The 72,089-nt window shown below is 44.3% G+C and overlaps 1 protein-coding gene across 1 annotated transcript; it reads right to left on the bottom strand.

Annotated features, from left to right (window-relative positions):
* Positions 1–48,845: 48,845 nt before the first annotated feature.
* Positions 48,846–54,971, bottom strand: LOC136313610 (speedy protein E4-like). The gene is made up of 7 exons (XM_066244128.1): positions 54,863–54,971; positions 54,131–54,346; positions 53,435–53,493; positions 52,920–53,005; positions 51,135–51,306; positions 50,892–50,966; positions 48,846–48,959 (listed from the first exon to the last, which is right to left on the bottom strand). Exons 1-7 carry the CDS (start codon positions 54,969–54,971, stop codon positions 48,846–48,848), a joined length of 831 nt encoding a protein of 276 aa, XP_066100225.1.
* Between the last annotated feature and the right edge of the window lie 17,118 nt (positions 54,972–72,089).

Genomic DNA, 72,089 nt, shown 5'->3' with positions numbered 1-72,089 from the left:
TAGAATTGGCTCTCGCTCCCTTCCCGTGCGCAGCTCCCTCAGGGTGCTGGGTTGGCCCGAGATTCCGCTTTTTGACCCACACAAAGGCCACTGACTCTGCCCCTCTGTGGGATAACACGGGCAGGCACTGCCGAGGCACTCGGAGGAATCTCTCACTCACTATCTGCATGCGCAGACCAGTATATCAGACCAGCGACCTCACCCTCTGAGTACCCCCTTCTGCATGAAAAAGTTCCAGTGTTGGAATTAGTTCTTGCTCCTTCCCTGTATGCGGCTCCCCCAGGGCTCTGGGGTGGCCTGGAGATTCCACTTTCGGCCCACACAAAGGCCTCTGACTCTGCCTCTCTGTGGTACAACATGGGCGCACACTCCCAGGGATTTGGAAGGAATCTCTTGCCCACTATCTGCACGTGCCGACCAGGAAATCGGTAAAATGGCTACCCCGCTTGTCTTTCTTTGTCTGGGTTTGGCGCGAGTGTTAGCTATATTGCCCAGGTTGTCACAGGAACAGTTTTTCCTCAGCTTGGATCTCCGTGCAACAGCCTGGTTCGGCCATTTGTGCCGCGGCCTGGATCTATTCACCCCTTTTGCCCGCCTTAGTTTCTATATTCTCAGTTTCCAGTGAAATCTGCCCTGTTTAGGTTAGTGAGGAAGGTGGAGCATTTCTTACTCCCTATTTCCTTTGGGGTTTGGTTATATATTTAGCCAATTTTTCGCTCGATCATACCTTTGGGTGTATTGCGAAACATCTGGAGGCTCCAAGGATAGGTTTTTCTGTTTCTGGTTGAAGATCTTGTTGAGTTTTGGGGGAGATTTATCGGTATCACTTCCTACCCTGCCATTACTCTGACGTCATCTCAGGAAATGTTTTTAGAAAGGTATGTGAGGGTTCTCACAGTATCTCTCTGAAGCTTCAGTACTGTCAAGAAAGCAATATGTGAAAGAGATTGGTAGTTGCCTACTTATATCTATTCTTTCCTTTTGTTTATTTATTTATTTATTTAGTATTTTTCTGAAGTGAGAAGAAGGGCGGCAGAGAGACAGATTCACGCAACCACCCAACCAGGATCCACCCGGCATGCCCACTAGGGGGTGATGCTCTGCCCATCTGGGGCATTGCTCGTTACAATTAGAACCATTCTAGCACCTGAGGTGGAACCCATGGAGCCATCCTCAGTTCTCGGGCCAATTCTGCTCCAATTGAGACTTGGCTGCAGGAGGGAAAGAGAGAGAGGGGAATAGAGAGACAGAGAGAAAGGAGAGGGGGAGGGGTGGAGAAGCAGATGAGCACTTCTCCTGTGTGCCCTGACTAGGAATCGAACCCAGGAAATCCACACACAAGCACAATGTTCTACCACTGAGCCAACTCACCAGGGCCTCCATTCTCTCCTTTTTAAGAATAGGACTCCTATGTTTTTTAATGTAACAGTTTGCCCAGTTTAAAACAAAAACACTTCATTTGCTAGTTTTCCTTAAGGTTGAAGTAGTCAGGGAGGTGTGTGGTAGAAGTCACTCCTAGCATATTTTTGTCAAGGCGACTCACGCGGCTGGCAGGAGACCTTTACTTTCTCCCAGTCTCACCTTCCCACCTGGAACATGGCTGGAATGAATAGAGCCATAGTGACAAGCTGTGATTAGAGAAGTCCTTACAGATGGAAGAATGAGTTCAAAAAATGGAGCAGAAACATAGCAAGAGTCTAGACCACTGAGAACATCATGAAGCCACCACACCAGCCTTGGAGCACCTACTTCTTGGACTTCTTCAATATGAGAGAAAAATAACTTCCTTTAAAAAATGTAGATTTAGATAACAAATTCATGTAGCTCCTTGTAGATATTAAGTGCTTCTTAACACTCAGTTGTGATTCTTGAATTTTCACTGTATCTGCTCAGGTTTTTAAATTGCATGTAACAGGAACATTGGCTAATTTCAGCATAAAATGACTCATGTTTTTTATGAAGGTTGTGGGTTTGCTCCTGAGAGTCAAGTGTGGGCTGAAGAACTAGGCCTGGAGCAGGTGGGCCCTAGACTGCTCCAGGAGGTCTTGGAAGGAGGCTCTGCTTATTGGTCTTATCAGTGACCTCTAATTTCTTGCCCATCCTTGTGTCACTTGACCAAGATTCAACACTCCAGGGAGGCAAGTACTGTATTTACACTGCACCACCGCCTGGTCAGGCTGGCAAGTATTGTATTTGATCGACTGAGCCAGGGTCACATGACTGCTCTATGCTAAGGTCACATGACCACCTGTACCATGTTGGTAAGTGGAAGGACAGAGCAGAAGGAGCCTTCTGGAAGTCCTCCAGATGCCACCAAGGAAGATCAGATACCTCGATTTATTGTCCCAATGGATTGCATCTAGTTGAGGGCAGAGTGAGTCCCTACAAGAAAATCAGAGTGCTGTCAGGAAGGGGCACTACATTGAGAGCCCACCCTAATAAAAACAATATTCCAAGTAGTGAAGGATTTAGACTTTTCTGATGTGAGGAGGTGAACTGCTCAAGATAAAAGGCAAAGAGTGTTCTGCCATGAAGTTTTCAGGGATAAACAGTTGCTGACAGGTCCTCCCACCTCGGGAACAAAGGCTTAGGACAATGACAGTGCCTCTGAGAAGGGCAAATGCTTTATGTAAAAGAGCCCTTTTAATCTTCTCCACTTAAGTTGATGAAGTAATATTCCATGGTAAAAATACTAACATCTATTTCCTTGGTTGCCTCTCTTTACCTTAACTGGGCTACAGTTTCTATTTCACTTTTTTTTTTTTTTTGACAGAGAGGGAATCAGAGAGAAGGACAGATAGGGACAGATAGACAGAAAGGGATATCAGAAGCAATAATTATTTGTTGCAGCACCATAGTTCTTCATTGATTGCTTTCTCATATGTGCCTTGACCAGGGGTTATAGCAGAGCGAGTGACCCCTTGTTCAAGCCAGTGACCTTAGGCTCAAGCCAGCGACCTTGGGTTTTAAGCCAGCTAACCTTACTCAACCTGGTGAGCCCACGCTCAAGCCAGCAACCTCAAAGTTTCGAACCTGGATCCTCCACATCCCAGTCTGATGCTCTATCCACTGTACCACCACCTGGTCAGGGTAATTCACATTTATTGACCCATCTGCAGCAATTACAGGTCTTCATGGATCTCCCTGAATGGGGGCAGATAATCTTGTGCCCTGTGGTGAGAAATCAGAACACCTGAAATGTCAAGTGCTGTTTCCAAGGCCATGAAGTGTGATGGAAGTATGGTGACATAAAAGCAAATTACAGAGCCTGCAGTTAAGGTAGACACAGGCCTTCGGTTAAGTAATGCCTGCTGAGAGAGCTGGCCTCAGCATGAAGACATTTGCAAATAGAGAAACAAATGTGATGCTCTAACCTCAGAGATTCTAACCATGGATGGAGTATTAGTGAAACACGTCCAAGATACAGAAACTTGTAGATGTGGACCCTCAAGGTACCAACCAGACTTTGGTTTCTTTTCGCAACCATATATAATACACATTACTGAGGAAGGATATCAGGAGGAAAGCAAAAGCTGAAGTGTCTACCCAACTTAAAACTCTCCAGTGAATTTCCAGTTGGTAGAATAAAATCCAACCTCCTCTTTACAGCAATTAAGATCTTTTATAATCTGACCCTGCCTGCTTATATGTTCTTTTTCCTCCTCTGACCCTACCTGCTGCTTCAGCTACTTTGGTCTTCTTTTAGTACTGAAGTGTTGTATCAGAACAGTGAGAAACAGATGTTTTGCCACACAATTAAGTAGCTAAATTAAGGAGTCTTTATTTTAAAGCTAGCGACCTCATGGAGACATAGCATAAGTCATTCAAATCATGTGGCCCTGAACACAGTTTGAAGTTAGCTTTTAAAGACAGAATTGCACACTGATTGGGGTGTGGGGAGGAGGGGAAGCCTAGCAGTAAAACAAGCTGTTTTACAATGTTTATCTATAAGATTAATTCAGGGAGGAACATTCAGGGAACACCTACAATCTCTCTGAACTAGCCCAAGACCACAGCCTGCAAAACCAGCCTTAAGGCCAGGGTTAGAGAGTCTTTTATAAAAAGTAAGTTCTGCTGAAAGTCTCTTTGTTTTAGAAAAAGTGAATTCTGCTGGAAGTCTTTGTTTTCGAGACAGTGAATTCTGCTGCTTCATTTCAGAAGCTGTTTACAGCTCCTCTGCCATTGCTACCTGGGAATGCTCTGTCCCAGAATTGTTCTTGGTTGACTCTTCCTCGCCATTCAGTTATCAGCTCAGATGTCTGCTCTGAGTGGGGACAGAGCCCCACAGCCTGGCTTCCATTCTTGGCTCTATTTTTGCTGGTTGTGTAATATTCAGCAAACATTTAACTGCTCTGTGTCTCATTTTACTGAGCTGTAATTGAGGCTCATGATATCCTTATAGAATAAGGTCATGTTGCCGTTTAAACAAGTTAATGTAAGTGAAGTCCTTAGGACAGTGTCTGGGGAAAAGTCAGCGGTACATGTGCTAGTGTTGTTGTTATGGGAGCCCCAACTCTGAGTCACCCTGTCACAAAACCTTAGAATCACTGGGCTGCCACACCGTCTTTAAAGATGTGTCTGTTGTTTGAATTTTGGGTACTGTATTTGAAACTTGCACTATCTCTGGATATAAAACCATAATTATATGGAGAAAAAATTATCCCCAAATCCTCCTCATGAGTTTTCTTTAATTTTTTGGAATTAATCTGATTCTCCTTTGTATTCATACCCCTCGCAACCAGTTGTCTTTCTGAGTGGAGGGATAATCCTCAGGCAGAGGGCATTTGGAACAAGCTCACCGAGGTGTTTTTCTCAAAGTGTCCACAAGGTGGCAGGCCAGGCACTTGGATTTCCTCAGCCAAGGGCGTGACTAGTCTGCTGAGGCAGGGCTGGAGTTCCCTGGCAATCTGCGAAGGGGACTTGAGAGACCCCGTGCCCTTCTATGGTTTGGGGGTGCCTGGATGCTGTGGGGTTCCCGTGGGTTCCCAGGCTAGAAGTGAAGTTTCCTGAGAGCGGGTGCGCATTTGTTCTCAGGTCAAAAGAAGACACATTCACCTCCTGCCCACAGTGAGTGGAATGGACACAGACACTTCCGTTGGGCTCAAGAGCCTCTCTCCAAGGAGGTGGTGCTTTAGTATATGCACGTGAGTTGAAGAATTCTGTTTCTTTCAGATGAAGGGGTAATGTGTTGGTGATTTCTTTTCTTCAAATAATTAAAAGGCCTGAGGCAGAATAGGAGATGTTCTGTGTTGTTGAAAACTCCTGTGATGGGGGGAGAGTGACTGATTCCTGTTAGCAGGCACCAGCTGTTGGAGATTTAATGGGTGTCTTAAAAATATTGATTTGCTGACCCTCTTCAGCAAATTACTTAATATTTTTTCAGGTATTATTTAATATTTTAACACTCTTTTTTATAACATAAGTTAGTTCTGTGTACCTCTTTTATTCTTAATTACGTTTTAAATGCACGAAATAATAAATTACATTTCAGTATATCATTTTTTATACTTAAAACAGTCATTAGGGCAGGCAACCGGTTGTTGAACTATTGAGTCCCACTACTGATGCTAACAGAAGTTTTCAGGGGACTAGCTCAGGAATGTTGGAGGAAGGAGGAGAGAGGAGCTAGTGTATCAGGCGGAGGTAGGGTTTGAATCCAGGGGGCAGGGAGTCCCGACCAAACACAATTGTAGTTTGAAATGTGCAGTGTTTGCCACTGTTTGTTTTCCCCCTAAAAATTGAACTTTTTTTTAAAACTATCATTTAAAAATTGAGAGACTTCACTTGGAATTCCAGGTTTTCAGCTCCTGGAAAAATATAGAGTTGGCTACATTAAGCCAATATGTCTACATGAAGCAAGGGTCTGACACTAAGTAGTGGGTGTCTTTTTTAAACAGAGCGTGCACCGCAGTCCTCACCACTCCCTATTGTGTGCCCAACTCAACATAGTTCGCTTGCCTCCTCTCTGTCCCTGACCCTATGTGCACTGGGGTGTGCGCCCTCTGCTGCAGAGTCTCTAGAACAGCGGCACACAGGGGCCCTTAATGTGAGCTATTTCCTTCCCTTGTGGAGGGCTGAGAGGGCCTCCCAGGCTGCTCCCTCCACAGGGCAGGCATGGAGGAAGGGCACGAGAAAAGGAGAAGGAGAATGAAGGGGAAAGAGCACTGCTTAGATGGAGCCCCAGATATAAAGTCAGATTTCAGTCCCTGGGTTTCTATTGTTGGGAGGACAGTGAGCCAGGAGTTCTTTAATAGCAAAATTTTCATGAAGTAAAATCATATCCCCACCATGAGCATAGCTGAGAACATAAAACCTCCTATTGAGACATTCTGGTTGAAATAAAGCATTATCCTATAAGACAGGCCTGTCCGTGGAGGCCCGTGGGAAGCCAGGGGAGAGGGCTTTGCAGGTCCTGCTGGAAATGAGGAGGTAGCAACTTCCGTCCATCTGAGGATGATTAATCTCAGTCATGGAACTGTTAGGAAGCCCTGGCTTCCCTGTTTTGGTAGGAGGCAAAGGTGGATAATTCCTGTCACAAAAGAAGGAACGAGAAAGAGTGGTGTGGGGTTGGCAAAGAAGAAGAGGGTGTGGGGGTGGCCACAGGGTAAGAACCAAACTTCCAAACTCAGAGTGGTCATGCTTGGGTTCCTCTCAGGGGCTGGAGCGTGGAGCCATTTGTCAGTGGGTGACAGTGGGTTGATGTGGTTGCATCATGTCACCCGGGTTCCCAGGTTCCCATCTGCTTCAGGACCCAAGAGACAGCTGCTGGCAGAGGGAGTTTGGGACTAAGGGATTGAAAGGGCCAGTGAGTCTTCCATGCTCAGATGGTGGGGGGGGGGCAGGGCTGCCCCTGCCCCTCCTTCTGTGCTAACTGCCTTTTCTCACTATTGTATTTAAAAAGGTAATTTCTGCTTTGCAAATTATGAAACTGAGAAGTATAGAGAATAGTATGACTCAGTGGTTTCTGCATGTTAGAATTACTTGGGTAGCTTCTAAAAATCCCTGTGCTGAGGTGTGCTCCCAAACCTTTCAAACTCGGCCTCTGCAGTGCAGATGCAGACATCAGTGCTTTGGAAGCGAAGTGTAGAAAAAAAAAAGCTCTTAGCCTAAGTAACTTTTAGCAGAACTTACTTTCTCTAAAACAAGGAGACTTTTAGAAGAACTTATTTTTTCTAAGACTCCCTACCCCTGGCCTTGAGGCTGGGTTCCCAGGTTGTAGCCTCGGGATAGTTCCGCAAGGTTGCAGACTTTCCCAGAATGTTTCTCCCTGAATTAACCTTATGGATAAATATTGTAAAAGAGCTTTTTCACTGCTAGGCTTCCCCTCCTTTCTATTCCCCAATCAGTGTATAAGTTTGTCTTTAAAAGTTGACTTCAAACTGTGCTCGGGGCTGCAGGATTTGAATGAGTTACACTAAGTTTCCGTGAGGTCACCGGCTTTAAAATAAGACTCCTTAATAAGACTACTTAATTGTGTGACAAAATGTCCATTTCTTGCTGTTCCAATACAACAGAAGCTCCCTGGCTGGTTCACACGTACTGAGGATTCTGAGAAATGGCCTATCGTCTGCCTTCTACAGTTATCAGCAGGTGGCCAATCTTACTGATCCTGCAGTTCTTGTGTCCTAATTAGATCCCTAATTTTCCATCGCCCCCACCCCAATTATTTTAAAGTGAATACCAGACTTATGTTGTTGGAATGGAACAGCACTTTTTTTTTAAAGATTATTTTTCTGTTTATCACTCTTATGGAAAATTTGAAAAACAATAGGATAAAAGTATGAAGAAACAAAAATCACTCGTATTTTACTACATAGAGATAATTACCATTATCTACCAGAGATACTTGACCATTTTAGTGTAGTTCCCTCTAGTCTTTTTTTTCCCCATGCCTAAATATAGACTGTATTTTCTAGATTCATTAAAGTTGTTGCTAATTTCTTGAAGTGTACTTAAGACTTGATGCTTTTAAGAGCAATTTTAATATGTTTTCTTCTCTATTATGTTGTAGCAAAACCAGCGAGAATATACAGACGTTCTCCTCACCAAAGTTCAAATTTAAAGGAGTCTTTATTCAAAGCTGGAGACCACACAGACCTAAGTCATTCAAATCATGCGGCCCCGAACACAGTTTGAAGTCAGCTTTTAAAGACAGAACTACAGGCCCTGGCCAGTTGACTCAGTCGTAGAGTGTCGACTGGTGTGCAGGAGTCCCAGGTTCAATTCCCGGCCAGGGCACACAGGAAAAGCGCCCATCTGCTTCTCCACCCCCCCTCCTTCCTCTCTGTCTCTCCCTTCCCCTCCTGCAGCCAAGGCTCCATTGGAGCAAAGTTGGCCCTGGAGATTGAGGATGGCTCCATGGCCTCTGCCTCAGGCACTAGAATGGCTCTGGTTGCAACAGAGCGATGCCCCAGATGGGCAGAGCATCGCCCCCTGGTAGGCGTGCCGGTTGGATCCTGGTCGGGTGCATGCGGGAGTCTGTCTGACTGCCTCCCCATTTCCAACTTCAGAAAAATACACACACACACACACACACACACACACACACACACACACACAAATAAAGACAGAACTACATACTGATTGGGGTATGGGGAGGAGGGGAAGCCTAGCAATAAAACAAAGCAGTGAAACAAGCTCATTCACGATGCTTATCTATAGGATTAATTCAGGGAGAAACATTCTGGGAACACCTGCGACCTTGCAGAACCAGCCCAATGCCACAGTCTGGGAAACTAACCACAAGGCCAGGGGTAGGGAGTCTTTTAGAAAACGTAAGTTCTGCTAAAAGTCTGTTTTAGAGAAAGTAAGTTCTGCTTAAAGTTACTTATGTGAAGAGCCTTTCTTTTCTATATTTCAGTTTCTCTTTGTAATTCTAGAAAGGATGTGGGTAAGATATTCTCCTATTACATGTGAGAAATCAAGGTCCACAAAGCCAACTAATTTTTCTCAAGATTACACCAGTGGCCCAGGACTCTCATTTGTAATTCAGGGGTTGTTTTTTTGATCCCAGTCGTCACTGTATATAGAAGCATGATCCATCAACGGGACAGCCCAGGATTATTTATGGCTATGGGACTGACTATTTCCTTCCCCATCTCCAGAAAGTTTAAGCCAGAGAGGAAAGACCCACTCACCTCCTGGTGCAAGAAGGGTGGGGATAGGGGATGAAGTGCCAGCAGTTATGGCGCAAGCCAACAGCATCTACACAATGTCCTTTTGTTAGGCACTTGTTTATTTTACCATATACTATGACCTTTGACCTCCAAATCCTTACCTACCCATGCCCCCTTCTAAGGGAAGCTGCCCAGCCATCCCCTCTGCTGCCTCAGCTACTGGGCTGTGCCAGGGGTACCCTGTGTCTCAGCCCCATCCAATTGGTAGCCTAGGGGGGAGTGGCCTGACATAGGCATCACCAGGCCACCATGGATTATGGTGATGATCTGGTGTAAAAAAAAAATGATGAACAAGAGAAATCACATATTATTTCTCAGGAATATGAACCACTAAACATGAGGGGTGGGTTTACCAGAGATCTGCTGAAGCAGAAGGGACAGAGCCATGGCCAAAGCCACATGGCAAATGAGATTATGAGGGAGAAGAAAATATGCACATGTCGGCAGAGAGAAAAGAACTCTGTGGGTCACGGAGACAATCAGCAGTGCCATAGAGGGGAGAGGAGAGAGAGAGAGAGGCCTGAGCCCAGAGCTGCTTGTCCTGGGGTTTCCAGGTGCACATCCAGCCACTGTGCATCTGACCATAAATTTCTTCACCCCTACACTCCCTGGAGGTAACTTGCTTGGGTCTCTCATCCTTGCAACTAAACAAGGCAACCTGTTTTTATAGTAACTACAGCCTGATATGCGGGTAGACCTTCTGGAAGACCCTGCTTACCCTCCCATTTTTCCGATGAGAGACCTGGACTGCAGGGGCAGTGACCTTGCCCACAGTCAGCAGCTCTCCCGACTCCAGCCCAGGTTCCTTGCTGTCTCCAGGCCACAGGGTCCTGGATTTCTTTTTGCACCAGCTTTGGCTTCCCACCCTGTCATTGTGCATGAGGGCTGGGCTATTGCTCTCTACACTTTTTAGTCCCCTGTCCCCCACACCCTGCCCCGGCTTTTAAGAAACAATTGGCCCAAAATGTGGTTGTATTATTTCACCAAGTAGAGTTGATAATCATTGTCCTTTCCATCTCATTTTGGAAAAGTGACAATTTTACCCAATATGAACACAGTCCTCCATGGGAGATGAGATGCCAGATATCAGTTCTCTTTTTTCAGTTTGTATTTTCTAATTTCTTTTCTTTATTATTTTTACTGTTTTTATGCATGTGTTTTGTAATCTAGCAAACTTTTATGTTTCTGTGATCTTTTCCTCCCTTGGAGACACCATATGCACAGTGGAAAATAAGGTGACCAATCGTCCTCCTTTAGGGAGGACAGTCCTTCTTTTGTAAGTTCCATCCTCCCTCGAAAAGTGTCCCCTTACATGTCCTCCTTTTTGATATTGGAAGACTAATCTGTAAATGTCCGTATTCGATTGATGCAGAGTCGATCCATTGCGTGTGATGTGATGTATTTGTATCTAAATGAGTACTTTTTTCTTAGAATTATTATTAAAATTAATAGGCATGTAAGCAAAACTACAATATAAAATGTTACAAATGTTTTTATTATGCATTTATCATATCGTAGTGTATTATTGTTGCAATGAATAAAATGTTTCTTTTATTTATGATATTGTTTTCTTCTATATATTTTTGTCCTCCTTTTCATTTTAAAAAAGTTGGTCACCTTAGTGGTAAAAGGCTTTTGTGTCACTGCTGCGGTTTTCCTGGTTTGCGGGTTTTTCTCCCAGTATTTCAGTTAAGTGTACATGATATAACTGTTCTTTCCCTTCGCATGGTTGTGGGGGGGGCGTCTGGGTTCTAAAAGGAAAGGTCCCAGAGCAAAGAAAGGACCAGAATTCTAGGAGCAATCACACAGGGACACCTTTCCTTGATTCCTAACAGGAGTAAAAATATATGGAGAACCAGAGTCTGTGGTCTGGGCGGGGAGTCCTCTCTGCTCAGCTCCTCTCAAAGGCTGGATGAGATGGAGGGTATTCGGATGTTTCCTAACCTGTTGGCCTGTAGAGCTGTGGGGCATCGAACCTGGTAAGTGCCCATCTAACCCTGGAGGGCCCTGCAGGTGCACTTCCGTGTCCTCCTGCGCATGTGCGATTTTTGTGCGCGCACTGCCACCTCGTGTTCCGTTCGGTGTCGGTTCCCAGGTCAGCGCTGTGCTGCCCTTGCTTCCCACAGTTTGGTTTCCGTTGAACGAGGAGGTCCGGGTGTGCTGGCTTGGATGCTTGTCTGTCTGGTTGCCACCCAGAGAGTGCGGGGCTGGGCGGGCAATGGCGCGCATGGACAGGCGGAGTTTCTAGCAACGACTCCCGACTGCGACCCTGTGGTCCGCGGGCCAGGCCCGTGGAGAGGGCGGCGCGGGTGCGCGGTCCTGCCCCAGCCCCTCTGCATGGCGGAGGCCCGTAAGCACGAGGCGCGGCACAGCGAACCCGGTGGGTCAAGGTGTTCAGGCAGAGACAGTCCTCAGGAACGAATTTCCGGAGGAGCATCCGTGTCCCGCGTCCCAGAGCCTCGGGAGTGGCGGTGCAGATCCTCGAGTCCGAAGGGGTAGGTCTGCGTGTACGGTGCATGGTCAGTTCTGGATAACCCCACCGGCAGTGAGTAGGGACGGGAGACACCCTGGACTGGCCCAGTTGGAGGACAGGAGAGTCCGTGCGAGGGAGCTTTTTTTTATTATTATTTATTTTATTTTTTTTTCTGAAGCTGGAAACGGGGAGGCAGTCAGACAGACTCCCGCATGCGCCCGACCGGGATCCACCCGGCACGCCCACCAGGGGGCGATGCTCTGCCCATCCTGGGCGTCGCTCTGTCGAGATCAGAGCCACTCTAGCGCCTGGGGCAGAGGCCAAGGAGCCATCCCCAGCGCCCGGCCATCCTTTGCTCCAATGGAGCCTCCGCTGTGGGAGGGGAAGAGAGAAACAGAGAGGAAGGAGAAGGGGAGGGGTGGAGAAGCAGATGGGTGCCTCTCCTGTGTTCCCTGGCCGGAAATCGAACCTGGGACTTCCGCACGCCAGGCCGAGGCTCTACCACTGAGCCAACCGGCCAGGGCCCGAGGAAGTTTTTTTATTATTATTTAGACAATTAATTTTAACGGGGTGACATTGATTAATTAGGGTACATAGATTCAGAGAAAACGTCTCCAGGTCATTTTGACATTTGATTATGTTGTATACCCATCACCCAAAGTCAAATTGTCTTCTGTCACCTTCTATTTGTTTTCTTTGTGCCCCTCCCCTCCCCCCTTCCTCTCCTCCCGTCCGCTCCCCCTGGTAACCACCACATTCTTGTCCATGTCCGTGGGTCTCATTTTTGTGTCCCACCTATGTAGGGAATCATACAGTTTTAGTTTTTTCTGACTTACTTATTTCACTCAATGTTGGAGAGGTTGTGGAGAAAAAGGCACACTCATTCACTGCTGGTGGGAAAGTAAAGTAGTACAACCAGTATGGAAGAAGGTGTGGTGGCTCCTCAAAAAATTAAAAATAGAACTACCATATGACCCAGCAATCCCTCTAGTATATACCCCCAAAACTCAAAAACATTGGTATGTAAAGATACATGCAGTCCCATGTTCATTGCAGCATTGTTCACAGTGGCCAAGACATGGAAATAATCAAAATATGTAAACGTATACTGGGATTTCTCCCCACCTTTTATTTAGTGGAGGCCAACTATTGTGACAAGGTACCAAGAAACTAAAACTGTCAGCATGAGTCACACCATTTTGTATGCCTTCTTTAATTACTTGTATGCATTCTGTAATCACTATTTTGAAATTTTTAGTGTTTTTGTAAGTGCAAGCTTAGAAACAGCTAAACCGCAAGTTGTACTGTTGGCAAGATATTTTAACAAGTCAGGGATCTTCACAGCAGGGACTTCCTGATAAGCTAACTGCTAGTTCTGCTTCTGTAAGACAGCTGCTTGCACATGCTAAACTTCCTTATCTAGACCCTGTGGTTTTCACCTTTTTAAACCCTAGACCCCAGGGCTTCAGAGCTGCATGATTTGGAGTTGTAACTCCCTTGCAGCCAGCCAGTTTAATGAAACTCCTCTTGAAATTCTTCTGTAATTTTGGTGTCTTCCTGGAACTCTCTGGTCACTTTATGACACTATTAGAAAAGGGAGTATATATTTATCTTCACCAATGAGAATAACAGATCTAATTACCTCTGGTTGTTTTTGGAGTTTCAATGGTTCAAGTGGGTGTTTCTGAGTGTTCACAGCATTTCATTTTATTGAGCTTTAATTGGTGGTTCTTGTGCAAGCAGTTCCAGTCTCAGCAAGCGAGGTTACTCGTGACTTCAATGACTTGTTTCTTCTCCACCAGGTCCAACGTGAACAACTCCTACACTTTTCCAAGAGCAGCATAAAATTCAGGAATCCCAGGTGAACTTTCCTACTCTGCTTTGTGATGGCTTTGAGGAGATTTAGAAAAATGCATGCTTTAAAATGGGAACATAGAAATAGATGTTTTAAAATTATGTAAAAATATAATTATTAATGTGTCAGATCAGCACCAAGTATCTTTGTAAAGTTCACATATATGGATGGTATGACACTTTTGGGTTTTTGAAGTTGAGCTGCCAATATGACCAGTATCCTAGGCAGCTAAAGAAAAAGGAAAATATGGCCCTGGTGGGTGGCTCAGTGGTAGAGCATTGGCTGGCATTTGGACATCCCAGGTTCGATTTCTGGTCAGGGAACACAGGAGAAGTGACCATCTGCTTCTCTCCCTCTCCCCCTTTTCTCCCTCTTCCCCTCCTGCAGCCAGTGGTTCTCTTTTGGTTCAAGCATCACCCTGGGTGCTGAGAATAGCTCGGTTCGTTTGAGCATCCTGCAGATGGTGGTTGCCAGGTGGATCCCAGTGGGGGTGCATGCAGGAAGCTGTCTCACTATCTTCCCTCCTCTCATGTTAAAAAAAAAAAAGAAAAAGAAGAAGAAAAATATTATCTATTACATGCTATACACAAGAAGAAGAGCAGTTTTTATTTGTGGGTTGTAAGGGTTTCCTAGGACTTGGAAATTGTTCTGTAATAAAGTTGATATAAGATGCCTAGCTTTCATAATGAAAACCAGTAAATCATTGTGATGCACAGCTTGTTCTCGGTTTTGTTAACAGTGGTCCTGCTTACAAAAGCACCAAGGAGAACTTGGTGCTTATAATTTTTCCAGGCACTGAAATATTGTGATCCAAATATACATATGTCCATTGTAAAGCCAGTAGACAGGGCTGCCATGACAGCGGCCACCTGGCCCATGCAGGGTCGCATTGGATTCGGACATTCGATAAAGAAACAACAGAGCCACAAACTGGTGGGCCATAGTCTTTAATCCTAGCTTGCTCCTGGTGGGCAAGTAAAAACATACACTAGGCTCCAAAACCCACTCACATTCAGTGCTCACAAAGCTACTGACTTATCCAAGTTTCCTAGAATCAAAGGTTTCTAGCTCACCAGACTTATTCACCTCTGTTCCCCATCTCCTTCCTTCTCCAGCACAAACTGCACAAACTGGCCTTTCACTCAACACTCCGCCATCTTGGCTGCTTCTCCTGCCTCCTCCATGTGGCCTTACTCTGCTCTCTTCTCTGCTCTGCTCCTCTAATGATAATCTCAGGAACCAGTAGCGCAGGCTCCTGTTCTTCCCCCATTTTATAGTGTAGAAATCCAAACCTTTAATCCAATATACAAAATAGGGAAGTCTCTAATACAAAGTCACTTCTCTGAGGCATGATTGGATTGTACCGCCCCACATCAAAAAGGGTGGGAAAGGCTTAATCCCAAAACCAAGCCCCAGGCTACAACGATTCTACCTGCCCACAGAGACACACATTAGTATCACCTGGGCAACGGCCTCCTTGTGCGCAGCGCCATCTTTAACAAAGTGAGCATAATTTATCTGCCCAACATCCATCTTTACTATTTAAGGTTAAAAGTGAAGTCATTGGGCAATGACCTGCTCTTCTCAAATATTTCTGTTAGTGTGTTTATTTGGTTGTCCAGCAAACAATACAAAAAAGTATCTTCTAGTAAAGGTGTCCTCACTTCCCATTCCCACATCAATTCTCAGTGTCTTGCATTTGTCCTTACCACTTTCCTGCATCTGTTGGCAGAGGCAATTTAAGGTTGGTTGAGGACCCAGGCACAGAAGAAAATATTAGGTCCCTTACGTTAGAAAAAAATGTAAAGTTGGGGTTTTGCTGGGCCCTTCAGAAGTCAGGGACCCAGGCGCATGCCTGGTGTACCTGCCATTAAATCTGCCTCTGACTGTTGGTAAAGATTAGCAGCGAGCTAATTATAGTCAAATTCAATGAACATTTTGCATTCTTTTGCTTTTTGTGACCATTTATCTGCCTTTGATATTTGTTACTTATATTTCTCCTTTCACTTGGCTTCTAAGATGCTTACCCATAAATATATCTGTATTTATCCTTGAACAATAAGAAGTCTTTCGAAGACTTCAAATTGGCTCTACTATGTAAGGAGATCACAACTGGAAGAAGCCTATAAGCCATACAGAGAATAATGAGTAGGCAGAGAAGCATAAGTCATATGCTTCAACAAGATAAGTCCTCAGAAAAAGTCATGGATGAATCAGAAGTAATTGTATTACCAGATGCAGAGTATAAAATAATGATGGTGGGATGCCTAAGGATCTTAAAGCTACAATGGATGGACTTAATGAACACCTCAATAAAGAAATTGTAAGCATCAAAAAGGACATGGAAATCATAAAGAAGAACCAGATAGAAATGACAAACACAATATCAGAAATGAGGACTACACTAGAAGGAATTAATAGCAGGCTAGCTGAAGCAGAGGATTGAATCAGTGACTTAGAGGACAAGATAAGTGAAAACACGGAAGCAGAAAAATAAAAAGAAAAGAGGATCAAAAAGTCCGAGGAGGCCCTGGCCGGTTGGCTCAGTGGTAGAGCATCGGACTGGCGTGCAGAAGTCCCAGGTTCGATTTCCGGCCAGGGCACACAGGAAAAGCGCCCATCTGCTTCTCCACCCCTCCCCCTTTCCTTCCTCTCTGTCTCTCTCTTCCCCTCCCGCAGCCGAGGCTCCATTGGAGCAAAGATGGCCCGGGCACTGGGGATGGCTCCTTGGCCTCTGCCCCAGGCGCTAGAGTGGCTCTGGTCACGACAGAGCGACACCCTGGAGGGGCAGAGCATCGCCCCTGGTGGGCGTGCCGGATGGATCCCGGTCGGGCGCATGTGGGAGTCTGTCTGACTGTCTCTCCCCGTTTCTAGCTTCAGAAAAGTACAAAAAAAAAGTCCGAGGAAATCCGAAGAGAGCTCTGTGACAACATGAAGAGAAACAATATCCGCATAATAAGGGTTCCTGAAGGAGAAGAGAAAGAATAAGGACTAGATAAGCTCTTTGAAGAAATTATAAATGAAAATTTCCCTAAATTGATGCAGGAAAGAGTCACACAAGTTCAAGAACCAGAGAGAACCCCATTTAAAAAGAACCCAGAGCCCTGGCCGGTTGGCTCAGCGGTAGAGTGTCGGCCTAGCGTGCGGAGGACCCGGGTTCGATTCCCGGCCAGGGCACATAGGAGAAGCGCCCATTTGCTTCTCCACCCCTCCGCCGCGCTTTCCTCTCTGTCTCTCTCTTCCCCTCCCGCAGCCAAGGCTCCATTGGAGCCAAGATGGCCCGGGCGCTGGGTATGGCTCTGTGGCCTCTGCCTCAGGCGCTAGAGTGGCTCTGGTCGCAATATGGCGACGCCCAGGATGGGCAGAGCATCGCCCCCTGGGGGGCAGAGCACCGCCCCTGGTGGGCATGCCGGGTGGATCCCGGTCGGGCGCATGTGGGAGTCTGTCTGACTGTCTCTCCCTGTTTCCAGCTTCAGAAAAATGAAAAAAAAAAAAAATAAATAAATAAATAAAAAGAACCCAGAGAGACCCACACCAGCACATATCATAATTAATATACCAAAGCTAAGAGATAAAGAAAGAATATTAAAAGCTGTAAGAGAAAAACAGTCAATCACATACAAAGGAACACCCATAAGGATGACATCCGACTCCTCAACAGAAACACTTGAGGCCAGAAGGGATTGGGAAGAAATATTGAAAGTAATGCAGATCGAGAACCTACAACCAAGACTTCTTTATCCAGCAAGACTATTGTTTAAAATTGAAGGAGAAATAAGCTTCCCAGACCAAAAAAAAAAAAAAAAAGTCAAGGAATTCCTCATAACCAACCCAATGCTGCAGGAAATGTTAAGTGACCTGCAGTAGACAGAACAAACTGGGAAAAATATATATTTATATAGTAAAAGAGGGATATAGATTTAAAGAAAAAATGGCACTAAACAACTACATATCAATATTAACCTTAAATGTAAATGGATTAAATGCTCCAATCAAAAGACATAGGGTAGCTGAATGGCTAATGAAACAGAACCCATACATACTCTGTCTACAGGAGACCACCTCAAAACAAAAGATACACGTAGACTGAAAGTAAAAGGATGAAAAATAATATTTCATGCAAATGGAAATGAAAAAAAAGCTAAGGTAGCAATACTTATATCTGACATAAAGGACTTTAAAACAAAGACTACAGTAAGAGATAAAGAAGGTCACCACATAATGATAAAGGGAGCAATCCAACAGGAAGAGATAACCATTATAAATATCTATGCACCTAATATAGGAGCACATAACTATATAAAGCAGATTTTAATGGACATAAAGGGAGAGATCAACAGCAATGCTGTAATAGTAGGGATTTCAATAACCCACTAACATCAATGTATAGATCCTCAAGAAGAAAGTTAACAAAGAAACAGCAGAATTAAGGGACATACTAGATCAACTGGATTTAATAGATATCTTCAGAACCTTTCACCCTAAAGCAGCAGAATATACATTCTTCTCAAGTGTGCATGGTACATTCTCTAGAATAGACTACATATTAGGGCATAAAATGAGTCTTAACAAATTTAAGAAGATTCGAACTATATCAAGCATCTTCTCTGACCACAATGGCATGAAACGAGAAATCAACTACAATAGGAAAACTGAAAAACACTCAAACACTTGGAAACTAAACAACATCTTATTAAACAACAAATGAGTCAACAATGAGATCAAGGAAAAAATAAAACATTTCCTTGAAACAAATGATAATGAGCATACAACTCAAAGTCTGGGGGGCACAGCAAAAGCAGTCCTGAATGAGAAGTTCATAGTATTACAGGCATACCTTAAGAAACTGGAAAAAGCTCAAATGAACAACTTAATCCTGCAACTAAAAGAACTAGAAAGAGAACAGCAAGTAAAGCCTAGAGGAAGTAGAAGGAAGGAAGTAATAAAGATCAGAGCAGAAATAAATGACATAGAGACTAAAAAAACAATACAGAGGATCAATGAAATTAAGAGGTTGTTCTTTGAAAAAGTAAACAAGATCTATGAACCCTTAGCCAGACTCCCCAAGAAAAAAAGTGAAAGGACCTAAATAAATAATATTAGAAATGAGAATGGAGAAGTAACAATGAACACAGGATTGTGTTTCTTACAAAGGATTGTAAGAAAATACTATGAAGAACTGTATGCCAAAAAATTAGACAACTTAGGTGAAATGGACAAATTCCTTGAAAAATATAATCTTTCAAACATCAATCTTGAAGAATCAGAAAACCTAAATAGAGCGATTATAACAAATGAGATCAAAACAGTTATCAAAAAACTCCCAACAAACAATAACCCTGGTTCAGATGGCTTCACAGGCAAACTCTAACCAAACATTCAAAGAAGAACCAACTTCTATTCTTCTCAAGCTATTTCTAAAAATTCAAGAGGAGGGAAAACTCCCAAGCTCCTTTTGAGGCGAGCATAATTTTGATTCCAAAGCCAGGCAAAGACAACACAAAGAAAGAAAACTATAGGCCAATATCCCTGATGAATTTAGATGCTAAAATTCTCAACAAAATATTAGCAAACTGGATCCAGCAATACATGAAAAAAATCATACATCATGATCAAGTGGGATTTACTTTGGGGAGGCAAGGCTGGTACACTATTCGCAAATTAATCAATGTAATTCATCACATAAACAAAAGGAAGGACAAAAACCACATGATAATAGCAATAGATGCAGAAAAAGCATTTGATAAAATTCAGCACCCATTTATGATCAAAACTCTCAGCAAAGTGGAAATACAGGTAACATACCTCAACATGATAAAGGCCATTTATGACAGGGCAAAAGTTACAAGCAATCCCCTTAAGATCAGGAACAAGCTAAGGGTGCCTCCTTTCACATTCTTATTCAATATAGTTCTAGAAGTCCTAGCCACAGCAATCAGACAAGAAGAAGAAATAAAAGGCATCCAAATTGGAAAAGAAGTAAAACTATCATTATTTGCTGATGATACGATACTGTACATAGAAAACCCTAAAGTGACAGTCAAAAACTACTGGACCTGATAAAAGAATTCAGCAATGTGTCAGGATATAAAATTAATACTCAGAAATCAGAGGCATTTTTATACACCAACAATAAAATGTCTGTAAAAGGAATTAAGAAAACAATCCCTGTCACTATTGCAACAACAACAACAAAATACCTAGGAGTAAATTTAACCAAGGAGGTTAAAGACGTCTAGTTGGAAAATTATAAAACATTGATAAAAGAAATTAAGGAAGATACAAACAAGTGGAAGCATATACTGTGTTTATGGCTAGGAAAAATAAACATCATTAAAATATCTGTATTACCAAAAGCAATTAATAAATTCAATGCAATTCCTATTAAAATACCAAGAACATACTTCAAAGATATAGAACAAATATTCCAAAAATTCATATGGAACCAAAAGAGAACACGAATAGCCTAAGCAATCTTGAAAAAGAAGAATAAAGGGGGAGGTATAACACTTCGAGACGTCAAGTTATACTACAAAGCCATTGTACTGAAAACAGCTTGGTACTGGCATAAGAACAGGCATATAGATCAATGGAACAGACAGAGAACCCAGAAATAAACCCGCACCTTTATGAGCAATTGATATTTGACAAGTGTGGTAATAGCATACAATGGAGTAAAGACAGTCTCTTTAACAAATGGTGTTGGAAAAATTGGGCAGCTATCTTCAAAAAAATGAAACTAGACCACCAACCTACACCATTTACAAAAATAAACTCAAAATGAATAAAAGACTTAAAATGTAAGTCATGAAACCATAAGTATCCTAGAGGAAAAATAGGCAGTAAGCTCTCTGACATAAGTCGCAGCAATATATTTGCTGATGTATCTCCACATGCAAGGGAAATAAAGGACAGGATAAAGAAGTGGGACTACATCAAACTAAAAAGCTTTTGCGCAGCTAAAGACAATATGAACAAAATAAAAAGGCAAGCCACACAATGGGAGAACATATTTGACAATATGTCTGATAAAGGGTTAATAACCAAAATTTATAAAGAACTTGTAAAATTCCTGTACCAGGAAAGTACACTATCCAATCAAAAAATAGACAAAAGAAATGAATAGACACTTCTCCAAAGAGGACATACAGATGGCCAGTAGGCATATGAAAAGATGCTCAACATCACTAATCATTAGAGAAATGCAGATTAAAACCACAATGAGATATCACCTCACACCAGTCAGAATGGCACTCATCAACAAAACAGAATAAGTGCTGGTGAAGATGTGGAGAAAAGGGAACCCTCCTGCACTACTGGTGGGAATGCAGACTGGTGCAGCCACTGTGGAAAACAGTATGGAGATACTTCAAAATATTAAAAATGGAATTGCCTTTTGACCCAGCCATTCCACTTTTGGGAATATATCCCCAGAACACCACATCAATGAGTCAAAAAGAGTAATGCACACCCATGTATATGGCAGCATTGTTTACAATAGCCAAGATCTGAAAACAGCCCAAGTGCCCGTCAGTGGACGAGTGGATTAAAAAGTGGTGGTACATATACACAATGGAATACTATAGGGCCACGAAAAAGAAGGAAATATTATTTTTTGCGACAACATGGATGGACCTGGAAACTATTATGTTAAGTGAAATAAGCCAGGCAGAGAAAGAAAAATATCATATGACCTCACTCATCTGAGTAATCTGACAAACAGTATGAACTGAGGAGTGGAATAGAGACAGAGGCGGGATCAAAGGATCCAGAAGCAAACTGGACAGAGGGAAAGGGGATGATAGGATAATAGGATGGGATGAGAGCAGAAAAGCAAATGCTGGAGGGAAGGGAGGATGACGTTATGGGGAGGGGGATAGGAGGGGATGTATTGGGGAACATGTGGGAGGGGAGGATGTATTTGGAGGACACTAGAATCTATGTAAACACAGTAAATTAATAAAAAAAATTACAATGAGTTTTATGATAGGTATAAAAAATCCTTATAGTCAAGTCTTTGCCATTAACTACATGCTTGATCATGGAAAAAAGAAAGAAAAAAAAAAGAAAGAAAAAAAATGTCTTTCAAAAAGTAGATGGTGTTTCCTCAAATACCATTCTTTCTTATATAATATCTGGTTTTCAAAGTTTCACAGTTTTTTGATTTGTTCTTTTCAGTGAGAATACAAAGACACCATATATTTTTCGGTGTTTAAAATCTTTTAATAGTAACTTCCCCTTTATGTCTCTTGTGCTACTGCTTTGCAATTTGTGTTTTGAAGAAATCAGGTTGTTTATGCTTCGTTTCCCACAGTCTGAATTATGTTGATTACACTGCAATCTGTTTTAATTCTTTTTTTTTTTTAATTTCTCGTATGCCTTGTAAAGTTGGTAAGTTAGATGGGAAATTTACTCAGTTTTAGGGTCAGTTATTTTGGCAAGAGTGGTGTCCATGACATGTGTCTTCTTCCTTCTGGAAGCCCGTACTGTTCCTGGGTTTGCTTTGTGATGTTAGCATCTGTTGATTCATGTTCATCGCCTTGATGCACTGATTCATTAGGGGAGAAGAGATGGTGCTATGCATCTTTACCATTTCTTCCTCGCTTACTAGCTGGAATCTTTTTCCGGAGGAAAGCATCTCCCCTCTACTTGGTTCTGTGGTTTTTACAAGAAAAGCAATTTCTAAAATACTGATCAGACTCCAGAGTGACATGATTTTGTTTGTTTCTTTATTGTTATGATTTCAAGGGTTTAAATTAATTTTAAGTATTAGGGTGTATTTAAGTTGTTACTCTTTTTGATGTTTAAGTGAGTCTATCTATGAATCTCTTCACATTATTTTCTGAGTTGTTGTTTTTTAAAACATTCCCTATCTATTTGATAGCATTCTCTTTTATTTAACATTTTAATTTAAAAAAAATTCAAATTTACAGAATAGTTACAAGGATTGTAAAAAGTGCCATCATATTCCTTTTGTTCACACACTCCAGTTTTTGACATTTTTCACATTTCTTTTATTATTTTCTCCTGTGCATATAGAATTTTTTATTGAGCTGTTTGAGAATGGGTGTCATATGTTATGCCCCTTTATACTGTAATATTTCAGATTTAACCTCCTGAGATCAATAATATTTTCTTACATACCCATTGCACAGTTACTGAATTTAGGAAATTTAATGATAACATAACTAACACTTTTTTGTAATATACAGTTCATCTGCCAGTTTTTTCCAGTTTCCCCAGTATTTCCTTTATAGCAATTTTTAACTTCTGGTAGAGGGTCCAGCTCAGTGTTATGAAGTGCATTTAGCTTCCATGCTTTTTTTTGTTTAATATGGGATCCTTTCTCCATGCTACTATAATAATTGAAGAATATGGGCCATTTATTTATTATTTTTATTTACAGAGACAGAGAGAGAGTCATAGAGAAGGACAGATAGGGACAGACAGGAACAGAGAGAGAGATGAGAAGCATCAATCATTAATTTTTTGTTGCGACACCGTAGTTGTTCATTGATTGCTTTCTCATGTGGGGCTACCATAGACCGAGTAATCCCTTGCTCAAGCTAGCAAGCTTGGGTCCAAGCTGGTGAGCTTTGCTCAAACCAGATGAGCCCACGCTCAGGCTGGCGACCTCGGGGTCTCAAACCTGGGTCCTCTGCATCCCAGTCCGATGCTCTGTCCACTGCACCACCGTCTGGTCAGGCGCAGGCCATGTACTTTATAGAATTTTTTGAACTTAGGTTTCACTGATATTTCTTCATGATTATATTTAAATTTGGAAGTTTGGGGCAGAATATTGCATGGATATGACTCTTTTTAATTTTGTGTCCCAGGATAGGGTCTCACTTGGACAGGTTCCATGCGCCCTTGAGAAGATTGCCTATTCTGCTCCTGGTGGGTGTAGTGTTCTTTAAATATCCACCGATCAAGGTGGTAGTGTTGCTCAGATGGACTATATGTTCAATCCTGAGAGAGGGATATTGAAATTTCTCCGAATTGTGGTTTGTCTGTTTCTCCTTGCAACTGTGTTTTTACTTCACGTATTTTATTAGGTACATAAACATTTAGGTCCTCTTGATTAATTAACTGCTTTGTCATTGTGAAATGGCCTTCTTTATCTTAGTATTTCTCTGATATTTATATAGCCAATCCATCTTTTTTTTTGGCTAGTGTTGGCATGCTGTATCTTATTCCATAGTTTTTGCTTTTAACCTATTTGAGTCTGTATATTTAAAGTGTATTTTTTTTTTTTTTTCATTTTTCTGAAGCTGGAAACAGGGAGAGACAGTCAGACAGACTCCCGCATGCGCCCGACCGGGATCCACCCGGCACGCCCACCAGGGGTGGTGCTCTGCCCCCCAGGGGGTGATGCTCTGCCCATCCTGGGCGTCGCCATATTGCGACCAGAGCCACTCTAGCGCCTGAGGCAGAGGCCACAGAGCCATGTCCAGCGCCCGGGCCATCTTTGCTCCAATGGAGCCTTGGCTGCGGGAGGGGAAGAGAGAGACAGAGAGGAAAGCGCGGCGGAGGGGTGGAGAAGCAAATGGGCGCTTCTCCTATGTGCCCTGGCCGGGAATCGAACCCGGGTCCTCCGCACGCTAGGCCGACGCTCTACCGCTGAGCCAACCGGCCAGGGCTTAAAGTGTATTTTTTTTAGGCAGCTTATAGCTGGGTTTTGCACTTTTTTCTAAAATTAACACTTTCTAACAACACATTAAAAAAATAATACATCACAGTCAAGTGGGATTCATTCCAGGAGCACAAGGATGGTTCAACATACATAAATCGATCAATGTAATACACCACTTCAACAAGACAAAGGACAATAATTATATGATCCTATCTATAGATGCAAAAAAGGCATTCAATAAGATAACAACACCCATTTATGTTCGAAACACTCAGTAAAATGGGTATAAAAGTGGTAGGATTCAGCCGGTTCCCACTGGTTCGGTAGAACCAATACCTAACTTTGTGTTGAGTTTGGCCAGCCAGTTGTTAAAATGGAACTTACAATTCCTGATAGTATTTAAAGAGCTAAAATATTGTCCGAACAATTTCTTTGAGTTCAACAGAAGCAGAAAGGGGTTTTTCAAAGATGAACATAATATGCTCAGAGAAGAGAAGTTGCCTGTTTCTAAGATATCAAACACAATAACTAGTAGTCTAATTGACCTGCCTCTAAACAAGGAATGGGATCCTACTCCTACAGTGAAAAGATGGTTAAGGATAAATCACACAGCTGTTGATGCTCGGATTAAAGCGAAGAAAATTGCAAGTAAGGATGCCAATCAAGGAGCAATATGGAAATATCTTAAATAACAGTTTTATTGTTTTTTGTCAGTTTTTATTTAATATTTTTTCATTAATATTTTTAAAAATAATTTTTTATTCATTTTTTTGAGAGGAGAGAGAGAGTGAAAGTGAGAGAGAGAGAGCGAGAGAGAGAAAGGGGGGAGGAGCAGGCAGCATCAACTCCCATATGTGCCTTGACCAGACAAGTGCAGGGTTTAGAACTGGTGACCTCAGTGTGCCAGGTTGACGCTTTATCCACTGCGCCACCACAAGTCAGGCCATATTTTTTATTAATATTTTAAAACTCTTCCTTATAATCTAGTTTTGTCTACCTCTTTTATTCTTATTTAAGTATTAAATGCATGAAATAATAAACTACCTTTCGGTATACCATTGTTTTTATACTTAAAACACTCATTAGGGCAGAGAACCAATTGTTAAATTTTTTGTATCCCATCACTGTATAGCAGTAAAGTACCTCAACATAATAAAGTCCATATATGACAAACCATCCGCCAAGTTCATACTAAATGGGAAAAAGCTGAAGGCTGTTCTTCTAACATCAATATGCATTTTAAATATCGTTAGAAGTTTTTTCAGCATCTTTGAAGATGCAAGAATTTTCTTCTTAGCTTTAAACTAATGGCATATTATTTTAGTGGACTGTCAAATACTGAAGAAGTCTGAATTCTTGGATTAAGCCCCATTTAGTGGTTTTAATAATCTTTTCAGTCTGTATTGGATTCCGTTTGATAATGTTTTATTTTGGATGTTTGTGTTGATATTGGCATGTAATTTTATTGATTGATTGAGCAATCTTCTAATCCTTCCCACTCCGTGCCTTCTGGGCTAATTTAACCCAGAAGGTTACTGCCTGCTACCTGATGATTTATAAGGTCACTTGGCTTGCCCTTGGAATAACCTGAATGTCCTGCTTGACTTTCTGTCAATCAGCTCCACTTCCGCCTTTTCAGGGAATCCCAGCTGTGGGGCCTGCAGTTGTAGCTCTGTCTGTGGGTATAGACCCTGTGTTGATATAGCCTTTGTAAATAATAGGAGAATGGAACATATTTACTGAGCACTTCACTTCTGAAATGCAAGTTAGAAGCTTGCAGTTCTTAAAACTTCTGCTCATCACAGCACTGAAAACCCGTTTCTGCTGGTCTGTCACTGAGGTTTCCCTATTCCCAGTTCTCTTTGTTGGCTCTCTCGGGTTTCCCTGGAGGACATCATTCACTGTTGTAAAGAAACTATTTTATTATTCAGTAAGTTGCCTTGCATTTCTTTAAATACTTTTCGAGTGTTCTTAGGCTTACATGATAGTTTGACTTGGTATACGTGATACAGTTGGTTCTAGGGTCAAATTCGTTTTGCTCTTAAAAGTTGTAGGCAGTTCTCCATGAGAAACAATGTCACTTATAAAGGATGTAATGAAATTTTTCCCCTCTGTAACACTTTTGGATATTTATCTTGCCCTTTTGAATATTTTTATCAGGAAATTTCTGGATCTCTGTTTTTTCCCCAGTATTATTCTTTGCTTATTAGATGTCCCTCCCTTTTAAAAAATGTTTACTTTATTGATTTTAGAGAGACGAAGGCAGAGAGCGAGATAGAGACAGGAACACCTATCTGATCCTGTATGTGCCCTGACCGGAGATCAAACCGGCAGCCTCTAGACTTCAGGACGATGCTGGAGTCACAGGGGCTATCTGGCCAGCTGGCCCCTTTGATGTGAAGGCTTACAGGAGCCCTCAGCTCAGGTATTATTTTCGGTTCTGCCTTTGCTATTTCCTGTTGTTCTTCTTCCACATTCTGTGTTTCTGAAAATGTTGAAGCTGTTGGATCTGGCTTTCTTATTAAAGTTTCTTTTATCATTTCAATTTCTTATTTACTGAGAGCCTTCCTCAATTATGTATTCTGTATCCCATTTGTTATTCATGCTTCTTAGTTCAGGACTTCTTTTAAATTCAACAATCTAGTCTTTAATTTCTAAGTATTACTGGTGGCATTTTCTTAGCAGAATGTTCTCATTTTATGAAACAATATCCTGCTTAATTTATTAAAAACTATAAGTCAATAATGTTATGTAAGTTATTTCCTTTATGAATTTGATTCTGTTGTTGTTGGGTTGTCATCTGCTTCTTATCTTTTATTTATGCTGTTTTCCTTTTTTTGACAGTGATAAAAGGGGGGACAGATAAGGACAGACAGACAGGATGGGAGAGAGATGAGAAGCATCGGTTCTTTGTTGCAGCACTTTAGTTGTTCATTGGTTGCTTTCTCATATGTGCCTTGACCGGGGTAGGGGGGCTGGCTACAGTAGAGCAAATGACCCTTGCTCAAGCCAGCAACCTTTGGGCTCAAGCCAGCGACCCTGCACTCAAGCTGGTAAGCCTGTGCTCAAGACAGCAACCTGGTGGTTTCAAACCTGAGTCCTCTGTGTCCCAGTCAGACGTTCTATTCATTGTTCCTCTGCCTGCTCAGGCTATTTACGCTGTTTTCTTCAGCTGCTTTATGATATTTCTTGTTTTTTAGTGAGAGAGAGGAAGAGAGAGAGAGAGAGAGATGAGAAGCATCAATTTGTAGTTGCGTCACTTTGGTTTGTTCGTTGGTTGCTTCTCATATGTGCCTTGACCAGGGACTCAAGCCAAGCCAGTAACCCCTTCCTCAAGTCAGAAAGCTTGAGCTCAAGCCACCGACCATGGGTCATGTCAATGATTCCATGCTCCAGTTGACAACCTGGCCAGCAACCTCAGCGTTTCAAACCTGGGACCTCAGTGTCTCAGCTTGATGCTCTATCCAGTGCACCACCACTGGTAAGGCTGGTTCCTGACTTTTTTCATTTCAAATTTTGAGAGAATAATTGCTAATGCTAAAGTGAATGTATTCAACTAATGAGCCCTATTTGCTCATCTTTTCTTCATAGAGGTGACAGCTATGGAAGTGAATAAGTAGGTATGTGTAATTAGCTAGGTATCAGTTCTTTTTTCCCCCAACATTTTTATTGTGGTTAAATGTACATAACATAGAATTTTCTATCTTAAACCATATATTAAATATACGGTTCAGTGGTATTAAGTACATTCATATTGTTGTGCAACCATTACCACCATTCATCTCCAGCAAGCTTCCCAACTTGTAAAACTGAAACTCTGTTCCTATTAAACACTAACTGCCCATTTCTTCTCAGTCCCCAGGAGTCTCCCCTCTGCCCTCTGTCTCTATGAATTTGACCAAGTACCTAGTATAAATGGAATCATACAGTATTTGTTACTTTGTGACTGGCTTATTTTCTTAGCATAATGTCCTTAAAGTACATCTATTCAATATATTGTAGCATGTGTCAGAACTTCCTTGTTTTTTCAAGCTGAATAATATTCCATTGTGTGTATGTATCACATTTTGCTTTTTCATCATCTGTCAGTGGATACTTGGGTTACTTCCACATTTTAGCTATTGGAATAGAGTGTACAAACATCTCTTCAAATCCTTGTTTTCATCTGGTGGGGTGGGGGATATAGACCTAGAATTGGAATTGCTGGATCATATAATAATTCTATTTTTGATTCATTGAGGAACCACCATACTGTGTTCATACCAGCTACATCATTTTACATTTCAACCAATAGTGCATAAGAGCTCCAATTTTTCTAACACTTGTTATTTGGCCAAGGTGGAGTTTCTCAGGTTGCTTTCTGTTGAGAATAGTTTTCTGAGAGTTGCCTTTAGGAAAAACAGCCATGTCCAACATGGATAGATTAGACCAGTGGTTTTCAACCTCTTTACACTTGGGGACTCGTGGGCATAGGAGGATTATTTCGGGGACTGCCAAGGCAGAAATCACCTGCACATAAGTGAATTCTACTAAGATCATTGGGCTTATAATCTTCATACAACAGAAGGATGGTTAACTCTTTCACAGACATGGGTATAATTTCTGGTGGACTGGTTTTGCAGACTGGCAGTTGAAAAACACTGGAGTAGGTTAGATGTCCTAGTTTGCCTGAGATGCTCTTAGATTATACCTGCATTCCTGGTATCCCATCTGGCTTATTGTTTGTCCTAGACAGAAGTTTTCTGTTTGGAAAGGAATATGTCAATACCCTAATTGTGGGGGATCTAGAGTGTGTTGTATTCTGCTGTTGTGGCCACAGGGTTTTTACCAGATTCGTCATCTGGCAGCTCTGTGCACCCACAGCAGGAAGCCGTTTGAGCTGCTCAGGTAGTCCTGTGGGAGATGTTGGTCACCCCATCACTGCACTGCGACAAGAACCTCTTGATGTTCACTCGTGCTGCAGCCCAGCACCTGTCTCGTATGCAGTGACCCATCGCTCCTATTTCTTTTTCTTTCTTTTTTTTTTTTTTTTGTATTTTTTTGAAGCTGGAAACGGGGAGAGACAGTCAGACAGACTCCCGCACGCCCACCAGGGGGCGATGCTCTGCCCACCAGGGGGCGATGTTCTGCCCCTCTGGGGCGTCGCTCTGTCGTGACCAGAGCCACTCTAGTGCCTGGGGCAGAGGCCAAGGAGCCATCCCCAGTGCCTGGGCCATCTTTGCTCCAATGGAGCCTCGCTACGGGAGGGGAAGAGAGAGAGACAGAGAGGAAGGAGAGGGGGAGGGGTGGAGAAGCAGATGGGTGCTTCTCCTGTGTGCCCTGGTCAGGTATCGAACCCGGGACCCCTTGCACGCCACGCCGACGCTCTACCACTGAGCCAACCGGCCAGGTCATCGCTCTTATTTCCAACCTACTTTACTCCACATCTCAAGAATTTCCTCAAAAAAAATCCCTGTTGTTTGTAATCTCTGTGTTCCACTACTCCTATGAGAATGTACTTTATTGTTATATTTCTTTGAATTAGACCAGAGGTCCCCAAACTATGGCCCGTGGGCCGCATGTGGCCCCCTGAGCCCATTTATCCGGCCCCCGCCGCACTTCCGGAAAGGGCACGTCTTTTATTGGTGGTCAGTGAGAGGACCAACTCATTAGTCAAAAGTAGGTCCATAGTTCCCATTGGAATACTGGTCAGATTGTTCATTTAAATTTACTTGTTCTTTATTTTATATATTGTATTTGTTTCTGTTTTGTTTTTTTACTTTAAAATAAGATATGTGCAGTGTGCATAGGGATTTGTTCATAGTTTTTTTTTATAGTCCAGCCCTCCAACGGTCTGAGGGACAGTAAACTGGCCCCCTGTGTAAAAAGTTTGGGGACCCCTGAATTAGACTATTTGGGTTTCGTCTTAGGCAGGAAAGTAATTTGGTATGTTCAGTAACTTTGTTGTATTAGAATTAGAATCAGCTCTCACTGAGATGAAGCCGTCCTTAACAAGGGGCCCTCTGGGACTGTGCCCCATGCCGACCGCCTAGTCTCCATGCTGCTTCCTTTTTCATACTTCATCCCCTTCTCTCCCCTTCATCCTGTAGGATACCCGGCAGAACCCTGAAGCCTAATCTTGGGACTCTTGTTAAACCACCCTCCAACTTGTATGTATCACGCTAAGCACACCTCTGGCATTAGTGCAAGCAACAAATATTTACTGCTGCAAGAATGAGACACTTGAGATAAAACTCAAGGGAGTAGAGAACTTAGTCATGCAGATAGCTGGCTGTGGGAGTAGGTGTCAGAGGCCCAAAGAGCTGAGAGTGCCGGGACCACAGCAGGAGTGTGGGAAGGAGCAGACTGGGGTTGGGGGTGGGGGGACATCTGCACGAAGAGGCAGGGAAGGGGAGGACCCACCAACAAAGGCGACTGAAGCCAATGACAAGAGAGAAAATAGGTATGTTCATTTACGTGGTGTGTCTTTATCAGGATATAAGCCTTCTGAGAGCAGGAATGATGTCTTACTCATTTCTGTGCCTCCGATGACATAATCACACTCCCAGGTCCCAGGCAGCATTCTTCTGCCAGCTGGTGTACGTAAGTTCCTCTGTGAATTTACAGGTGATTTCCATGTAGGGACGTTCCGTGCTTACCAGAACTGAGCGCCCAGTCACTCCTCTGGCCTTTGCATTCTCAGTAACTTACCGGTTCCCCTTCCCACAGAATTCCTATGTTTGTCAGGCATTATAAATTCTGACAGGTTACTTAACCTCTCTGAGGCTGCTTCCCCGTCTTTGAGATAAGCATGATGAAATGGTTGTCTTGTTTGGCTGTTGTCAAGATTAAACTTGGTAGAGACCTGCCAGTTGTCTTCCCAGGTTCTAGTCATCCAGTCTCCTTAGTGAGCCCAGTGTAAAGCAGGGACAGCACAGCCCAGTATAACATCTGCACTCCCAGGCTCCCACACAGAGGTGCAGCCAGTCTGGACACAGCAAGGCTCTGGCTTAGAGCCTTAGAACTCCCAAAAGATTTATATCAGTGAATGTGCCATTCAAGATTTAAGCAAAGGCTACTTCAGGGGAGCTGTGTTCAGCAGAATGACCTTGAAAGATGTCCAGGTCCTCATCTCTGACATCTGAGGGGGAAGAGGGCTGTTGAACAAGTAAAGTAGAACAAAGTAGATACATTATTGAGCTCTGTGGTGGGGGGGCGGATCTCTCAAGCAGAAACAGCTATCACTTAAAGAAACCGGATTGCATTGCCTTCATAGTTTAGATGCTAGTTCTCCAATCTGTGTTTCCAAAGTCGGACACTATTTACTTCCTTGACTAAATGTCTAACGGAAGCACTTGGAGCCTGGTTTAGCACAAAATCACCGTAGATTCAGTGGCTGCAGAGAGATCCCAAACTGTTCTCTGTTCAGATGGTTACATTTCTTGGTTGCATTGGTTACTGTTGAGTATGAAAGCACCATTCACCTCTGGGATCTCTGGGCTAGCCACATGGTCAGAGAGCTAGCAGCTGTTCCATGCAACAGTTCACGGGGGCTGATCTTAGGGTTGTGGCCAGGTTCTCATGACAGATGATGAGCCGTGCTTTCACAGGATGGGAAAGGCAGGATGGGACGGGGTCTGCCTCATCCGAGGTTCTAAGGGAAGCTCATCAAATATGGGAATCGTTTGAGACAGGAAGACGCTGACCATTGTTCTGGAAGCAAAGGGAAATAGGTTTAGAGAAAAAGGAGAAGGTCTTATTTGGCTATAAAAGACTTTTTGTGTGTGACAGTCAGAGAGAGAGACAGATACAGACAGATAGGAAGGGAAAGAGATGAGGAGGAACAGTTGTTTGTTGCAACACCTTAGTTGTTCATTGATTGCTTTCTCATATGTGCCTTGACCGGGGGCTACAGCACACTGAGTACCCCTTGCTTGAGCTAGTGAGCTTTGCTCAAACTAGATAAGTCCACACTCAAGCTGGCGACCTCAGTGTATCGAACCTGGGTCCTCCGCATCCCAGTCCGACACTATATCCACAGCGCCACTGCCTGGTCAGGCAGGACTTTTTCTAGAAGGGGAATTTAGGGATTTTCCCTGGCAGGAGATTAAAGGAGATTCTCTGACTCTGGCAGGATCATTTCCAATCCTAGGAACACGTCTGATCAGTAGTTTGGGGCCCTTTGTTTGCACTTTTAAAAGTCTGAGAGTTTAGACCATGTTACTCCCAGAGGGATCCTGATTGCTGCCCCCACTCCCAAGGAGTTGTTCTTCCTTCTGCCTAGAACATTCTGCCGTGCTCACTTCATGCTCCTGTTTATTATAATTCCCAACTACCATGGAGCCCCCCAACACCTACCCCTAAGAGGTGTCCCCTGCTTCTACCCCGTGTCTCTCCCTTCCACATGCTTCCCTTAAGTGTTATAAAGCCTGTTGTCTGGTCCCCTCTTCACCCACCACCACATTGGGACAGCTCTGGTGAGAGTCCCTATCTGGGAGGAGGGGACGGGCCAAGAATTGGTGGGGGGAAGAGATGGCCCCGTCGATGAGTGATGAGGTGCTTCTCAGTTATGTGCACGGTTCAGTGAGGCCGCTTTCACCCATAGCAGCGGCTTGCTCCATTCTCCAGCATAATTTTTTGTTTTGTTTTACTTTATATTATTTTATCTTTCTTATTGAATTTATCAGAATACAGGTTTCAGGTGTGCAACCCAATAAAACAAGATCTGCACACTGCATCTGGCGCCCATCACCACATACATTTTTCAAAGGATGGTTTTCCTCCAGCGAGGTGCTGTCCTCAGTCCCTGAGCAGACAGCAATGGGCTTCTTATCAGAAAACCAGACAGTGTTTCCGTGAGGAGAGCAAGGTCCAATTGGAGTGGCCTCCTGGTCACTGAGGTCCCTAGGAGCTGGCCTGGCTCTGTGGGAAGGAAGGGAAGCTGGTTACCACCCTCTTGGGGCCTGGATCTCCACACTGTACTGGGATGAGTGGCCGCCCCACCTGGTGAGCCTCGTTAACTTTAGCACACCTGGGACCTGCTGAGAGCTCAAGTGACATTGAGGCAACCGGGGAACCCACAGCCCTCATCCTCACGGTGAAAAGGCTTGAAAGATAAGAAGCTGATTAGCATTCCTAAAGCAAATCCTATAACCAGGGCCAGAGAACATTCTAGAATCGTGGTCGGGAACCAATGGCTCGCGAGCCAGATATGGCTCTTTTGATGGCTGCATCTGGCTCACAGACAAATCTTTAATAAAAAAAAAATTACATTAAAAACATAAAACATTCTCCTGTATTACAATCCATTTATTTCCTACCACTCATGTTCATGGTTGCGGGTGGCTGAAACCAATCACAGCTGTCCTCCGGAACAACATCAAATTTTTATTGGATAATGCCTAACGTACACGGGTTGTTCTATAGCTCTCACAGAATTCCATTTTAAAATATGTGGCGTTCATGGCTCTCTCAGCCTGTAAGGTTCTCGACCCCTGTTCTAGAACGTAATGAAGCCTTGACTGGTTCCCATGGTTGTGTCAGCCAGTAGGGAGAAGAGGTCCTATGATTTACACTGTTCAATGTACTAGCTGCCAAGCACACATTTAAACACCCTGTTTAAAGTTGAGTAGATTTGAATGAGTTCTAAAATTCAGAACCTCAGTTGCAGTGGCCACATGTCAAGTGATCAATAACCACAAGTGGCCTGTGTCCCCTGTACTGAAAGGTGCAGATCTAGCACACTCCGCCCCAGAAAGTTCTGCACGGGGCAGTACTTCAGGGTAATTGCTCTGGGAATTGTATGGGTAGAGAGGTGGAAAAGGGAGGAAGAGGAGAAAGAGAAGGAAGGAGTGGGAAGGTCTTTCTTTGTGCTCCCTGAATTGAGTCTGAGGGGCCACAGATCACAGGAACATCTTTCCCCAAACAGCATAAACTGCTGGGAACGCATTCTGCCCAGAAGGTGGCAGACTTCAGGGCCTCACCTGGGGACATCTGTCAGCAGCCCAGGAGGGAGGGGACACCAGGGCCAAGCTGGCCTTGCAGCAGCTCTCAGGCTCACCTCCTGCTTCTCTGAGCCTGTGCTGGACAGAGCCGTCCAGACAGTGCCCTCGCCTGGCTCCTCACGTCAGCTTCAAGCAAACACGTGCAGGCAGGGAATCCTGAGCTCAGGTCTGATAGCCCTCAGCATGTACAGCTGGGCCCCTGCAGCAACACTGTCCCTGCATTAAGGACAAATGGCTATGTCACTCTCCTGGAGCACATCAGGAAAGAATTCTGAATGCCAGGGGCCAATTGGAAGGAAACCATTCCTGGAAGAAAACCATGGTTCCCAACAGTGAGGTCCGGGCATGTCTCCCTAACACACACTCCTGCCCCCCACCAGATTTTCTGATGCAGCCTCCCAGGGGGCCTCCAGCACCCACTCTCACCATCCATCCCATTCAACTTGATTCAGCCATACTGGGTTTTTCCAAATGCAAGTCTGATGAACTTGCGATCTTTTAAAAACCTCCCACTGTCCTGCCCCTGCTCCATCTTCTACCACTGTTCCCTCCCAAGCATGAGCTTCCTCTGTGGGTGGCACACACCAGAATGTCACCTGGAGGCCTTCACACTGTGTGCCTCTGCCCAGTCTGTCCTCACCCTTCATTGCTGCAATTACCAGACTCATCTTCAAGTCTCAGCTCAGATAGCCCGGTCCCCTGGAACCGTCTCTGACCCTGAGGACCCAGTCAGCATGCTTTGTCCTGTCTAAGGTTCCCCAAAACAAAGCCTGGGGCAAGGATGAGTACACGTGCTTTAGTGGGAGGTGATCCAGGGAGGCTTGTGAGGAAGTGGGGGAGTGACACAGGGCAGGAAAGGAGCCAGGACAGAGGACAATACCAGGACGGTGACCACTGTGGGCAGCCAGGGTTCAGTCCTGCTGGGAACTCCAGGAGACAGTAGAGAAGCAGCGGGGGAAGAGGCTGGGTGTTTATCCACACCTGCCACTGTCACTGGCTGGGGGCCGTTCCCGGGATGTTGCTCCCCAACATTTCCAGCCACATTTTGTTGGGTTTGTATGAGGCCAGGACCTGTCTACCTCTCTCACCAGAAGCAGTGAATGAGGTCGTGTGAATTGTACATGGGTCCCCAGCCACACTCTCTGCCCCAGGATTGTCGATTTGTTCTAGGAGCTCAATAAAGTAGGTCTGGAATTCAATTATGACATAACCAAAATCTGCTAACAGCTGAATCTCCTCAGAAAGCCCAACCCTGAGCCATTGGTGCCAGGGAAGGAGGACATGGGCCAGAGCCGCGGGCAAACACAGCCTTGGCCAGTCTCAGGTGGGTGAGCCTGATAGCCAGGCTTCCCAGCCCTGGTCCCTGCCCCCACACAGTGCTCTGAGGGGACTGAGGTCCCCTCCTAGGCAAGAGGCAACGCTCCCTTAGGAAGCCCAGTTTGGTACTTGGGTTGGTTTTGGTGGTCTATGTCGTGGGTGCCCAGGCCATGGTGAATTTGGGACCCTGGACTATTGGTGTTAAAACCAGCATCGTCCCCGGACAAATATGCATGAACGGCCACCTCAGGTCAGTTGGGGAGCTCTGGGCACTTGCCCTTTCATCTCTTCCAGACTCCACCCTCTATGGAAGAACGCTGTCCTGTTGGGTTTCTGGCCCAGGGCCCTGCCTCCAGCTGACTGTGCCCAGGATGCACGGCTGCTCTCTGGCTCCCGGAAGCACTCAGCAACCCCGTTCCTCCAGAGGGAGAAAGGGACCCACAGGCCCCTTTATTACAGGGATGCCCGAGTCTCAGAGCAAACACCTGGGGGCAGATTCTGTACTGTCCTCTCTCCCTCAGAGAGGGCTGCCAGGCACTGCAAGTTCATCACCATAGTGAACACGTGTTCAAGAAAGGTTACCGGCCACAGTCAGACATGGGGGCTGTACGTTACCTCGGGCCGGGCCGCTCTTGGTTGCCCGCATTTGGGAATGACTGGAACTCGTCGCAGATGGCCTGTCTCACGAAACTAGAGTGTGTGGTCCCAGGCCCAGGCCACCAAGTCCCAGCTCAGACCCTGTTCAGGTGAGGGCCCCAGGCAGCAAAAGATGATGAGACTCCACCTGTCTGCTCATGACTTTCTCCACCAGGAAGCTGCTCCTTCTTATCTGGCTTCTATCGGCCTCCAGTGGGTAATAGACGACCTTGATGTAACGAGGCTTTGCTTGATCAGTTCAGTTCCTTGGTCCAGAATAATTGTGCTGTGTGTTGTGGTCTCTCCTCAGACCTTCACTGGCTCACAGCCGGAAGTATGCAAACCCACCCAAGATGAATGGACACACAGACACACTCACCCCACCAAGGACACTCCTACATGATTATGCTGCTGCAGACACACTGATAGAAACACACTTACACTACAGAACACAGGTCTTTACAATACAGACAAATCAAACCCAAGGTGTAAGAGAGCTGAAGTCAGGAACGTGTACAAACCCAAACACACAGCTAAACACTGACAGGCGCAGCCCTGAACCTCCCACCGACCCTGTGCACCTCCGTGACCTCGTACCTCGTACACGACCCCCTGTCCGTCCCTATGACCCCATCCTGGCCTCAGGCCCTCCAGGAGCCCTTAGCAGGAAAGGTGGTGGTAGGCTGTTCAAGACAGACACTCAGAGGGGATGGAGCCGGGGTGCTAGCAGCTTGGAGTCACCTTCCTTCTGGGTGGCGTGGTGCTCAGGCTCATCGCAGCCTATAAGCCACAGTGAAGCCCCTGAGCTCCCAACAACGTGGGTGCAATTGAAGAATTTAAATATATACTCGCAACAGCCTGTATTTGGAAAGTTGTTAACCAAAATGTTTTTTAAAATTCCCAAAACCGAATAAAAACAACTAAGGAAGAAATCCTGTAGATTATAATATACCAGGAATGGAAAACAGTGCGTATAAAAATGAAACATGGTTAATAACAGTGTATCTGGCATTAAAGCATTGTATTAGTTTAGCTATGTGGAATACATAAGATATAACATTAAGAAAATAAGTTTGAAAGAAGAGAAAAATGTGGATGAAATTTCTACTGAAACTAGCTTTGGACATGTGAATGGGAAATACGCAGGAAAGCAAATACTAGAGGCGAGAGGAAAATGACATTGTGAATAATTCTCTTTTCCTGTATTTTTGTATAAAGGCAAACAATAATGAAGTTACAACACTTAGGTGTACTGCAATCAAAATGTACCTAGTCACAGAGAATAAATGTCTTTCTCAAGCTTTTAAGAGCTTGTTTGTAAAAGCAGAACTAGTCAGGTTTAACAGAATATGGCTTTAAGGACACACTCTCTAATTTGTCATTTCCGAAAAGTCCAACTTTAAAATTCTGCTTCAGTTCACTAATAAGGAAACATTGCTGAGGAGCTGTGTGTGCAGAGCTGATGAAGCTCGGGGTTCTGCAGGACCTGATGTGCAGTGTGAGAAAATAACGGAGAGGTGAACTCTGGGAAAGAGCTCGGTGAAACCAGGTTGCAGAAAGAGCGGGACCCTTGGTGACAGAGCGGAGCTGGTCAGAGGCAGGAGGAGGCAAGTCACAAAAGCCAAAGGAAGGTCCAGGCAGTGTGTGAAGGAGCCTCGAAGGTGAGCCAGCGTCCGAGACTGAGTCTTAGAAAGGGACACCAAGGACATCCTTTGGGCAGCAGCGATTCCTGAAGAGGTTCTACCTGCAGGAGAGCATCGGAGGGTGGATCTCAGCTCCCGGAAACCAAGCGTTTGAGTCAGGGGATCCCCCATGTTGGATTTCTCGTGATATATATCAACATAAATTACTAGACTCTGAGTTATCACTGAAAGTATCTTGGGCTTATTAAGTGTTTTTGCTGGAGGCAATTAGGGAGTTAATCAATCTTTCTGATTTGTTTTAATCCTCTATAAAAGTCTAGAAGTGGTGACTGTTTTGGTCTAAAATAAGCTAGTTCTCCGCTGCCAGAAAAATGTTTCACTAGTCTTCCTCATTTCTCCCCAGTCTCCTAAGTTTCTTGGTCAATTTTAAACCACGTGCTAACACATTAAACACAAATTTAACAAACATTTAAATTGGTTTCTTGAAGCTGACCCTGATTTTAGTTTGGGCCTTAGGACGTAACATTGAACTAAAAGGAAATTACAGACTACCTGTTTTGGCAGTTATGGGTAAAAATGTAAGTCTGGCTGTGCGTTGGCCGGGTTGCTGAATGGATACAGTGTCGGCTTGCTTGCAGAGGTCATGGGTCTGATCCGTAGTCATGGCACATAGGAGAAAAACTCTGCGTTCACTTTCTAATCATTTGTAAACTGAAGGCCAGGGCAGGAGGGATTGGGCTTACCTGGTCTTCAGACCCTGTGCATCCAGGGGAAGGGGCGCCAGTGACAGATTGTGTCTTCTAACATGAATACACCCCCCGCAGGCAGGCATGTATCGAGTCTAAGAGTTCTTCTGGGTCCAAAAGAAAGTATCATTCTGGACCATGAGCACCCCAGGCTGTGGTCAGGGAGGCCAGCCCAGGATGTACCCATTGGGGCAGGCAGGCAGCCCAGGTGGTTTGTGAGTGTTCAGGGCTCTGCCTCCCCACACTCAGTGGGCACTCCCAAGACTCACCTTCCCAGGAGGCCTTGCAGAGGGATGTGGCCGTCCAGTCTTGAGCTGCCTGACCCAGCAGGGCTGACGGAAGTGTTTCAGTGGGGATTCCCCCACTTCTGGCCTGCTGGGCCTTTCTTCTCTTCTCTTAGTGCAGGGAGATGGGAGTAACCCTGACCACCCTGCATTCTGCAGGGAAGGGAGGAAGGAGGGTGTGAAGATCAAGAGCCCTCAGACAGGCCCCTCCAGGGACCCATGACCTCCAGCTGCTCTTTCTCCCACATCCCCAGAAGCTCACGGCTGCCCCCAGGAAGGCTGTAGGAACGTGGTCCTCACTGGCTAAATATGAAGGCCAGCCAAACTGCGGAGGTCCACAACTGCCCTCTGAGTCTCCAGGACCTCAGAGACCAGGGTGACTTGCCCCAGAGGCGTCCCTGCCTTCCCCAGTTTCCAAGCTCCAAAACCTTACAGCAGGATTTCGCCTCTCCTCCCACTGCCACGTCCCCCATGCAGAGTCTTTGCTTTGCCTGAGGCCCTGGTCACTGTCTACTGGGGGGCTGGTTAGGGGAGTGGGGCATGTCCCAGGCACAGGGTAAGTCTCCTCTTCTGAATGAGGGGACTGTGCTTGGCTACATGGAGGGCAAGGGGTCTGCAGGGAAAGATACCCTGAGTCTACCAGCCCAGCTCTCCGTTTCTAATGAAGCTTAGAAGGCCTGTGGGGGCCTAAGAGTGGGCATACAGGAGCTTGTTACAATTTCTTTAGTCTGTGGACTAAACCCCCGGAGGGGCATCCCCTGGGTGACATGGGCCTGAAGCCCAGATGGCTGAGAACTTGCTACAGAGGTGGGGCTTCCTGGGTCCCGGGAGGGCTCACGAGGATTACCTGGAGCTGCTGTCTGCCATGTTCTCATCCCTGTTCCTGGTAGGTGCCCAACATGCTGATCTTCGAGAGAGCTTTGTGAGCAGTCGCAGGGGCTCCTTGTCCTGGGCACAGTTTGCAGGCTGTCTTAGGACAGGGATTTTGGTGGGAAAAGGGGTGGAGGGGCGGGTGCTCCATCGCCCCAGGGGTCTGGAGGCCATAGAAGGGCCTGAAGGGGGCTGTGGGCTAGAGGAGGAGTGATGGGCCAGGGTGGAGGAGAGGAGAGGAAGCAGGACTGGGGGGAAAGGGATTCATGGGCAGCCTAGTGGTTCTGTGGAGGCTGCGGGGCTTGTAGCATTTCATGGGAGTAGGGGGCCTGCTGGGGAGAAGTGGGAACTTGGTTTGGTGAGGTGGGGGAGCTTGAGGAGGACGAGGCCGAGGTCCCAGATTGGGGTCCTGCAGAAGGATGTGGGGGAGAGCAGATGAGGAGGAAGGGGCATGGGGATTGGGAGAGGGAGGAGGATTTTTGGTGATAGTAGGAAATCTGAAACCAGCTGAGGAGGAAGGGGCATGGGGAGTGGGAGGGGGACGGGGTTTTCCGGAGGCAGAAGGAAAGCGGAAAGTCTTCTTCCTCCTTGTGAACATTCACACAGAGTGAGACAAGATCCACCCGTGGGGTCTGGCATCTGCCTCTCCCCTTGTGACCTCATAAACAGAGTATTCTAGAGAGAGTCTGGGAAACCTGTCTGAAGCACATCTGTGTGCACTATGGGGCTAGAAAACCACGGTCTCTCTGTATTCAGTGCACTTTCCTTTCATATGGATTTGTGTTAGTTTCAGGTGTAGGGCGCAGTGGTTAGACAGCCGTACACTTTACAGAGTGTCCACAGATATTTCCAGTAGCCACCTGGCAGCGTGCATGGTTATTACAATATTGTTGACTGTATTTTCTGTAATTTACTTTACATCCCTGGGACTATTCTGTAACTCTGATTCTGATTCTCAATCCCTTCACTTTTTAATTCAGTCACTCTAAACCAGGGGTCCCCATATGTTTTACACAGGGGGCCAGTTCACTGTCCCTCAGACCGTTGGAGGGCCAGACAATAAAAAAAACTATGAACAAATCCCTGTGCACACTGCACATATCTTATTTGAACTAAAAAAAACAAAACGGGAACAAATAAAATATTTAAAATAAAGAACAATAAATTTAAATCAACAAACTGACCAGTATTCCAATGGGAACTATGGGCCTGCTTTTGGCTAATGAGGCGGTCAATGTGCTCCTCTCACTGACCACCAATGAAAGAGATGCCCTTCCAAAATTGCGGCGGTGGCCGGATAAATGGCCTCAGGGGGCCGCATGTGGCCCACGGGCCGTAGTTTGGGGACCCCTTATTTAATCCATTTATATGTAGTTGTTTATTGCCATTTTATTCTTTAAATCTACAATTCTCTTTTTCTAGATTTCTTTTCCTTTGCTCTTTTTATAGAAGGCCCCTTAACATTTCTTGCAGTACTGGTTTGGTTGTAATGAATTTCTTGAGTGTTTTTTTTTTGTCTGAGAAGCTTTTTATTTCTCTTTCAATTTCTTAATGATAGCCTTGCTGAATAAAGAAGTCTGGTTGTAGGTTCTTGCTTTGCATCATTTTAAATATTTCTTTTCAATCCCTTCTGGCGTCCAGTGTTTCTGTTGAGAAGTCAGATGTCATCCTTATGTGGGCTCCTCAGTAGGTAATTTGCTGCTTTTCTTTTGCAGCTTTTAGTATTCTTTTTTTGTCTCTTAATTTTGGACTTTTAATTATTATATGTCTTGGTGTAGGCAAGACATGGTGGGTTTCCCTTTAATAGAACTCTGTGCTTGTTGAACTTGTGTGAGATTTTCCTTCATCAATTTAGGGAAGTTTTCAGCTATGATTTCCTCACACAGATTCTCTATCCCTTGTTCAGTCTCTTCTCCTTCAGTAACCACTATTATGTGGATGTTGTTTCTATTCATATTGTCCCAGAGCTCTCTTTGAGTTTCCTCAGACTTTTTGAGCCTCTTTTCTTTTTGCTGCTCTGCTTTTGTGCTTTCATTTATCTTGTCCTCTAAATCGCTGATTCAATTCTCTGTTTCATCCAGCCTGCTGTTAATTCCTCTAGTGCATTCTTTATTTCTGATATTGTATTTGTAACTTTTGACTGGTTCTTTTTTATGATTTTAATATCCTTTTTGATGCTTGCTATCTCTTGATTTAGGTGTTCATTATGTCCATTCATTTTTGCTCTAAGATTCTTGAGTATCCTAAAAATCATTGTTTTAAATTCTGCATCTGGAATTTTGGTTCCTTCCATCTCATTCAGTTATTTTTCTGGGGATTTCTCTTCTTGATTAATTGGGGTCTTATTTCTTAGGCAGCCCATTTTGTTTGTATATTAGGTAGTGCTGTCTGGCTTTGAAACTTTTGTGAGGTCTTTATGAAGAAGATGGGCTCGGTGGTTCTGTCCTCCTGGCCACTTGTTTTTCTTGTTCTAGAATGCTTCTTTAGGGACTTATGTTTCCTCTTGTTGTATGTGAGTATTAGATGCAGTTGGTCCTTTCGTGGGTAACATTATCCCTTCAAGCTGGCTAGCTGTAAGGGTCAACCTTGATCAGGTGTATTTTACTCTGTGCAATGTCTGTCCTGTGGGCTTATTTATTGTCCACAGTGTCTGTTGCCTGCTAGACTCCCCCTTGGGTGTGCTGCTTGTGTACGTAGTTGAGCCTAGGGTTGCTGCTGCCCGTTACCCACTACCAGTAGTGTTGGCTCTAGTTTATCTTGGGTTGGTGTCAGCTGTTTTTTACCCCACTGTGGGCCCCCAGTCTGCAACTACTGCACTTTTCACTGTTTGTATTTTCTTTGCCTGGGTACTGTGGGAGTAGCCAATCTTTGTATAAGGATCAGGTTCTTCCTGATTAGAGATGACAAAAGCTCCTTAAAAGCCCCAAGCTTTGTAAGATTTGTCTCTACTTTTCAGCTATTCCTCGTCTTCTTGCAACTGCCTGGTCTTTCCACAGAGCCTTCTGTATTAAGACTGTAGTGTGGGTTTAGACTGGCCTCACCCAACCAACCCTTATACAGGTTGCACGTTTGCTGGGTTAGGGCAGCTGAGGTTGTGAATACAATGTTTGTGGTACCCCCTACTTCAGGGGTCTCTTTGTCAGGAGCTTAGGATGGGGAATGTGGCCCCTGCTCCAGAGCTTGATCCCTTGGCCACTGCTGAATACTTAAAATTTATTTTTCCCCAACAAGGTGAGCAGCAGGTTCAGACCAAGTGTGGCTGACAATCCTCTCTGCAGAAGTTCTTTCAGCTGGTGAGACCCCAATCTCAGGGAGGAAAACTGAGAGAGTCCTCTCCTGGGGCTGACTGTGCCCCTCCCAAAAGTGGCTAAGCCCCTCAACCATATCCAACAATAGACTCACAGGGACTCACATGTTAAATGTCCATATTCCAAGCCTCTTTCCCTTCGCCCTGTGGAATCTAGCCTAGCCAGACAGAATTCCCAGTGCCCCCTCAGGCTGACTGTGAAGCTCCACCCTACCCAGTGCACAAGAGCTGCTGTGTCAGTGCTGATTACAGAAAATGGAACTTGCCTCAGCTGGGCCTGGTGTGAGGAGCTTTTCCTTAGGATACCACTCCATCAAGGGTGTTAGGTCATGAACCAATGCTTTCTGCAGCTGGCCACTGGTTGTGCTAGCCCTGGGCCTCCCTAGCAGAAATCTAGCACAGACCAGTGGGAGACACTGCCCGTGATTGGCCTTCAGCAACCTTCTTGGAACTACAACAATCCAGAGTTTGTGGCTCCCTCTGCTAGGCCCCAGTTTACATGGAAATATGAAGCTGCACTCCTAGGCTGGCGTTTATCCACACTGGGCCTGGGGCAAGGTCTGTTCAAATGGTCAGGTTTCCCTGCATCCTGTCTCCTGCAGCCTCTTTCTGCTGGCTGCTTTTTGGGCTCCGCAGCTAAAAAAACCTCTGGTAGAGTCTGGAGCCTGGGGAAATCCAGGGATTAAAAAGGGTGACGGGTGTGGCTCTTCCCCTCAGCCCCAGATGTCAATCTGTCCAGAATTTTGTTACAGACCTTGTATGGTGTGGCCTCCAGGTGTCCAGTGGGTGTGGATTCTGAGACCCAGAGGTGTGGTCTGCCCACTTTCTGGACAGTTTCAACTGAGTCTCCCGTGAAGTGGAAGCACCAGTTATAGTCAGGAGAGTGTGGGGGAAGCTCTGGTCTCAACACCAGAAAACTGAGTCACTGACATACCCACTGCTTCTAACCTCTCCGAACAGCCGTTGTCTTGACTGGGATAGGAGAGACTCCCGAGGGTGGAGCATCTGCTTTACCCCAGGCTGATGCCACTCAAAGGGGACTGCTTCACTGAAGAAAGATGGCAACTGATGTACTGGAGAATGACTAAGCACAGGGGTTCCAGTGGCAGTCCCCCACAGTGTCTCTCCCTGCTCTCCAAGTTTACACTCTCTTCACGCAACTCCCGTACTCTCAGTTCTCCCTGCCAGAACCCTGGGTAAGTGGCTGTGAATGAGGTTTTCTGCGCGGGTCCTTTAAGACGGACTCTGTCTGAAAGTTCTGTCTCTTTTTTGCAAACAGCAACCAAGCTCTTTTCACAACTAAATGCTTTCTGGGTGCCTGGCTCTGGGGCTCTAGTCGGGGCTCCCACCCTGGGGCTGAGCACCCACACCTCTCAGGGCAAACCTCCCTGCAGTGAGAGTTTCTCCAGACCCTTAGCCGCCGCTCGCTCCTGGGAGCCAGGAGGCTTTTTCCACATCTCTGTCCTTCCTACCAGTCTTAGTGTGGTTTCTTCACTGATCCTTGGTTATAGACTCCTTTTAGTTTAGTCCAAAGTTGGTTTTTCAAGATGATTGTTCTTAAATTAAGTTGTAATCCAATTTGGTCCTGGGAGGTGGCAATTGGAACGTCTGCCTACTCCGTCGCCATTTTTGTTTTTCCCATTTATTGTCTTTTAAAAAATATTTTATTTATTCATTTTAAAGAGAAGAGTGTGGGGGCGGGGGAGAGCAGGAAGCATCATCTCCCATATGTGCCTTGACCCAGCAAACCCAGGGTTTCATTCTGGCAACCCCACAGTTCCAGATTAACGCTTTATCCACTGTGCCACCACAGGTCACGCTATATTGTCTTTTTGATAATAGCCATCATAGTAGGTGTGAAGTGATATATCATTGTGGTTTTTTTAGAGGAGTGGAAGGGAGAGAGACTCCCACATGCCCCCTAACTGGGATCCACCCAGCAGCCCCCATCTGGGGCCAGTGCTCAAATACTGAGTCCAAGCTCACTATTCTCAGGGGCCCAAGCCCAATCGAGCCACTGGCTACCAGAGGGGGAGAGAAGCAGATGGTCGCTTTTCTTGTGTGTCCTGACCGATAATTGAACCTGGAACATTCATATGCCCTATGGACACTATCCACTGAGCCTACCAGCCAGGACAAAAATGTAGAATATTTAAAAAAAAGAATTTTGTGCTGACTAGATGTTGAAATGATCATTTTTGAAAGAGTATGTTACATAAAGCGTTATGAAAATGAATTTCATCAGTTTCTTTTTACTTTTTCATTGTGGATTCTAGATCATTTAAAACTGTATATGGTGGCCTGCCCTGTCCTTCCCAAGACATAAATCATCCCTTGTTTCCAAGTTGTATATGTTCATACAAGTCACCTACCTGTCTGATCACTGCCTGTGTGCCATTTAGTAAGGTTCCTGGTCATCAGATCCACTGCCACAGTGTCTCAGTGCTTATGTTCAAGTCACCCTTGTTTTACTAAAAACTGGCCTCAAAGCCATGCATGTATAGTTTATTATAGTACATATATTGCTATTATTATTTTACTTGTTGTTGGTTATTGTTGTTCCTCTCTTACTGTGCCTAGCTTACAAATTAAACATTGTCATAGGTGTGTATGGTAGGAAAAAGCACAGTGTACTTAGGGTTTGGTACTACCTGGGTTTCAGGCTTTCACTGGGGGTCTTGGAACACATTCCCCATGAATAAGGCAGGACTAGTGTATATTATTGTCCGCCTAAAATATTCTAAAAGCACAGCAATTGTTTATTCTATTTAAGAATTTCTGGCTCTTTCCCTGCTCCCTCTGGTGTTGACAGAGGTGGTTTAAGTGCGTCCAAGATTGGGCTCCACCTATTACTCACAGCTGGGGCGGAGGAAGGCATTGCTTCTGGAGGTTTAATGGATGTTGCCACTGCTTTACAAGAGGTGCTGAAGACTGGCTCATCCACAGTGGCCTAGCACGCAGAATTCACAGTTACCTTAGACGAGCTCCAAGCCCATCTTTGTGTGGCTTTGAATTCATGAAAGTAGGTTCTGTATCTTATTTTGCTTTATTTTTTGAATCTCTAAAACTCAGTGACTTAGATATAGTAAACCCATAACATACAGTGGCAGAATAAATAAAGAAGTGCTAAAAACCGACCCTGGCTGGTTGGCTCAGTGGTAGAGTGTTGGCCCAACATGTGGAAGTCCTGGGTTCAATTCCCAGCCAAGGCACACAGGAAAAGTGCCTATCTGCTTCTCCATCCCTCCCCCTCCCCTTTCTCTCTCTCTCTCTCTCTCTCTCTCTCTCTCTCTCTCTTCGCCTCTTGTAGCCACGGCTCCCTTGGAGCAAAGTTGGTCCCAGTGCTGAGGATGGCTCCATGGCCTCCACCTCCGGCACTAGCATGGCTCCGGTTGCAGCAGAGCAACGCCCCAGATGGACCAAGCATCACCCTCTGGTGGGCATTCTGGGTGGGTCCTGGTAGGGTACATGTAGGAGTCTGTCTGACTGCCTTCCCCCTTCTAACTTTGGAAAAAAACAAAACAAAACAAAATCTTCAACTAGACCCTGAGCAGGAAGACTGTGGAAGAACGTAAGGACAAGAATGGGAACCCCTAGCAGTCCAGTTAGAAGGAAGTCATGCGTGTTCTTAAATCTCATGCACAGGGGACTTGCTAAACCACACTAACAAGAGAATCTCAGTAGGCATCACAGAAGTAAAGTATTGAATGGCTCCACATTCAAAGTGTATCAAATGTTGACAGCAGTGAGTCTGGGCAATAATAATTTCTATCAGATGACTATTTTAAAGATTTAGATCTATACGTTACTTCTTAATGGAATTCATGGGGAAATCCTCTCACAAAGGAGCAATGCATATTTACTGTCGATAAGTTTATACTTTTCTGAGTTATATTCAGAATGGTATAAAATATTGGTTCTGTCAGCTTCTTACAACTTACAGGTTTATGCTAAAGAGGTTCAGGATGGGGCACAGACAGGCCAGAAAGACCTATACCGTGATTACAGGTCCGGAAGAAGAGCCTCATCTCTGGGGAAGAGAGAGGGCTGGAGATTAGGTTCAAATGCATGGCCAGTGACTGAAAAGATCACACCTACATATTGAAATCCCAAGAGAAACCCAGGTTGCCAAGCTCAGGTGAGCGTCTCTGGTGAATGAAACGCATGTGTGTGCTGTGAGGGAGGCCCAGACCTCGGGCACAGAAGCTGGCTACCTGGGAGCATTCCGCACACCCAGTGATCCCAGTTCCCAGGACGCTTTCCTCCATCACCCAGTGTCCAATTGATGGGCTCCTCCTTCTCCAGGCCCATCTCATTTAACAGCTTTAGCTCTTCTTTCCTTCTCTTCTTCCCCCAGAAATGTCTACAATTTCCTCAATTCTTCTCCATGCTTCCTACTTTACCACAAACTCCAGATTTGCCTTATACCACATAAAACTGCAATTGGAGGTTGTGAAAGGAGTCCTGTTGGGGATAAAGTAGTGAACACTGTGTGTTCTCTTGGGCCTGAGGTTCCGCTGGTCACAGCCCTTTTCCAGGAAAGCATGTCTTGACGAGTCCCCTGTCCTTTATTCTGGGCTCCATATTCCTGTCTCTGTGTCTGCGTGCTGTCTTCCTTCTTCCTACTCTTCCTGGTCTCCTTCCTTAGTAGCGTCCCCACTTTTCTGCTTTCAGACTCTAGCTAAAGATCTGAGCCAATGTCTATTGTGTTTTCTACCTCTGTGGAAATTAAGTCGTGATATTCAAAGGTATGAAATTTAGATGAGGCCCTGGCTGGTTGGCTCAGTGGTAGAGCATGGGCCTGGTGTGTGGATGTCCTGGGTTTGATTCCCGGTCAGGGCACACAGGAGAAGTGACTATCTGTTTCTCCATTCCTCACACACCCTCCATTTCTCTCTCTCTCTCTCTCTCTCTCTCTCTCTCTCTCTCTGTCTTTCTCTCTCTCTCTGTCTCTCGTTCCTGCAGCCATGGCTCAATTGGTTTCAGTGCATCGGTCCAGGCACTGTGGATGGCTCCATGGAGCCTACACTTCAGGCACTAAAAATAGCTTGGTTGTGACCATGGCTCCAGAAAGAAATTACCAGGTGGATTTTGGTCAGGGCACATGCGGGAGTCTGTCTCTCTGTCTTCCCTCCTCTCTCTTGGAAAGGAAGAAAAAAAAGAAAATTGGTTGAATAATCACAACCTGTTAGGCAACATGGACATTAACAGTGAACAGGTAATCAGTCTGATACAACCACACATATCATGAAGGTGAGAATGTCATCTTTATTATATTTCTTAAGAGATGCACGCAAACATGTCATCCAGGCAATTTAAAAAATTACAACTGAATTCTTACAATTAAATAATAAAGACCAAAAATAAATATATATATTTATAAAACTATGGTGGAACTACCCACCTAGTGGAGAGATAATTGATATTATATTATTATAATAGAGAAAGCTACAGAAATCTATTGTAATATGTAAACAAAATTATATTTACATATGATAAGTCATCGTAAAACTAGGTACAGCATGTTTTCAAAACTGTCTGTTACGAACTTTTTAACATAACTATATAAATATTAAATATAAAAATAAGTATAATACTAGGGGCAACATTTAAAAAATGAACCAATAAAATTTATATAACATAGATTAACCTATCACTATCTTATGATTCTAACTTTATATATTTAAAGTGTTTCCCTCTTATTCCGAGTTCCTCAACTCCACCTGCAGATGGCTCTAGACGGTTGAAAAGAAGTGTATAAAATATGGGACCTCCAGCTTATATCAGAGGGGAGATTTAAATTTAACAATCTGAAATTTGGGGCAGTGTCTTAGGAGGGGGGGATCCTACAATAACCCTGTTATCCTATAGTCCTTCTATGAGAGCAGGACGTGTTAACTCTTCAGCTCATTTGAGATTAATCTAAGTTTTCTCGATTATCTGCGCAGGAGGCTCCTCTTTCCTGTCCTTGTGTCTGCCATTAGCATCTGGATGGTCATTGTGCTGAATACCCAAATCTCTCCTGGGCTGAGTGATCTAGAAGAGGAGAAAGAGATGGATGTCACATTTCAAAAAGGCAACTCTCCAGATAGAAAGACTATTTAAATTCTCGATCAATTCTAATAAGAGTTTAGGCTAACCTGTAAATCTGAGTTTATCTCTAATCATTCTCAACCCCACTCTTGAACCATTGTTTTCAAGTGTGATTCTTCAACTTTGATGACCCAGATTCTAAAAATTGTTAAGTATTGCGGGTAATCAGCTTTATAGCAAGGACTTTAGATGGTTCTATTCAGGGAGTAAGATGCTGCAAAAGTGTTGTTTTAGCCCACTCACACCTGGTCCTTCTGTACTACTGTACTTAAAACCTTAATGTGTCACCACACAACAGACATCGCTGACACATTTACATCACAAACCACAAGACCGGATGCCTGATCCCTAATGCTATCCCTGGATCTTAAGTTGAACCAGACTACCTTGTCTAACCTTGGCTAATACTATGGTCTGAGTATTTGTGGCTGCCTTAATTTATAACCTCAAAAATGATGATATTAAGAGATGGCGGCTGGCCCTGGCTGGATGGATCAGCAGTAGAGCTTCGGTCTGGCACGTGCAAGTCTTGGGTTAGATTCCCGGTCAGGGCACACAGGAGAAGTGCCTATCTGCTTCTCCAGCCTTACTCCTCTTCTTTCTCTCTATCTCTTTCTTCCCCTCCCGTAGCCAAGGCTCCATTGGAGCAGAGCTGGCCCTGGCACTGAGGTTGGCTCCATGAATGCCCCAAAGGGGCCTAGCATTGACCCCTGGTGGGCATGCTGGGTGGATTTCGGTCAGGCGTGTGCAGGAGTCTGTTTGCCTTCTCGCTTCCAACTTCAGAAAAATACAAAAAAATAAAATAAAATAAAAATAAAATAATAAATATAAATAAATAAATAAATAAAAGAGATGGTTGCCTTTGGGAGGTGATTAGGTCACTGGGTGTAGCAATTATGAATTATTGCCCTCGTAAAAGACCCCAGAGAGGTGCATTGTCCCTTCCAATGTGTAAGGACATGGTGAGAAGGTGGCCATCTGCAGCACAGATGACGGTCCTCAGCAGAGCCTGACTGTGCTGGCACCTGATCTCAGACTTGCAGCCTCCAGAACTGTGAGAAATAAATGTGTGCTGTGTATAAGCCCCCCAGTCTGGTGCTTTTTGTCCCAGCAGCCAGAATGGACTAAGAGAGCTAGTTCCAAAGATTTAAACCAAACCTTTGGTTAATCCTGTGCCCAAACCCGTCACTTTAATGTATCTATCGTAGAAAACCATGCTGGCACTAGTATTTCTCAAACTTCCCTCATTCTGACAGACTTCCTTGACCATAAACTTGAGGAGGGAATTGTGTAATTGTGCAAGAGGAGAGCTTGATGGATCAGGGCAAATGAAGAACACACAAGTGATCTGGCCATGGCCATTTGTTTGAGGGTATATTAGGATGAAAATATAGCGGGTCATGATGTATGTCATATTTTTGTATATAGAGACTATTCTATCTAACATTCTATTGTTTCAATAAGTCTCTATAGCTGGAATTCCTGAGGGATGGAATACCAAAGTGAATTAACAACAGAAAGTCAAAACACAAGATATGGAAAAAATGGAAAACTTCACTTTTCACAAAACTCAACATCTCAAGAAATCTAATATATGGACCCTGTTACTTTGGTTCAAATGATTTCAGTCCAATCATGAGGTCTGGCTCCCACACGTGCCACTGAGGTGAGTGTGTGTGTGTGGTCGTCAGCTTGTGTCCTGGAGCCTGTCAGAGCCTGGCTATGTGCCTGGTGGGTCCACTTCACAGTGTGTGGAACGGCGAGGGCGTCAGGGCGATGAGTGAGCATCCACCAATCGGATTGCTGGGATTTCCTAAGTAGACAACAAATCATTCCGTCTGTACCCATGAGGAGACCACCTTCCTTCAGACCCACCTTTGCCTCAGTGGCCTCAGAAATAAGGGTGCGATCGCGTCCCCACACCCAGAGCTCTGGATCAAAAGCCTGGATCTGGAAAGAGAAACAGCCCCCTGAGAAGATGATGAATCTCCAGGTGGACCCAGTCCCGCCCCTTGTCCAGCCCCCTATTCTGTCTCAGCCTCAAATCCCAAAGCTGATCCCCACGATCACTTCTGTCTCCAATGTGGCTGCCTCCGCCAAGTTCCCACAGCCACCTACCTCCTCACACTCTTCCCGGGTGACCCACGCCCTGTAGCCCATGGAGCGGAAGAACTGGAATCGCAGTTTGTGGAATGAGCGGCGTTGAGTGAGGTAGTGCTCCCCATAGAGGAAGGGAAGGATGGCCTGCTTAGGGGCGTGGTAATTCTCCTCCATATCTACAGCCAGGTAGCTGAGGACAGACACCAGGTGGCCAGTCAGCAGCAGGAGAGGAAGAACCCCTGGCTGAGGCCAGGTGCCCAGGAAGGATGGGGCTTCCTGGAGCCCTATCTAGTGTCACAGGGTGCCACCCACTCTTCAAGAGGCCACTGCTGAGCAGGGACCTGAAGGGCACCTCTCATACCTGGATGATGAACATAAAATCCTACTGGGAAGCCGGCCCCTTCCCTTTAACCTGCTGTGTGTGCACGCACCAGTCTCCCCATAGTGCAAGTACCTATGCTGCTCCCGTGGGTGGCCCTGACTGGTCCTTACTGTATTCACCACTTTCCTACCAGATGACTCATACAGGACTTGCTGTGGTGGTGCATTAACTCAAGAAAGCTTCTTGAATTCTCTTCTTCCCCTCACATTCCTTGGCACTGAGATGCAGTTTATAAGTTTTCATAGAATGAGTGAATGAATGAGTGCTTTGTCTCATAGCAAGTGCAAACCTGATAATCTCAGACTCAATATAACGTAAGCATCTGCAAAGTGATAAGAATTGTACTATTTAAGAAGCCATCGATATACTGACAGGTGCTGCCTTCAACAGGGGTCTAGTTTAATGGGATTGGCAAAAGAGAGGAAAGGGCATTAAAAATAACTAATTTAAAATAGCACATTTTAATGGAATTCTAATTAGAGTGCTACTGGAATGCAGGTTAGCGGGTCAGAGACGGTATCCAAAGATTTTGGTGTTTGAACTGTTTTTAAGAAAATGTCTTTTATTCAGATATATATGTGTAAAAATACCTAGACAGAAAATACAATAGGAAAAAAAAATAACAGGGAAGGGTGTTTCGGAGGAGCCTTGCAACAAAGAATGGAATATCGGGGTGGTAGGCAAGTTTGATGGAGATCCTAGAGAGAGCAGAATTCAAACTGAAAACTCTTGCCTTGATTTAGAACAAAATTAGTGAAATTGTTGGGGGGTTGAATTGGTTAACTTGTGATGTGCAAGGATTTTCAGAAAGATTTGTAACAAATTTCCCCAGGGAGCATTTTACAATACATAAAAATGTGCTATTTAATGGAGGTCTGAAATGAGGAGGAAGACCTCTACGTTTGGTGTTGTTATGAGGGGGGAACAGAGATACAGGAGAGAGAGAGGAACTGGACACGGAGAGTCTAACTCCTGTTTGCTGGGCGGCAGGGTGGTATCATTTCTTTATGAAGCATCTATGTTTTCTTTTGCTTTGTTCAGCCTTTCAAAAAGTGTTTATTGATATTAGAGACAGAGAAAGGGAGAGGGAGAGAGAGGAATATCTAAATCTATCTGTTCCTGTATGTTCCCTGACTGGGGATCGAACCAGCAACCTCTGCTGATTCCAGACAATGTTCTAACCAACCGAGCTATCCATCCAGGGCCTGCTTTGTTCAGCATTTTACCTGACATTTAGGTTGCTGGCTTTTGCAAAGAACACTGTAAAAAACATTACCGTTTTTAACTACAATCCTAATGGTTTTTTACACAGAGTGAACAGTACAAATAGGTTAAAAAAGATGAAAGTCAGAGACCCACTCTCCTCCCTCCATACTCCTAGGATTTGAATATTGACTGATGGGATTAAGCCTAATACTCACAGGGCCAGGAAGAAATGAATTCGCTGGTACTGCCAGGAGTAGAGGCCCGCGCGGCTGAAATAAGCTACCACCATGGACAGCAGATACTGAGGGAAAGAGGGAAATACATACATAAAAGAGGGCTCACACTGTGAAATAGGACAGGCAGTGGGATAAGGGAGAGGCTGATGCTACCAGGATGGCAAACGCGGAGGGTTGAGGGCAGGAGTTAGGATCTCCGGCATCAGGAGGGTCTTTACTAACCTGGAGCAAAGGGGAGTCCCCAGGCACTGCGAGGAGATCTGATGTGCTAACAACCATGGGGACAAGCCTTGTGCTCAGATCCCAGAGGAGCCATCCTAGTAGCAGGGCCCCCCCCACGCACATCCCCATCACCCCACTCCCTACCCCCATCCACACTATAAGAACCCCCTTGGTCCCTGAAGGGAAGCGGTGACAAGTCTTCATGTCTGAGAGAGAGCCCTAGGCATGAAAGGCTCTTTGTGGACAGATGGTGGAGCAGGGATACACCCTACCTTGTCAGAGATCATCAGATTTTTGTCCCAGGCCAGGAATTTTTTAATGACAGGATCCTCTATGAAAAGAGGGCTTATGTTAGCTTGACCAGAACAGGGTTGCCATGGGAGCATTGCAGGCAAAGAGGGCACCATGCCCCGCTTGGAGAAGTTTTAGGAGTTTGGCTGAGGGTGAGGCTGATGGGAAGAGGGACAGAGGAGATTGTTCCCTGAGCCAGGGAGTAGTGGTGACCACCATCCCCATTTACCCAGTCTGGGGTCATTGAGTGACAGGTAGGATGTCAGCAGCATATCTGCATGATTCAGATCTTTAGTAATGAGTGATGCTCCCTCATCGTGAGTGAACGTGCCCCTGCCAATGTCCCAGCACTCAGCCATTGTCTCCATTGACAGTCACATCAGGCTGGGAAGATGGCTTTATCGTCCCATATAAAATGAAGGTATTTATTTCAAAAGGCCAGTCTCAGAGCTACAATTGAAACTGAGCTATCTGATCCCAAGTGCAGACCCTTTTCAAGTCTAGCCCAACCCTGTATCATTTGTAAATGTCCCTGATGAGCAATCAGTACAGAGTCCTCCTAGGATAGAGAGCTTACCAACTAGCAGAGCAATCCTTTTCTATTGGAAAAGAGTAGTTATATAAATACATTTTTTTAAAGGATAGATTGGAGGGTGCTCTCCGGGGTCCCCTCCTACCGAGCAGCCTGGTGAAGGCCTTATGGTGCTCGGGTAGCACTGAGGACCGCCTGTGCCTCTTCAACTTCATCTTGAGCCCACACAGTGTGTCCACGACCCAGACGTCCTGAGCCCCAGGGGCAGACTCCTCTCTCTCCTCCTCTGTTGACTCCTCCCTCTTCCTCTTCCTCTTCCTGTCAGCTGACTGAGGCTGGGGTCTGGAATCTACACGGGGGGCTGAGGAAAGAAACCAGGCTACAATATAAAGTCTTTGCCTTTGGAATTCAGCTACTGGTCCATTAAACCCATCCCCACTCCATCCCACCTATTTCTCTCCCCAACCCCAGTGAGCAAACCCGTCCATCCTCTCCAGTGTCACAGACAACTGGCCTCCTCCCCAGCCATCTCTCCATCTTTCCCCTTCGGTGGAGTCCACCTGCCCCCTCCCATTCATCCTGCCATTGTTCTATGACTCTGTCCTCAAAACTTCTCCTTGTTTAAAGATTATTTCTCTTATTGGGGGGGAATCAAAGGAACTCTCCTCTGTTTCCTTTCTTCCCGTCTCTCATGCTGGGATCTCATCTCCTAACCCTCCTTCCTTGCTTCCCAGGCTATTTCTTCATGGGAATATGCTCTTCCCCAGCTCTTGTGATCTCCTCTAATCTCTCCTTTCTTTCACACACACTCTCACAGGTCTCCCTTCCTCCTCACTGGTCAGCCCTCTCCAATCCACTCTGTCCCCAGTTTCCTCACCTGATGGTCCTGGCAAGACTTCAACTACTCTCACCTCCAGAGGGCACCCTGAGGATCTAGGCTGGGGGCTCTGCTTCTCAGACTGGAAACTTGATTCACAATTGGCCATGTTTTTTTCCTAACTCTTTCTTTTTTGGATACCTAGACTATAAAGTCTTCTGGGTTTTCTGTGAATACACAGTCCTCTCAACTGATCCGTAGCTTAGAATGGAGAAAACCTCCAGTAAGATGCTGTTGGCACACCTCTGTTGCCAAGCACCACGGAATCTGGTCCTTCCAATCGGGAAGGTCGGAGGCCTCTGAGGTCATCGGTCATTCCAACCAGTCAACGTGTTTGAAGGATGCAAACATGTGTAACTGTCATGTGTGCACTTGTCCTGGAGCTTGGGGGCAAACACTGTCTCCTACCACTGACCCCACAACCTCTGACCAGCTTCCAAAACCATCCTCCTGTGTCAGCATCAGTTCTTACCCCTCCCTCGGGGATGCTGCGTTCTGAGCTTGAAATATGTTGGGCTCTTCCTTTCCCATTCCTATTCCAGAGCTTAGTCGGGTGGAAGAGGGAGGGATAGGGACATTTAGGAAAAACAAAAATTCTAAAACCTTATGAAAATGAAATCAGTGTTTAAAAAAGATCCCAGGTACATTGACTTTTCAAATTAAATGGTTACTTTAAAACAGTCCATTTGGCAAAGCTGATGGTTGCAGACACGCTGTACAGGGTTCTATAATGGGGGCAGGAATCCTATACCCTCAGGCAAGTTTTAGTCTGAGAGACATTGTAAGGACTTAAAATCCTAGAAATAGTACATTTGCTCTCATACTTCAGATGATGTCTACAATGTGGGGGATTCTATGGATCACCCAAAGCTCCTCAATGTAGAAAAGAAAAAAACCACCTCCAGTCTTCATTTCAAAATGTTCAGCCTGTGTATTTCACTCTTGACCCAGAAGTTTCACTACACTCATGTCCTATGAATAAAATGTCACACTCACAAAAAGAATAAGTGGAAAATCTTCGAGACAAAAAAATGATGCTGTCTGTGCAGGTGTGGAGTGCAGAAAAGACACTAACCAACTTGGTGTTCTGCAGAATCAGGGGACAGTCCTTCTGAAATGCCTGCCTGTCTTATACCATTGCTGTGCACCTGGCTATTGAATCTTTTCTTTCATTTTCTTTCTTTCTTTCTTTCTTTCTTTCTTTCTTTCTTTCTTTCTTTCTTTCTTTCTTTCTTTCTTTCTTTCTTTCTCTTTCTTCCTTTCTTTCCTTCTTTCCTTCCTCCCTTCCTCCCTCCCTCCCTTCCTTCCTTCCTACCTTCCTTCTTTCCTTCCTTCATTCCTTCCTTTTTTCCTTCCTTCCTTCCTTCTTTCATTCTTTCCTTCCATCTTCACTTATTGTGGTAAAATAACATAAGAATTCACCATTTTAACCACACTTAAGGGTAAATTCAGTGGCGTCGAGCACATTCACATTGTTGTGCTACAATCACCACCGTTCATCTCTGGAACATTTTATCTTCCCAAACTGAGTCTGCATCTATTAACTACTAACTCCCCATCCTCTCCCCCAGCCCGTGGCAGCCACCATTGTATTACTTTCTGTATCTATGAGTTGGACTACTCTAAGGCCCCCATATAAGTGGAATAATACAGTATTTGTCCATTTATTTCTGGCTCATTTATAAGCACAATGTCCTTAAAGTTCCTCCATGTTGTAGCATGTGTCAGAATTACTTTCATTTTTAAGGCTGCATAATATCCATTCTATAGGGCACATTTTGTTACCCAAAGATCGGCTGATGGACAGTTGGGTTGTTTCTACCTCTCGGCTCTGAGTCTTGTTTTTGATCCTTTGTGTGAACTTTGATGAGAAATTCAGGATATACCCAAACATTTATTTTTATTTTTATCACATATTTTTAATCAGGTTGTACTAAGCATGAGTGAAGTCAGATCAGTTCATGCAGAAAACAGTCCAAGGGGTCCTTGTGTTATGACACAGTTCTGTTCCTACAACAGTGACATAACCCGAATTTTGTTGTAAGTCGAAACACACCCTAGCCTAAGTCACTTACCTATCCTAACACAGTTGTAAAATCATAATCTAGAATATAAAAACAACTGAGCCACAGAAAAAGGAAAATCACATAAATATACTGTATTGTACACTATACTGTAGTAACAGAAAAAAATGACAAAAAGTGAGTGTAAGTAAAATTTTTTACGTTTATTCCTGTGCTTGGCTTGCACACTGGAAGGGGCATTGCAAGGTGGGAAAGTGATCTATTGGGAGGAGGAAGCTGGAGCGACAGGGAACCTGCAGAAGGTGCTGGAGATACTGGGTCAGGTGAATCAGGATTGCCTAAGGAACATGCAGGAGACACTGGAAAGGATTCTACCTGTACTATAGGTGTTTCATCTCGAGAAGCAGCTGATGTAGAGGGTATAGGATCTGTTTCAGGCCTCTATCTTCTTAAAGATTTGTTCCAGGCTAGTCTGGAAAGTTGATGACGTCTTCTCTTCCAAAATCTTCCTATAGCATTCCAAGGCATCCAAACAGCTCTGTAGACTTTTCTGAATCTGTCATCACTGAGGTTCTCAGCCTGAAATTCTGCCAACCCATCCTCCACATAGGAAAACCTTCTGCCAACTCTTGGTAGTAAATCTCTTGGGTGCTGGTGTTTCTCTCTCTTCCTCTTCAATCAGCTGCTTCTTCAGGTGAAGGAGGTCCTCGGGAGACAGCTCCTTCCATGTGATGCCAGTAGCTCTATCATTTAGTAGCCATGATAAAGTCCAAAAGTCGTCAAAGCAACACAAATGGAACACTTGTGCTTTTAGCAGTCCAAACAGGTATAGGTAAGCATACTGTGGGACGCCAACTCCCTCACTCATACAACACATTACTGCGTATTCTTCTGCTGTGTGCGACCAAACTATATAGTTTACCCACATAGTCCATAAGTATGACACTAACGTCATAAACCCAGAGGCGGATCAAGGTTGGTTGAGGCCTCAGGCATGGAAGAAAATATTGGGCCACTTAAAAAAAGAGACAGGAAAAATAAAAATACATGTTAATCATATTTTTAAATAAATAAAAAATATTATGTACTATTAATGTTAAAATTGCACATATGAAACCAAACTTGATATCATTAGAAAAAAGTGTAAAGTTGGGGTTTAGCGGGCCCTTCAGAAGTCAGGGTCCAGGGCATGCACCCAGTGCACTCGCTGTTTAATCCTCCTCTGCATCAGCTAAAAACTCATTTCTCAATTTTTTAAACTTTTTATGGGAGTGAGTGTCGTAAACTCGAAATGTCATATGTGGAGACTGTCATAACCCGAGGACCCCCTGTATAGAAGTTTTTCAAAACATTAAAACTAGAATGACTATATATATGATGCAGCAATTCCAGTTCTGGGTATTTATCCAAAAGAAATGAGAACAGGATATTGAAGACATAGCTGTACCTCCATGTTAATTGCAACATTATTCACAATAGCCAAGATATGCAAACAACCTGTGTCCAGCAGCGGATCAATGGGTACAGAACATGTGATATATATATTATATAGATATATAACTTAAATAAGATTTCAGACATATTCATGTGTAGAGAGATAGGTATCTTTTTTTTTTTTTTTTTTTTTTTTTGTATTTTTCTGAAGCTGGAAATGGGGAGAGACAGTCAGACAGACTCCCGCATGCGCGGGATCCATGACCGGGATCCACCCGGCACGCCCGCCAGTCCGACGCTCTACTGCTGAGCCAACCGGCCAGGCCTGAGAGATAGGTATCTTGTTCAAGTTTGAGAAATAAGGAAATCTTGCCATTTGTGACAATATGGATGGATATTCAGGGTATTATGCTAAGTAAAATAAATCACACAGAGAAAATAAATTCTTCATGGCATCACTAATATGTGTTATTTAAAAAAAATAAAATAAGAAAGAAAAAAGTCAAACTCAGTGGAACAGAAAGTAGAAAAGAGGTTTCCAGCAGCTGGTGCGTGGGAACAGGCAAAGGCTGACAGTGAGTGCACACTCTGTATAAGATGAACAGACTGAGGGTCTCATCAACAACATGGGGGATTTGGTCGATAGCACTGCTGTACAACTGAAATTTGCTAAGACAGTAGAACTTAAGTGTTCTCTCTCTCTCACACACACAAAACAGGCACACATGTGACATAGTAAGTATGTTGACTGGATAGAGAGAATTCTATCACAATATATACATATGTTAAATCACTATGATGTCCACTTTAAATACTTTATAATATTGGCATTGATCAAGTGGCTCAGCCAGGGGACCCCAAAAGTTTTACACAGGGGGCCAGTTCACTGTCCCTCAGACCGTTGGAGGGCCGCCACATACAGTGCTCCTCTCACTGACCACCAATAAAAGAGGTACCCCTTCTGGAAGTGCGGCAGGGGCTGGATAAATGGCCTCAGGGGTCTGCATGCGGCCCATGGGCCGTAGTTTGGGGATGCCTGGTAGAGTGTTGTCCAGATTCGCCAAAATTCTGGGTTTGGTCCCTGGTCAGGGCACATACAAGAATCAACCAATCAATGCATGGATAAGTGGAACAACAAATTGCTGTTTCTCTCTCACACACATCCTTCCTCTCTCCTTAAAACCAATAAATAAAAATTTAAAAACCTGACTGGTGGTGGTGGTGCAGTGGGTAGAGCATCAGTCCAGAATGCTGAGGTCCCAGGTTCAAGACCCAATGCCACTGGCTTGAGCTCAGATTCATCAACATGATTTCAAGGTCGCTTGCTTGAGTCCAAAGGTTGCTGGCTTGAGTCCAGGGTTGCTGGCTTGAGCAAGGGGTCACTGGCTCGGCTTGAGTGCCCCGGTCACAGTATGTATGAAAAGCAATCAGTGAACAACTAAAGTGGCAAAACTATGAGCTGATGCTTCTCACCTCTCTCTTCTTGTGGATCTGTCTCTCTAAAAAAATAAAATAAAATAATTTACATTTCCATCAGCAGTGTGTGAGCACACTGCTGGTGGAATGTAAATAAGTACAATTGCTATGGAAGAAAATATGGTGGTTACTCAAAAAATTAAGAATAGAGGCCTGACCTGTGGTGGCACAGTGGATAAAGCGTCGACCTGGAAATGCTGAGGTCGCTGGTTCGAAACCCTGGGCTTGCATGGTCAAGGCACATATGGAAGTTGATGCTTCCAGCTCCTCCACACTTCTCTCTCTCTCTTCCTCTCTGTGTCTCTCTCTCCCTCTCTCTCTCCTTTCTAAAAATGAATAAAAAATAAAATAAGCCCTGGCCGGTTGGCTCAGCGGTAGAGCGTCGGCCTAGCGTGCGGAGGACCCGGGTTCGATTCCCGGCCAGGGCACACAGGAGAAGCAACCATTTGCTTCTCCACCCCTCCGCCGCGCTTTCCTCTCTGTCTCTCTCTTCCCCTCCCGCAGCCAAGGCTCCATTGGAGCAAAAATGGCCCGGGCGCTGGGGATGGCTCTGTGGCCTCTGCCTCAGGCGCTAGAGTGGCTCTGGTCGCAACATGGCGACGCCCAGGATGGGCAGAGCATCGCCCCCTGGTGGGCAGAGCGTCGCCCCTGGTGGGCGTGCTGGGTGGATCCCGGTCGGGCGCATGCGGGAGTCTGTCTGACTGTCTCTCCCTGTTTCCAGCTTTGGAAAAATGCAAAAAATAAAAAAATAAAATAAAAAAAAATAAAAAAATTAAGAATAGAACCTTATTCTTATGACCCAGCAATCCCTCCACTAGATATCTACCCCAAAAGCTTGAAAACATTGGTACGTAAAGACACATGCACCCCTATGTTTATTGCAGAATTATTCACAGTGACCAAGACATGGAAACAACCAAAGTGCCCCTCAAAGGAGGATTGGATAAAGAAAATGTGGTACATATATACAATAGAATACTACTCAGCCATAAGAAATGACCACATAGGGTCATTTATGACAATATGGATGGACCTTGAGAACATTATCCTGAGTGAAATAAGTAAATCAGAAAAAGCTAAAAACTGTATGATTTCACAGACAGGTGGGATATAAAGCTGAGACTCATAGACATAAACAAGAGTGCAGTGGTTACAGGGAGTAGAAGATGTACGGGAGGAGGTCAGGGGATGGGAAAAGGATGTAAAGAGGGACAAATATAAGGTGACAAAAATGATTTGTCTTTAGGTGATGATATACAACATAATTGACTATTCAAATGATGGAGTGAGTTTGCTTGAAATCTATGTACACTTATTATTCAATGTCACCCTGTTAAAATTAATTTTCTAAATAAAAATAAAATTTTATAAGATAAATCTTATAATGTTATGTTAACTGTTTCTAGGTAAAGCTGAAATTTTTAAGAATCTGGTCACGTGAGGTGGAGCGACTCGGTTTCCCCGTTGTTTGCAGTCAGGGATTTCATGGTTGGCTGAGGTCTCGGGACCAGGTGCACCGCCCGGGGTTCCTCCACAGCTTCCAAGGCCAGGCTGTCCTAGGAACCCCTCCAGGGGGGAGGGCGCTGTCACATGATGACAGGTGTCCCACCCTGTTACAAGGTCAACCCCTACAAAGCAAGTTTGAGTTTGAGGAGACAGATTTACAAATTCTGAAAACAGGTGCCAGTTATGCTAATAGAATCGATGCATTAGAGAGAAGACACAAACAGGGAAAACACAGGAAACTAATGAGACAAGTAGGGCAGGAAAGGCTTTTTCAAGGTCAATGTCAAAAGGGATGAAAAGTAGGAAGAGAAAGCAGAAGGATTTGAGCACACACACAAATAAATGAGTACATGACATAAAATAAAAGTTTAAAAATTATGTTAGAAAAGCAGGTGACAAATTGGGGAAAATATCTGCAATTTCGACTTATTCAAAAAGAGAAAATTTTATATTCTAAATACCTTAATGAAGCTGCAGTAAGAGGTGGACACCTGCTGCTTCTAGCTGAGAAATTATCACAGGGTCCAGATTTCCATCCCAGCTCAACAAGCTTTCAAAATGTGCGACATTCATGAAAAGACAGTTTTTAGCCATTTGGAGAAAGAGTGAGCCCTGAGAGGGTCCAGCTCACTGCCCAGACAGAGTCCCAGCCTCGGAACGGGGAGGAGGCTCTGGGGGAGCTCAGCATGTATCTGAGCTGAAGGGACAGTGTTGGAATTGAAGGCAGATGGCAGCTGGTGTTTGAGGACAGAGAACTAGAGGGGAGTAGGGTGCAGAGGGCACCCCAGGATTTCGCTGAGCACCGGTCAGTGCACATGGTGGAGGTGAGAACTGGAGGCCGGGACCCAGGCTGATGGCGCTTTGCTCATCTTCACCGCAAGGCTTCCTTCTTCGGTGCTGGGAGCAGCTCCCATCCTTTACATGCTGGAAATGGAAAAGATCATCTGGAAATGCAACCTGCAGGTTTCCTGGCTCAGGCCCGAGATGGGGTCACTGTCACTCACATCCCAGCCTTGCATCAGTGAGAATTCAGGCACAGGCCATGCTCAGTAGCAGCAGGACCTGGAGAAGACCGTTCCTGGGGAAGCAGCCACTTCCAAGAGTAGCTCTGGAGAAGCACAGGTTTTGTGCAGGATGAGTTTAATGCTGAGGGTCGAACTCAAGGCAGGTAATGTCCCAGTCTCTGTCACCAGGGACTTTAGCCTAGCCACTAGGCACCTAGCTCTGGGCTGTAACTACCTGTGTGTCATGGAGATACGAGAGGTTTTCATTTTCTTTGGGAGAAGGGCAATAATGGCCACCCAGACCAGCAGGTGAATTTACAGTAGACTATGAAAGAACGTGCAGTGAATGGTGCTGTGCTTTCACAGGCGATGGTTACCCTTTACCATGGGAGCGCGTCTGTAATGATTGCTCTTGCTATCATTAATGGGACCTAGATGGAAAGATGAGGTTTGTTTCTTTCTTTGCAATTTCCTTAGTGTTTCACCTGCCATGGCCGCACTGTCTTGCTTTTTTTTGGTTCTTAAACAACCAACAGAGCTTTTGGTGACCAGCTGAACTTGAGTTTAGGGCTCTGGTGGGGACACCCTGGTGCTAGGCTGAACTGGCAGCCCCAGGGAAGGCGGTAGGGACCCTCTCCCACCCCTCCCCCAACTCTCTGCACAGTATAGCACCTCTGTGTAACCTGAGACAGATCCGACCTAACCACAGTTTTCCTGTCTCATCATGTTGTTAATCAACACAACAAATCTTCACAGCTGGTAACTGCCACTTGCTCTCATCCCCCACCCTTTTCTGTACACCAGTGCAAAAGCAAGGAGCAAAACTTGAAGCATTGATTTGCCTCTGAAGTAAGGATTATTGTGGGAACACCTCAACCCCCTGCAAGCAGATACACTCCCCCACACCCTGAGTTTGAACCACATGTTTTCTTCCTCTCGGAACCCCTACTGCTAGGCCAACATGGGAACCCAGATGCTGAAGGGAATGATACCACATTTGTCTCCTCTGGGTTTGAGAAACAAAAGGGATTATGAACAGGAACAGTGAAAGAACACCTCCGGAGGATGTGACTCTTTTAAAGGGGTTGGTTGGTCTTTTCAAAATGTCAACCAATTGAAAATGGCAACTGAGTATAGACAAGTACTGTCACATGAGACCTGGCAAAAAGCCTCAACTAACAGCTCTCTGTTTCTGAAGTGGGCCCGCCCCAGGTAGTGCTCAGCCCGGCTGGCGCACTGGGACCTACGGGGACCATGTGTGACTGTGCCACGGGAGCCTGGTACAGCTGTGACCTGGAGAGGGATTTGAGGGCATAGGGGTGCGCCTTCAAGTGGTACAGGGCAGGCAGACCTTGACCCTGTCACTAGGTTGCTTGCCAATAGACTTCTGCGGCTGCTTAGTCCCTAGTACGGCTGCATAGTATGGTGGCAATGGAAGAGGAGTGTATGGACTTCTGCTCACCAGGCAGCATGTTAGGAGTAGATACTGCACAGTGTGTTTTAAGGAATTTCATCTATTGTATTATCTTTCCTTCCTTGCACTCCCTTCCATCCTTGGTGGACAATCTCCTTCATTTCTCTTCCATTCTCATTCCATCTCCCAAGCACATAGACCCAGAACCTTAATCAGCTCCCTTTCTCCCATCTCGTCTCCCTGTGTGGGAATGTGCAGTACTCAATTAGCGATGTCTGCCGCGGGCGGGGCAGAGGGGAGGTGAGAGCAATGCCAAGTAAGTGATGTATCTACCATTTGATTCTTGAATTTTTTATAATTGTGGTAAAATACACATAACATGAAATCTACCGTCTTAATCATGTTTCAGTGTGCAGTTCAGTAGTATTAAGTACAGTTACACTGTTGTGCAATCCATCTTTAGAACTCTTTCATCTTGTAAAACTGAAATTCTACACCCATTAAATAGCAATAGCCCTCATCCTCCAGCCCTGGCAATCATTCTACTTTCTTTTTTTTTTTTTTTTTTTTTTTTTTTTTTAAATTTTTTTTTTTTAATTTTTTATTTATTCATTTAGAAAGGAGGGGGGGAGAGAGAGAGAGAGAGAGACAGACAGACAGAGAAGGGGGGGAGGAGCTGGAAGCATCAACTCCCATATGTGCCTTGACCAAGCAGGCCCAGGGTTTCGAACCGGCGACCTCAGCATTTCCAGGTCGACGCTTTATCCACTGCGCCACCACAGGTCAGGCTCATTCTACTTTCTGTTCCTATGTCCTTGACTACATGAGATACATGGGATCATGGAGCGTTTGCCTTTTTGTGACTGGCTTATATCACGTAACATAATGTCCTCAAGCTTCATCCATGTAGCATGTGTCCGGATTGCCTTCCTTCCTAAGGCTTAATAATATTCCATTGTATGTACATACCACATGTGTCATCTGTGAATGGGTTACTTCCGTATTTTGGTCACTCTAAATAATGCTGCTGTTAACATGGCTGTACAAATGGCCAGAGGTTGAACCCACTGATTAAGAATCAGATGTGCTAGTTAAAAATATGTATTGTCTGGAGACCATCATTCAATTGATCCAGGATTGCGCTCAGAAATCTGTACTTCTGAAAAAAAGCCCTAGGATATTCTCACAATTGGGCACTTTAGAAATTGCTGTCTAAATCACCAATCAAAGGTCTCTCTACCCTCCACAAAGCCTTTACCTTTGGGTCATAAATGGCCTCAAACTGTTTGCCAGTTACCTTATATATCTTGGTCTTATATTCCCACCTGGACTGCAAATTCATAAAATTTGCTATCTGAACTCAAAGGGGTCATAGGGACCATATAATCTGTTCTACCAAGGACATACCTTAGTTCATTTTAGGACTGGATCTAAATCCAAAATTCCCTCTACTTAGTGGTGATTTAAATTTTTGTTTTCCCACTGCCAAGGCAGGCCAGCACTTTACTTTTAAGAAAGATAGTGTGACTACTGTAGTCTTGGTGAAAGGTTGGGTGCTTATATTTACACCTTCTACTGCTCTGAGAAACCCTGTCAATCAATGTTTAGTACAGCATCATGAAGTATAAGCTACTGAATGACAAATAAATCTAACCTGAGCCTACCATAGCCCAAGGTACACAAATAATTGCCTTGACTTTTAGGACAAGTTCAAGTCCACGTCAGCTGTGAGACCCTGGACCAGTATAACTGTTATTTTATTATACTTTCTTCTTTAAGTCATAAATCATAAGAGATTGCATTAATTGAACATCTCTTACCAGGTGCTGTTTAGATGGATTACCTGGATAATTTGATAGGCCTACAAGATAATGAAAGCTTGGATTTATTTTTTCATGCAGTTAGAAGAGGGGAGGCAGAGACAGACTCCTGTATGTGCCCTGACCAGGATCCACGCGGCAAGGCTAGTAGGGAGCAATACTCTACCCATCTGGGACGTTGCTCCATTGCTCGGCAACTGAGCTCTTTTTAGTACCTGTGGCAGAGGTCATGGAGCCAGCCTCAGTACCGAGGGCCAACTCATTTCAATCGAGTCATGGCTACAAGAAGAAAGGGAGAGAGAGAGACAGAGAGAGAGAGACAGAGAGAGAGAGAGAGAGAAAGATAGAGAGGCAAGAGGGGAGAAGTGGAAAAGCCGATGGACAGTTCTCCAGTGTTTCCTGTACAGGAATCAAATCTGGGACATCCACATGCCAGGCTCGACCACTGAGCCAACTAACCAGGGGTGAAAACTTGGAAATTTTAAGTTGACTTGTCCAGGGTGGTTTGCTAACAAGTGACAACAAAGCTTGAATTTGAGGTCAGGCTGATTTATTAATCCATTTTCTTAATTGCTGTGCGATTTTGCATTGATGAAAAGAGAAGGCAAGTAAAATACTAACAGAGTGTGTATGTAGTTCATTCAAGAATCTCAGTAAACGGCCATTGTCATCTTCACTGCACCAGCCACTAACCCTTCCTTACAGGAATCTTATTATGTACCAGGCATGGTTTTAAGCACTTAACATATATTTATTTGCAAAATAACCCTATGAAGTAGTACTGTTATAATAGATTTTACAGATGAGCAATCTGAGGCACAAAAAGATTATGTAACCCAAAGTTATATAGCTGGTAAGTGTCAGAGGTGGGATTTGAACTAGGGAGTCTGGCTCCATTCTTTAGCCATTACCCAGTACACTGTGCTGTTTTCCATGTGGTAAATGGAAAAAAGTACTAATAATGATGATAAGTAGTAAGACCCTCAGAGTCTTTCAACATAATATTTTTCTACATGCTTTCCTTGTGGGCATGCCCTTAAGATAAAAACATATACGATAGTAGATACAAATGTTCTTTTTTATGTCTTCCCTTTCTGCCTTCTCAAAATTCTTATATGGTTCAATCTAATGCTATTTCACATCATCTCATTTCTTAGTCATTTTGGAAGTGACCTCTAGGGAAGGGAAGTTCATGGGATCATTTTATCTTTTAAGCTGAGAGAAACTTTTGGAATTCTCCAGGACAGAGGTCTCTAAAATAAAATGCTTGTACCCTACAGGTTACACAAACTTATCCATCAGAGATGGAGAAGAAAATACTAGTATAAAACCAAAATTAAGGGCCCTAGTGATCTTTCTATTGCTAAGTCCAATGGACATATCCTAGACACTATCGTAATGACTCCTTAGATCCAGCTGACTCTTCTTGAAGTATTTGTCTCCCTTAACTGAGTGAGGTCACACTCTGGTCCCTTTACTTTGCTTTCATTGGTTGCTCCTTCTCATCCTCTTTTACAGGCTTCCTATTTCCTGCATTAAAAAAAATTAATGTATGGATTGACGTGGCATCCTCATTTGCTCTATGTATCAGAAGATCATAGACCATGTACAGTGCGTCCCATGTCTAAGGCAAGAGTGAAGCATCTACAGCAGCATGGACAAAGCACCTTCCTTGTTACTTTTTCCCCCAGTATATTTATGAATGCTGTTATAGGATAAATTACATTCCCCAAAAAGATATGTTAAAGTCTTAACTCCCAGATCTCAGACTGTGACTTATTTGGAAACAAGGTCATTGTAGCTACATTTAGTTAGGTTACATGGCATCATATTGAATTAGGATGACACACCTTATATAGCTGGCATCCTTATTTAAAAAAAAGAGAGAGAGACATAGAGAAAGAGACACTCTGAGAGAAGACAGCTATGGGGTGACAGAACACATTGCAATGAAGAATCAGCAAGCCAGGAAGGCCATGGATTGCCAGTGAGCAAGAGGTGAAGAATGATTCTTTCCTACAGGTAGCAGAGGGAGTGAAATAACAGCCACAGAAAACTAATACATTTGCCTACTTATACTTGTGAATCCAGTTTCCCCATTTACATGAAAGTACCTCTCACTTAATGGGTACTCTGCAAAGACACCTCCAGTTGAAGATTATGTAAGCAGGGTGGACTACATGGGCACAGCGGCACTGCCCCACCCCACTGTCACCACTATGTGGGAAAAATAAAAACAGCTCCCTCAAACCTAGTAAGGAGTCAGCCAAAAACATCTTGAATTATAAGATATTTGATCTATGAATATTGTTTATTATTATTCTTATAATAAATTAATCTTACATCAAATCATATTTTGCCTTGAGACAATAGCTGATGATAGCATTGGGCCATCACAATCAGCAGAATATTTAATATTCTTTATTTCATCTTTATCTCATCCTTTAAATATTTTATTTTTATGCTTTCTAATACTATATGCATTATTTCTTTAATTAAAGCATGTATTTGTACTTCATAAATGAAAACCTAAATAACTGCCTATCTAGTGACAATCCATGCTCATGTTTTCAAATTAATGGGGTCCGTGATCAAATCTGAAGGCCCCTGAGTTAGCCAACAGTCACCCATTTTATATGCGTAAGGAAAAAGGTTCAGAGTGGTTATGTGAATAGGTTACTATGGTCAGAACTTGAACTTGGGTTTTCTGACTCCAGGCCAGGGTGAGACTCCAGAAATGCTCTCTTCCTCAAAGCTGTAGTGAGATGCACTCATTGCCCTGTCTTAGTGTCACGAGGCCTTGGGAGATTTTGAGTAAGATGCTCTTGCTTAGCAAGGCTTGTGGAAGCACAGGCATTCCAGCAGGCTGATATGGGCATGAGTTCTGGCTCTGCTACCCAGCTGTTGTGTGACCTGGGGCAAGTAAGTGACCTAACCTCTTCAATCCTTACTTTTCTCAATTATAAGATGTGAAAAATTGTGCTTATGGCATAGAATTGTTTTTAATGAATAAATTAAGTACTGTCAAGTGTAAATTACACCTTCCTTAAAGTCTAATTGCAGTAGTAATAGTTGATTGCTATTGAGATTATAAAGGTGCAGGAGATGTACTTCTGTCTTATGTATGGAAGTGTTCCTGGGACTGAGGGATAAGACCTATGTCAAGATAAGACTATGAAATTTGCTTGGCTGGGCAGGTGGCACAGAGGTGGTTTGATGCTGCTTGTGGCACCCAGCCCAGGAACCAGTGATGGCTTCTGTGGGCTGATATTGACCAGGTGAAGACCTGTGATTCTCACTACATTTCTCTGATCCCAGGTCACATTTTTGATGTTATGCTAAGTGAAATAGTCAGAGAAAGACAAATACCATAAGATTTCACATATATGTAAAATCTAAAGAGCAATATGCACGAACAAGCAAACAGAAACAGACCCATAGATACAGAGAACAGAGTGATGGTTGCTGGGGTTGGGGAGAGTCAGGGGGATTGGGTGAAAAATACAGATTGGTGCCCTGGCCAGTTGGCTCAGTGGTAGAGCATTGGCCTGGCATGTGTAAGTCCCACGTTCGATTCCCAGCCAAGGCACCCAGGAAAAGTGCCCACCTGCTTCTCCACCCTTCCCTCTCTCCTTTCTCTTTATCTCTCCCTTCCTCTCCCACAGCCAAGGCTTCATTGGAGCAAAGTTTGCCTAGGCACTGAGGATGGCACCATGGCCTCCAACTGAGGCACTAGAGTGGCTCTGGTTGCAACAGAGCAGCACCCCAGATGGGCGGAGTATCGCTCTCTAGTGGGCATCGGGTGGATCTGGTCAGGTACATGAGGGAGTCTGCCTCTCTGCCTCCCTGCTTCTCACTTCAGAAAAAAAAATACAGATTGGTATTAATAGCAATACAGATTGGAAGTTAAAAAACAGTCATGGGTATGTAAAGTACAACATAGGGAATATGGTCAATAATACTGTAATAACTTTGCTCAGTGTCACCTGGGTACTTGAAGTATTGAGGGAACACTTAGTGAAGTATATGGTTATCTAATCACTAAGCTGTACACCTGAAACTAATATAAAATAATATTGAATATAGAGTGTAATTTAAAAAATTAAAATTAAAAAAATCTCCATGGCTCATTGAGAGTCATATTATTTCTCTTGTCTCAATCACAGGCTAATTAATTGTATTGATGGAGAAGCCTCTTTCTTACCTCAACCCATTCTTCAGTCCACTGTCATCTGGATTTTACCCCTTAACTGTCTGGAACATGCCCCACCAAGGACAATAGTGACCTTGTAGTCAAGTCCAATGGATACCTCTGGATTGTTACCATGACTCCTTGCCACCGTTGTCACTGTTGGATAATTTGATCCCTCTTTCTTCTGGAAGCATGCTCTTTTTCCTGGTTGAGAAATAGCACATTCTCTCACACCCCCTTTCTGCGCATGCTCCTTCGCACTTTCCTTTGCTGCCTGACATTCTTCTGCCCTGTATTTATATGCTGGGACCTCTCTCAGCTCCGCCCTGTGCCCCTATTCTTCCTGCACTATTCCATCAGTGGGCATGGCTTTCACTCCACTTGGCATCACTGATTCTCAAACAGGGGGAGGACTGTCAAAATTGCCTGCCAGGAGGAAGCCTTGTTCAAACTACATATGCAATTGTAGGGGTTCTGAATGTACCATCTGTCACTGACATTCACTATCATTGTGGTCTTTTCAGGTATGGTAGGTCCTCAGTTGTGTCTGTGTGTGTTGAGGAGCATTTATTTAATGCTGACATATCCCAAGCTGTCAGCTGTACTTTTAGGTGCTACTACACATATCCACTTGGATTTCCACTAGGCACATCACACTCAATCTGACTCAAGTGACACTTAGCTCTCCCATAAACTTGCTCCTTTTTTTGCATCTCCAGTTTCAGTGATTGGAACCACCATTGGAACAGTTGCTCAAGCCTAAAGTGAGTCATCACCCTTGACTATTCTTCTTCTGTTACCACCTACCTGATGCCCACAATCAATTACCAAGCCCTTGTGAATCTACCTTCTAGAAAATCACTTGCATCAGATCAGTTCTCTTCTTTCTCACTGATGCTATACTCCTTACTTCCATCCAATTTCCACTGTGTAGTCCCCTGGCCGCACTTAGCCCTGCTCAAAGGCAATTCCATCATGGCTCCCTCTGTTTTAGTGCGTTAGGGGTCCTTGTTGCCCTCAGGACTCAGTTGGCCCCACCCACCTCTTTAACATCATTCCTTGCCGCTTCTCATCTTAATCTCTACATTTTGGCCATACTAGGGAGGCCTTTAGGGATTGTCCAGACAAGAATATACTGGAAAATGAAAGAGGGATCTGTTAGTAACTTCTCTGGGACAGTACGAGAAGACTAGAACTATCCCAAGAAAACCAGGAGTTATAGTCAACCCAAGTCATACTGAACCTTACTCACATGTGCTTTGTTTTTTGTTATCACTAGACCTTTGTTTTAAAGCCTCCTCCACCTGGGAGTCTTTTATGTCTTTTTCAGATTTCCACTCCTCCTGTGTGTTCCCCAGTATCCTGTACTTCATCCATTTAGCTTGTAAAACACTCCTTTTTAGGCCCTGGCCAGTTGACTTAGTGGATAGAGCGTTGGCTTGGCATCCCCAGGTTTGATCCTTGTTCAGGGCACACATGAGAGGCTACCATCTGCTTTTCTCCCCACCCCCCTCTTCCTCCTTCTCTCTCTTCTCCCATCTCACAGCCAGTGGCTCGATTGGTTCAAGTGTGGCCCTGGACGCTGCGGATTCTTGGTTGGTCTGAGTGTTGGCCCCAGACCAGGCTTGCTGGGTGGATCCCAGTTGGGTTGCATGTAGGAATCTGTCTCTCCATCTCCCCTCCTGTCACTTGAAAAAAAACCGCACAACAACAACAACAAACAAACATTCCATTTTAATTGTCTTTTCCCCCCACCCTTACCTGAAAGAAAAAACAAAGTCAGTTTGGGTCTAGAGTTAATTGAATGGTTCTACCAGTCCCTAGACTGCTTTCTCCGGCACACCCTGCCCTTTTCTAAATAAGAGAGAGTAGGTTTCAGCCTTAGATTCATTGTGTACATGACAGAATTTAAAACACCATCTTGTTTCATTTTATTTATTGATATCTTATTTATGACAAGTAATGCTGATTTTCTATTTATGCTAATAATACAATGTTTTCTTTTACAATTAAGTAAAAGGAAAGGAGACTATGACATTAAAACAAATTAATGATAGTTCAGTTGATATTTGAATGTGGAGGAAAATTATGATAGCTGGTACATCTAAAGAATAAGGACATTCTCCTATTACAAAACAATAAATACCATTATCACACTTAAGAAAATTAATACAATTCAAGGTATGTACCTTCTGGTTCTGTATTTTAAATATTCACATTTAAAAATAAATCTCTCCTCTCTTTATTTCTCTCTCACAAATAAATCTCTTTGCTCATTTAAATTTATCCAATGAAATCTAAATACTATAGGACTTGATACTCATCTTTATCTATTTTTTTTTAGTATACAAATATGC

Source organism: Saccopteryx bilineata, chromosome 9 (assembly GCF_036850765.1).
Source record: "Saccopteryx bilineata isolate mSacBil1 chromosome 9, mSacBil1_pri_phased_curated, whole genome shotgun sequence".
Lineage (NCBI taxonomy): Eukaryota > Metazoa > Chordata > Mammalia > Chiroptera > Emballonuridae > Saccopteryx > Saccopteryx bilineata.
Note: the sequence above shows the minus strand (reverse complement) of the source record. Positions and strands in the feature narration are given on the sequence as shown.

Coding starts and splice junctions, on each gene's coding strand:
- LOC136313610 (XM_066244128.1), bottom strand. CDS start 54,971: ATGGCCAATTGTGAATCAAGTTTCCAGTCTGAGAAGCAGAGCCCCCAG. Junction 53,494..54,130: donor GGCCTTCACCAGGCTGCTCG/GTAGGAGGGGAC, acceptor CTCTTTTCATAG/AGGATCCTGTCATTAAAAAA. Junction 53,006..53,434: donor ATCTGATGATCTCTGACAAG/GTAGGGTGTATC, acceptor TCTTTCCCTCAG/TATCTGCTGTCCATGGTGGT.